Genomic DNA, 72,089 nt, shown 5'->3' with positions numbered 1-72,089 from the left:
TAACATTCACTTCCAAATAGATATGGAGGGGAATATATGGTGTGGGAGGTGTGTTGGTTGTTCCTGGACTCTTGCGTTCCCCTCCTCCATCATGTCCACATTGACCCTGACCACTGTGACTTAGCCTTGCTAAATAAAGTAGGGACATGGGGACAGGACTGAATAATTATACCTGGCCGGGGGGGGGGGGGGGGTTGGTATTTTGCCCTCTGATTTTGTGGTTGTTTGCCCTGTGTCTGAGAATGTTTTGTCCAGAGAATCAAAAGCTAATTGAGCTGATTAAATGTGTTTCCCTCAATAATGGAATATCAGTGATCTCTTGTGGAATGTCCTCATCATATTCAGTGTAATCTTTCATTTCAATAAATGATACAACAGTGTATGATTGTGTGAGAGGGCACCAATGCCCCTGAGAGAAATGATAAATCATTGGATTTCGTCCAGGGGACAATGGAACCAACCTACACTCACTCACGGCCCACATTTCCATTTTCTGCTCAGCAGACTTGATGTATGTGGCGAGTCGCATCGCAGGCCTGCTCTCTCCTCTGCTTCCCAGCTCCACCCCTCTTTCTGTTATTCATTAGTTAGGATTCCCAGCGACCTTGTGTGTGTGTGTGTGTGTGTGTGTGTGTGTGTGTGTGTGTGTGTGTGTGTGTGTGTGTGTGTGTGTGTGTGTGTGTGTGTGTGTGTGTGTGTGTGGAGGTTGTGTGTGAGTTTGGGTGAGTTTTTCACATTTTTTCTTCTTATCAGAAATGATTGCTTATGGGTACCTTCATGTCTGTGTAAAATATTACTGTTCTCAGATTTTTTATTAATCGATTTTAGATGTGTATGAAAATGTTTTATTTTTTTCAAAATGCTATATATCCATTGTTTAGCTGGAATGAAATGTTTGTATCCTGTATCTTTGACTATGACATGTGGTTGTCTCACCTAGACTCTTATAAAATGAGGTGGTATCTAGAACCTAAAAGGGTTCTTTGGCCGTCCCCATATGAAAACCCTTTCAGGTTCCAGGTAGAACCCTATTGGGTCCCATGTAGAACCCTTTCCCCAGAGGGTTCTACATGGAACCCTAACGAGTTCTACCTGGAACTAAAAAGGGTTCTACCTGGAACCAAAAAGGGTTTTCCTATGGGGATAGCCAAATAACTGTTTTGTAACTCTTTTTTGTGAGAGTGTAGACAGATGAACACACTTATTGTAAGTCACTCTGGATAAGAGCATCTGCTAAATGGCAAAAATGTATATAATTTACACACAGATCTTATATTACTGTATTTATTTAAAATATATATTTATGTATATACAGCTGAAGTCGGAAGTTTACATACCCCTTAGCCAAATACATTCCTGACATTTAATCCTAGTAAAAATTCCCTGTTTTAGGTCAGTTAGGATCACCATTTTAATTTATAATTTATTTCAGCAATTATTTCTTTCATCACATTCCCATTGGGTCAGAAGTTAACATACACTCAATTAGTATTTGGTAGCATTGCCTTTAAATTCTTAACTTGGGTCAAACGTTTTGGGTAGCCTTCCACAAGCTTCCCACAACAGGTTCGGTGAATTTGGCCCATTCCTCCTGACAGAGCTGGTGTAACTGAGTCAGGTTTGTAGGCATCCTTGCTCGCACACACTTTTTCAGTTCTGCCCACAAATGTTCTATAGGATTGAGGTCAGGGCTTTGTGGTGGCCACTCCAATACTTTGACTTTGTGGTCCTTTAGCCATTTTGCCACAACTTTGGAAGTATGCTTGGGGTCATTGTCTATTTGGAAGACCCATTTGCAACCAAGCTTTAACTTCCTGACTGTCTTGAGATGTTGCTTCAATATATCCAGATACTTTGCTTCCTCATGATGCCATATATTTTGTGAAGTGCACCAGTCCCTCCTGCAGCAAAGCACCCTCACAACATGATGTTGCCACCCACGTGCTTCACGGTTTGGATGGTGTTCTTCGGCTTGCAAGCATCCCCCTTTTTCCTCCAAACATAACGATGGTCATTATGGCCAAACAGTTATATTTTTGTTTCATCAGACCAGAGGACATTCCTCCAAAAAGTACGATCTTTGTCCCCATGTGCAGTTGCAAACCGTAGTCTGGATTTTTATGGCGGTTTTGGAGCCATGGCTTCTTCCTTGCTGAGCGGCCTTTCAGGTTATGTCAATATAGGACTCGTTTTACTGTGGATATAGATACTTTTGTCCCCTTTTCCTCCAGCATCTTCACAAGGTCCTTTGCTGTTGTTCTGGGATTGATTAGCTCTTTTTGCACCAAAGTATGTTCATCTCTAGGAGACAGAACGTGTCTCCTTCCTGAGCGGTATGACAGCTGCGTGGTCCCATGGTGTTTATACTTGTGTACTATTGTTTGTACAGATGAACGTGGTACCTTCAGGCATTTGGAAATTGCTCCCAAGGATGAACCAGACTTGTGGATGTTTACAAAAAAAATGTCTGATGTCTTGGCTGATTTCTGTTGATTTTCCCATGATGTCAAGCGAAGAGGCACTGAGTTTGAAGGTAGGCCTTGAAATACATCCATAGGTACACCTCCAATTGATTCAAATGATGTCAATTAGCCTATCAGAAGCTTCTAAAGCCATGACATCATTTTCTGAAATTTCCCAAGCTGTTTAAAGGCACAGTCAACTTAGTGTATGTAAACTTCTGACCCACTGGAATTGTGATACTGTGAATTATAAGTGAAATAATCTCTCTGTAAACAATTGTTGGAAAAATTACTTGCACCAAGTAGATGTCCTAACCGACTTGCCAAAACTATAGTTTGTTAAAAAGAAATGTGTGGACTGGTTGAAAAACAAGTTTTAATGACTCCAACCAAGTGTATGTAAACTTCCGACTTCAACTGTATACAGATGTCACAAACGCATAATTTGTAGAGTTCTTTATTCAAAATGTAGTTATTATTTAATTTAACTGTGTAAAACACTACTACTTATTTCTCTGAGCGTGAGGAGGATATATCGCATTTTGCAAAAAAACATTATTTGTCTCTGAAATGAATCCATCAAGTGATAGATTCGAAATAAATACGTCTATCATTGAACAACCCCATGCCACGATTCGATAGTGAAAAAACACAACAATCTCTTTCATAAATTCTTTAAACAATAAATGCTAATTACCACCATTTCTGAAAATGGATATGAAGCATTTTGGAATTAAACTCTTCATATTGACTTGGAGGGAATGGAAAGTGGCAGAAAGGTAGAGAATTGGAGAAAGATGGAGAGAGTATGGAGAGTCATCTGAAGAAATAACCCTGATATCGTTTATCTGAGAGCTCAGGCTCAGCACAGCTCAGACCTGAAGAGGATTCTTTGATCCTGACACAATAATTAAAAACGTCAACCCTGTCTTTTCTATCCGTGAGGAGGGTGGGGTGAGGGGAAGGGGGATGGAGGGAGAGGCTCCAAAGAGCTGATATTTGCATTTTGACCTTCTTGATTCGGGAGAAAGGCTGTCTCTTTATTCCTCGCGGCCACTCCGAGACATCAAGCTGGCACAGGTGTGTGTGTGTGTGTGTGTGTGTGTGTGTGTGTGTGTGTGTGTGTGTGTGTGTGTGTGTGTGTGTGTGTGTGTGTGTGTGTGTGTGTGTGTGTGTGTGTGTGTGTGTGTGTGTGTGTGTGTGTGTGTGTGGCGTGTGTGCGTGTGTGTGTGCGTGCGTGTGTGTGTGCGTGCATAATGGGTGTGTGTGTGAGCGTGTGTGTGTGAGCGTGCGTGCGTAATGGGGATGTGTGCGTGTGTCTGTGTGTGTGAGCGTGTGTGCATAATGGGGGTGTGTGTGTTTGTGTGCATGTGGGTGTATATGTGTCTATGAAAAAAGATTAATGGTATATTACCAGTGAATCTCTATTTGAAAAGCTAAATTGTCCGAGTGATGCGGAAACCAGGGATAATGGTCCTGTGTCCTTGTCGCTGATGGCCCACTGTCAAAGTCAAACTGAAGATCTGAGGCACTATCAGCTTTTGTGGGGGCAAGACACAGCTCAGCAAGTTCAACAAAGAGGAGGTCATTATTTTGTAATTGTGGTAAAAATGAGCCAAATTATGTGGTCGGAGATTGATAGAGATTTGCCAATTTCCTGTCTTTATATTGTGAATGTGCTGTGTGTTGGTATCGTGATGTAAAGGAATTGCTTGTTTGAGGTTTATGCTCTGTTCATTGGACCTTCTAGTATTATGCATGGTTATTGACTAAGAACTAAGCGCAGGCGGGGTAGGCAACCCTGTTCCTACAGTATAGTGCTGCAGTGTGTGAAGCCTTTTATTCCAGGCCAGCACGAACACACCTGCTTTTAATTAACAATCAACTAGTCTTGGTCTTCAATTGAAAAGGTCTCTGGACACTGGACAGGAGTTGCCCATCCCTGCCTGCAACCCGGAGCTAATCGGATGTGGTCACCCTCTCCTGTGGATCACCTGGTACATGTCCTCACCTCCATAGCTGCGGGAAGTAGTGCTCACCTCACTGTCTCTCTCCTTTTTTGACATCATCTCTGACATTTTGTGATTAACAGCCAGCACTTTACATAAAGTCACTCTCGTGAGACAATATAACTTTCCAACTCTCCGCTGTTCCCTCACCCTCCTAAATTGTCCTTCAAAGTGGTTGCCTCTGCAAAAAAGAGATTTGTTAAGACAAAATATTGCCTTGAGGAGTTGAATGGTGTGTTCTGCCCTCACATATGAGACATTGCCGCATCTCACCACAAAACCTTCCTGAGTCATTTTGTGCTTTAGACCCAAGGCTAAATTGAAATATTGAAATGCCACAAAGAATTTCAAATAGATAGTAGGGACATCCGGCATTGAGTAGGTAAAGAAACAACCTGGCCTTCAAGATGCAAGAGAGAAGTATTGTCCAGTATTATTTTAAAATGAAAGTCATGTAGGGAGTATGTATGCTCCCGAGTGGCGCAGCGGTCTAAGGCACTGCATCTCAGTGCTAGAAGTGTCACTACAAACCCTGGTTTGATTCCAGGCTGTATCACAACTGGCTGTGATTGGGAGTCCCATAGGTCAGCACACAATTGGCCCAGCATCGTTAGGGTTAGGCTGTCATCGTAAATAAGAATTTGTTCTTAACTGATTTGCCCAGTTAAATAAATAAAAATGTTTCTCATAGGATCATCCAAAGGGATGCAAAGAGATACGGGTACAACAGGATGCTAGGCAGTGCTTGACTTGGGCCGAAGCTGAGTACCGGCACCTTAAATGTTCTACTGCTTGAGCTCCTTTTCCTTTTATAGAATATTAGCTCAAAATAATTGTGGAGCTCCTGCACCTAAATTTAAACAGTATCGGCACCCAAATTGAGTACCGGCTCTTATTTCAGTCCAATTCAAGCACTGATGCCAGGTAGTAAGTCTATCTGGATCTCAGGAATATAAGACATTTTGAGGAAAACCGATCTGCTAGTTGCACCAGAGATTGAACCTTTAAAACTGCTAAGATAAAAACTAGGTTATATAAAAACTCTTGAGAACAACACTAGACACATCGAGTGCGGCTCTGCCCACCTAAAAGGAGAGAACAAAGAGAAAGAAAGAGAGAAAAAGAAGGGAACGCAAAGGACTTAGAAGCAAAGATAGATGGAGACTGAATAATTCAATCAGTGTGTCACGTCCTGACCATAGTAAGTGGTTATTTTCTATGGTAGAGTAGGTCAGGGTGTGACAGGGGGGTGTTTGTCTATGTTTTGTATTTCTATGTTGGTTTTGTTTGGTATGATCTCCAATTAGAGGCAGCTGGTCGTCGTTGTCTCTAATTGGAGGTCATATTTAAGTTGATGTTTGTCCCACCTGTTTTTGGTGGGTGATTATCTTTTGAGTAGTGTTTGTTTCTCTCTGCGTCACGGTTTGTTGTTTTGTAAATTCAGCTATTTTGTGTATTGCAAAAGTTTCACGGATGAAATAAATACTGTGGAACTACAAACACGCTGCACCTTGGTCCTCTCCTTTTGACAGCTGTGACACAGTGTCATTGATCAGGTCATTGATCATGTGAAGATGGTACATTTTGGAAAAACATCCCCCACAATATGAAATCCCATTCAAGGGAGCCATTTTCCCTCAGCAAAAATGTAATTTCCTCTCCACGGCTAAATGAAACACCAAATAAATGTGATCTGGAAGGCACATTTCCTCAGTAAAAGATTAATTTGCGCACATTTGAACACATTTTTATGAACACATGTTGATGATAATGTTCCCTCTAACAATTGAACAACCACAAATCATGATGGCTACCTTTAGTGGCTTTCTACATTACGTGGTTATGTCAATCAAATATAGCTCAATCAATCAATCAATCAACATCCGTATTTATAAAGCCCTTTTTACATCAGCAGATGTCACAAAGTGCTTATACAGAAACCCAGCCTAAAATCCAAAACAGCAAGCAATGCAGATGCAGAAGCACGGTGGCTAAGAAAAACTCCCTTGAAAGGCAGGAACCTAGGAAGAAATCTAGAGAGGAACCAGGCTCCGAGGAGAGGCCAGTCCTCTTCTGGCTGTGCCGGGTGGAGATTATAAGAGTACATGGTCATTAAGGCAAGATTGCTCTTCAAGATGGCTCATTTACTTGCAGTTATATTTGTAGATTTGTATATTCGAATTTTTGTGGCAACGCTGAGTCTTATATGTTAAAATGATCTGTACTGTGTTGTAAGGTACCGTGGTTAGGTAGAAGTATAAAGAATTTCCCCAAAATGCAGAAGAGATAGTGCTTGGCATCAAAGGCACAAGGATAGAGAAGTGTAAATTTGAAGGTTTTCTAAGTCTTTAATGGTTTCCAAAAGTAAGATCAGTGGTGGAAAAATTATTGAGTCAAAGTAAAGTGAGTCACCCAGCAAAATACTACTTGAGTAAAAGTCTAAGTATTTGGTTTTAAAATGGCTAAAATATACTTATGTATCATAAGTGAAAATGTCAAATTCCTTAGATTTAGCAAACCAGACAGCACCATTTTTTTTTCTCGGATATCTAGGGGCACACTCCAACACTCAGACATAATTTATAAATGAAGCATGTGTGTTTAGTGACTCTGCCAGATCAAAGGCAGTAGGGATGACCAGGGATCAGTAGGGATTGCCAGGGATCAGTAGGGATGTCCAGGGATGTTCTCTTGATAAGTGTGTGAATTTGGGTTTTCCTCTCCTGCAAAGCATAAAAGTATAACAAGTACTTTTGGGTGTCAGGGAAAAAGTAAAAAGTACAGTATTCTCTTTAGGAATGTGGTGACAAGTACAATTTGTTAAAAATATAAATAGTAAAGTACAGTACAGATACACCAAAAAAACGACTTAAGTAGTACTTTAAAGTAGTTTTACTTAAGTACTTTACACCACTGAGTAAGATACTATTTAAATGGGAAAAGAAGACTTTCAAAGTGCATCAGTATTCAATATGATATGTCTTTCAAATAATCACCATATGTATCGATATGAATACACATGTAATTCATCGATAATAGTGAAGGATGTAGCAGTGGAGAGTACTGTATCACTTGAGAGCGTCTTTATTGTGTCATATATTGCCATCTAGTGGATGAAACAGACCATTACATCTGAATAAGTTTTGAATGACATGAATCATTCTAACCCACTAAACATAAGCGTTATAGATTGAAATGTAGCCACTACATTTTTTGGGAGAATCACTGATGTTACAGTGGTCAAAACACTTTGGACAGGTATATTCCTAGACTTACAATGTATTTTAAATCAATTGGTACAAAAAATATAATCCTTAGATACAAATGTGATTCTTATAATAGGGATGCACTGCAATTTTCTTCATGTTGATTATAGTGATTAACCCGACGCATACGGCACATAGCTGACACAAAGGTCCTGAGTACATCTTCTCACACTCGCACCGGTTGCACAGGCAGTTTCCACGGTTACAGGTCCTCTAACACACGGGTTGCAGTCACTTCGCCTGTGACCTGGCAACCAAACACAAACAAAATAGATATTGCAGTTACGTATGTACTGTAGTTATATTACACACTCAAAGTCTGCATTAAGAAAATGCTTTTGCGTCTAGAACGATCAACATTGATGGTTTCAAGGATCAGGAGTCAAAAGGGACTTACACCCCCCCACAAAGCAACCCGTTAAAACGGTCACAGTTGAAGTTGTCCCACTTGCAGAACTGGCCAGTGATCCTCTCTCCAGTGTAGGGTCGGCGATCACATTCACACTTCCTGCGCACACACATTCCTTTCTTGAACAGATCAGCCTTCCTCTGCACGACCAAAGGGGGCGTCAATGTCCTGTGCGGAGGCGCAACTGTGCCCAAAAGTACCCAGGCTCACAGCGAGGAAGATAATATGATTTCGCTGTCTGTGTGTTTTACTTGCACAAGCCGCAGGCTACGTTGGTAGCGCCAGTGTTCGATGTCGGGCGGGTCGCTGCACAGACAGACGCTCACTAGAGGCCCGAAATGGCAATTCGAAGATCATTGGCTTCACACAGGCCTCGGAGGACAATTTAGTTTACCTTTATTTAACTAGGCTAGTCAGTTAGCAAATTCTTATTTACAATGACGGCCTAGGAACAACTGCCTTGTTCAGTGGCAGAACGACAGATTTTTACCTTGTCAGCTCGGGAATTCGATTTAGAAACCTTTCGGTTACTGGCCCAACGCTCTAACCTCTAGGCTACCTGCCGCTCCAAGGTCCCTTTGAAGGTGACCTGGGGTACAGGATGCGGTCCAGCAACATATGGGACATATTGAGCCAATTGTATTCTTCAAAACTGCTATATTACGCTTATAGGCTGCTGTATTACCCTTAAAAGGGGGGTTAAAATCTGACCTTTAGAACACCCAGCTCGAAGGACTTTCCAGGAGGGAGTGCTATAGGGCTGATTTGAGCTAGCCTTATTTATATTACAAATGTACCATCACTCACGTTTAACTGTCAGTTTGTTTACTGTGAATGCGTTTGATTTGACACATCATGGTTTGACCGAACACTTGGTGCGCCCCAACTCATGACCATGTTCTGGGAGCTAACATGAATCTCAGGTCTCAAGCAGATAGCTCGTCATGCAAGCGTAGCTCATTGGCGTGTATTAGTAGTGTGTCCACTTGTAGTTGTTACTGGAATCTAGTGTTACTGTACCCTTTTGACTACCCCTGACGTCACTGCAGGCCACCGCTACAAGCAGACACGTATGATACATTGACCCCGACACACGTGTGTGGCTCACAGACCCTGCACCAGAACAAATCAGTTGGACGGGCCTTTGATTTCCATAGACGGGCCCGTTTTTTTTCAAAGGACCTCCTATGTGTCCCCGCGCTTGCACGCATGTTTTTAAATGGGTGGAATAGTAAAGGCCATAGGCAGCTTGTGAGTTTCATGTTTGGGGAAGCTTACAATTTATCCTACCATTTCTATCGATCTGCATGCCAGTTATAATTATTTTTATTATGCAACTTATTGTGGAACAATTTCACTTCAATAATAATGTTTTCGTTTCTCAAAATCTTTGTCACGTGGTTTATCATAAACATCTGAAGTAAAATTGGAAAAATCTAAAAGTTCAATTTAAACTATGGCGAGAGCACTAGCCTCTGCCATATAGAAATGTAAATGTAAATGTAGACACATTGATGCACTTTGACCAATTGGCCGCTAAAGAAATGAGAGCGTACAACTCAGAGACAGCATATAGGCCAATGCAGAAGTAGGCCTATATTTTCCATCATCAACTAAGTAAAATAAAACCAATAGAAAATATCCTGATGAAGATTTCGGTTCTTTCAATCACACGAATCTCTCTTCTGCGCCTGTCTGCCGCCCTTTCTGTCTGTCTTGACTTGAGCTATTGCTAGTGAAGTTCAACATTGTATAACATCATCACAGAGTCCGGCCGGGGAGTCGCTAATGAACTCGCAACGTTGTATCAGCTAGCCTATTCTGGGCCCTCAAAGATTTCTGCGCCATTGAGCTCGGGACAGAAAGCTGTCTTTTTATGACGTTTCCACTGGATATATGGGATCATCAGATCATGATATTTTGCTTTTTCACACCGAGGCGTTGTGATTATCCACATCGGGAGTGTTGGAAAGATTTTTTAAAATACTGAGGAAATATCATTCCCAATGGATGTTTAAAAAAAACAGATTTCTTTGACTTGTGTGAGGCGAAGAAAACGAGTGGGATACGTGGTGAGATAAAACAATCAGGAATTAAATATTGCCAAATGGGCACTTTCTTACATACAGTATGGATGCATTCTGGAGAGAGATGCACCACATCTTCGCCACTCACCCCTCCCGTTCATCCTGATGCAACATTTTTGGGGCGAGTAAAAGGCCACACTAAAATGTACAGTTTTGTCACACAACACAATGCCAAAGATGTCTTAAGTTTTGAGGGAGCATGCAACTGGCATGATGACTGCAGGAATGTCCACCACAGCTGTTGCCAGATATTTAATGTATGTTTCTCTAGGAGTATTTCTGAGAAGCATTTCTGTATTTCTGTCTGTAATGAAGCCCTTTTGTTGGGAAAAACTAATTCTGATTGGCTGGGTCTGGCTCCCCAGTGGATGGGCCTGGCTACTCAAGTGGGTGGGCCTATGCCTTCCCAGGCCCACCCATGGTTGCGCCCCAGTCATGTGAAATCCATAGATTAGGGCCTAATGTATTTATTTCAAGTGACTGATTTCCTCATGTGAAGTGTAACTCAGCAAAATCTTAGAAATTGTTGCATGTTGCGTTTATCTTTTTGTTCAGGATATATCACCTGAGAAAGCATCCGAGCAAGCGAAACAGCACCACTTTATATGTAACCCATGTCTCTGATGCTGTCTGGCCAGAAATAGTATGACAAGCCATACTGTTTTGGTCCAGACAGCATCAGATACAGTTGAAGTCAGAAGTTTACATACACCTTAGCCAAATACATTTAAACTCAGTTTCACAGTTCCTGACATTTAATGCTAGTAAAAGTTCCCTGTCTTAGGTCAGTTAGGATCGCCACTTTAGTTTAAGAATGTGAAATGTCAGAATAATAGTAGAGAGAAGGACTTATTTCAGCTTTCATTTATTTCATCACATTCCCAGTGGGCCAGAAGTTTACATACACTCAATTAGTATTTGGTGAGCATTGCCTTTACATTGTTTAACTTGGGTCAAACGTTTTGGGTAGCCTTCCACAAGCTTCCCACAGTAAGTTGGGGGAATTTTGGCCCATTCCTCCTAACAGAGCAGGTGTAACTGAGTCCGGTTTGTAGGCCTCCTTGCTCGCACACGCTTTTTCAGTTCTGCCCACACATTTTCTATGGGATTGTGGTCAGGGCTTGGTGATGGCCACTCCAATACCTTGACTTTGTCATCCTTAAGCCATTTTGCCAGAACTTTGGAAGCATGCTTGGGGTCAGTGCCCATTTGGAAGATCCATTTGCGACCAAGCTTTAACTTCCTGACTGATGTCTTGAGATGTTGCTTCAATATATCCACATAATTTTCCTGCCTCATGATGCCATCTATTTTGTGAAGTGCACCAGTCCCTCCTGCAGCAAAGCACCCCCACAACATGATGCTGCCACCCCCGTGCTTCACGATTGGGATGGTGTTCTTCGGCTTGCAAGCCTCCCCCTTTTTCCTCGAAACATAACGATGACCAAACAGTTCTCTTTTTGTTTCATCAGACCAGAGGACACTTCTCCAAAAAGTGCAAACCGGAGTTTGACTTTTTTATGGCGGTTTTGTAGCAGTGGCTTCTTCCTTGCTGAGCGGCCTTTCAGGTTATGTTGATATAGGACTCGTTTTACTGTGGGTATAGATACTTTTGTAACTGTTTCCTCCAGCATCTTCACAAGGTCATTTGCTGTTGTTCTGGGATTGATTTGCACTTTTCACACCAAAGTACGTTCACCTCTAGGAGACAGAACACGTCTCCTTCCTGAGCGGTATGACGGCTGCGTGGTCCCATGGTGTTTATACTTGCGTACTATTGTTTGTACAGATGAACGTGGTACATTCAGGCGTTTGGAAATTGCTGCCAAGGATGAACCAGACTTGTGGATGTCTTAAATTTATTTTCTGAGGTCTTGGCTGATTTCTTTTTATTTTCCCATGATGTCAAGCGAAGAGGCACTGAGTTTGAAGGTAGGCCTTGAAATACATCCACAGGTACACCTCCAATTGGCTCAAATGATGTCAATTGGCCTATCAGAAGCTTCTAAAGCCATGACATCATTTTCTGGAATTTTCCAAGCTGTTTAAAAGCACAGTCAAATTAGTGTATGTAAACTTCTGACCCACTGGAATTGTGATACTGTGAATTATAAGTGAAATAATCTGTCTGTAAACAATTGTTGGAAAAATTACTTGTGTTATGCACAAAGTAGATGTCCTAACCGACTTGCCAAAACTATAGTTTGTAAACAAGAAATTTGTGGAGTGATTGAAAAATGAGTTTTAATGACTCCAACATAAGTGTATGTAAACTTCAGACTTCAACTGTACGTGGTATACACATTCTGAGACAGAGAGGCGCTGTTTTGCTTGCTCGGATGCTTTAACTGAGATTGAGGTGTCTTTCTGTCGGTCAAATAAATGATAAATATTTCAACATTTTATTTGGATGGGCAAGTTTATACGTTCAGGCGGGCCAGGACCCATATGGCCTGCCCATAATGCCGGCCTTGGTGGCTCAATACAACAGTGTGAGACAGTCTCTGTAAGATGAACACACAGAGTACCAATATATATATCAATGTGCTGAAAACAAAAACAGTATGCAGAATGGGATATCAAAAGGCTTCATTCTTGTGTAGTCTTTCGACCCTATTGTCATTCTCTAGCGGTTGATGTCTTTTGTTATTATAATGTAAGGCCTACACGTCTATTAAAAGTACAGTGTAAAGATAAAGTCAAGATACTGTAACTCTTTAGATTTTTCTACCGCCTTTGAAGATTACAGCCCCACTCCTTTGCATCTGGTGTGTATGTTTGTGTGTGTTGCAGTGATTGTCCATATGCCATTCATCTTCCATAGAGTATTTCTCTGACCCTGTATGCTTCTTTGATGGCTGCAGCATTGTTCTTAGGGCCAGGGGTCAACACAGGAACAGCTAACTAAGGCAGCAGGTCACTCAGCTCCTGGGTGACCAATCAAATACAGGAGAGTCAATTAGTTATTCCCACTGGGGGCTTATTCAATTAGGTTAATTCAATTGAAACTGTATTGTTCCCGAAGGAAAATTCATGAAAAGTCCTGGCTTTAAACTGTACACCCACAACACCTCAATTACTTCAAATGTCATGAGAGAAGTACTCTAATTTTCCGCCATGTCATCTCAATAATGGCCTGCACATTGTTTTCAAGTTGCCAAGATCAGCAAATAAGGGGTAAACCAGAAGAAAACTAAAGGAAAACTAAACAGAATAACAAGGACGATTCATTCATTAATACAATAAATATCTAAAATGATTGCATACCTTGATAAAGATGAGAAAAAAAGACTATAAAATAAATAGAAATACTGAGCTACACTACATGGCCAAAAGTATATGGACATGCGGCTTTGGCTATTTCAGCCACACCTGTTGCTGACAGGTGTATACAATTGAGCACACAGACATGAAATCCCCATAGACAAACATTGGCATTAAAAGAGCCTGTATTGAAGAGCTCAGAGGCTTTCAGCGTGGCAGTGTCATAGGATGCCACCTTTCCAACAAGTCAGTTTGTCAAATTTCTGCCCTGCTAGAGCTGTCCCGGTCAACTCTGCTGTTATTTTAATGTGGAAACGTCTAGGAGCAACAACGGCTCAGCCACGAAGTGATAGACCTCAAAGCTCAGAGAACGGGACTGCCGAGTGCTGAAGCGTGTAAAAATTGTCTGTCCAAACTGCCTCTGGAAGCAACGTCAGCACAAGAACTGTTTGTCGGAAGATTCTTGAAATGGATTTCCATGGCCGAGCAGCCGCACACAAGCCTAAGATCACCATACGCAATGCCAAGCGTCGGCTAGGCCCCTTAGTTCCAGTGAAGGGAAATCTTAACACTAAAGCAGACAGTGACATACTAGACAATTCTGTAATTCCATCTTTGTGACAACAGTTTGGGGAAGGCCCTCTGCCAATGCCCCCATGCACAAAGCGAGGTCCATACAGAAATGGTTTGTCTAGATCGGTATGGAAGAACTTGACTGGCCTGCGCAGAGCCCTGACCTCAACCCCATCGAACACCTTTGGGATGAATTGGAACGCCGACTACGAGCAAGGCCAATCGCCCAAAATCAGTGCCCGACCTCACTAATGTTCTTGTGTCTGAATGGAAGCAAGTCCCCACAGCAATGTTCCAACATCTAGTGGAAAGTCTTCCCAGAAGAGTGGAGGCAGTGATGGCAGCAAAGGGAGCATCAACTCCATATTAAAGCCATGATTTTGGAATGAGATGTTAAACGAGCCGGTGTCCACATACTTTTGGTCATGTAGTGTATATTGTACGCAAAACATTTTTTTACAATGATATTATTTTATACTAATACAATTACTCAGAGGAAAGAGATTTTGTTTAACAAGTAATAAGAATATGTATATATATATATATATAAATAAATTGAGGGAAAAAAGTATTTGATCCCCTGCTGATTTTGTACGTTTGCCCACTGACAAAGAAATGATCAGTCTATAATTTTAATGGTAGGTTTATTTGAACAGTGAGAGACAGAATAACAACAAAAAAATCCAGAAAAACGCATGTCAAAAATGTTATAAAAATGATTTGCATTTTAATGAGGGAAATAAGTATTTGACCCCTCTGCAAAACATGACTTAGTACTTGGCGGCAAAACCCTTGTTGGCAATCACAGAGGTCAGACATTTCTTGTAGTTGGCCACCAGGTTTGCATACATCTCAGGAGGGATTTTGTCCCACTCCTCTTTGCAGATCTTCTCCAAGTCATTAAGGTTTCGAGGCTGACGTTTGCTCCCTCCACAGCTCCCTCCACAGATTTTCTATGGGATTAAGGTCTGGAGACTGGCTAGGCCACTCCAGGACCTTAATGTGCTTCTTCTTGAGCCACTCCTTTGTTGCCTTGGCCGTGTGTTTTGTGTCATTGTCATGCTGGAATACCCATCCACGACCCATTTTCAATGCCCTGGCTGAGAGAAGGTTCTCACCCAAGATTTCACGGTCCATCGTCCCTTTGATGCGGTGAAGTTGTCCTGTCCTCTTAGCAGAAAAACACCCCCAAAGCATAATGTTTCCACCTCCATGTTTGACTGTGGGGATGGTGTTCTTGGGATCATAGGCAGCATTCCTCCTCCAAACACGGCGAGTTGAGTTGATGCCAAAGAGCTCCATTTTGGTCTCATCTGACCACAACACTTTCACCCAGTTGTCCTCTGAATCATTCAGATGTTCATTGGCAAACTTTAGACGGGCATGTATATGTCCTTTCTTGAGCAGGGGAACCTTGCGGGCGCTGCAGGATTTCAGTCCTTCACGGCGTAGTGTGTTACCAATTGTTTTCTTGGTGACTATGGTCCCAGCTGCCTTGAGATCATTGGCAAGATCCTCCTGTGTAGTTCTGGGCTGATTCCTCACCATTCTCATGATCATTGCAACTCCACGAGGTGAGATCTTGCATGGAGCCCCAGGCCACGAGAGATTGACAGTTCTTTGTGTTTCTTCCATTTGCGAATAATCGCACCAACTGTTGTCACCTTCTCACCAAGCTGCTTGGCGATGGTCTTGTAGCCCATTCCAGCCTTGTGTAGGTCTACAATCTTGTCCCTGACATCCTTGGAGAGCTCTTTGGTCTTGGCCATGGTGGAGAGTTTGGAATCTGATTGATTGATTGCTTCTGTGGACAGGTGTCTTTTATACAGGTAACAAGCTGAGATTAGGAGCACTCCCTTTAATCTCAGCTCGTTACCTGTATAAAAGACACCTGGGAGCCAGAAATCTTTCTGATCGAGAGGGGTAAAATACTTATTTGCCTCATTAAAAATCATTTTTTTATAACATTTTTGACGTGCGTTTTTCTGGATTTTTTTGTTGTTATTCTGTCTCTCACTGTTCAAATAAACCTACCATTAAAATTATAGACTGATCATTTCTTTGTCAGTGGGCAAACGTACAAAATCAGCAGGGGATCAAATACTTTTTTCCCTCACTGTATATATATATATATATATATATTTATATACACTGCTCAAAAAAATAAAGGGAACACTTAAACAACACAATGTAACTCCAAGTCAATCACACTTCTGTGATATCAAAGTGTCCACTTAGGAAGCAACACTGATTGACAATAGCTTTCACATGCTGTTGTGCAAATGGAATAGACAACAGGTGGAAATTATAGGCAATTAGCAAGACACCCCCAATAAAGGAGTGGTTCTGCAGGTGGTGACCACAGACCACTTCTCAGTTCCTATGCTTCCTGGCTGATGTTTTGGTCACATTTGCATGCTGGTGGTGCTTTCACTCTAGTGGTAGCATGAGACGGAGTCTACAACCCACACAAGTGGCTCAGGTAGTGCAGCTCATCCAGGATGGCACATCAATGCGAGCTGTGGCAAGAAGGTTTGCTGTGTCTGTCAGCGTAGTGTCCAGAGCATGGAGGCGCTACCAGGAGACAGGCCAGTACATCAGGAGACGTGGAGGAGGCCGTAGGAGGGCAACAACCCAGCAGCAGGGCCGCTACCTCCGCCTTTGTGCAAGGAGGAGCAGGAGAAGCACTGCCAGAGCCCTGCAAAATGACCTCCAGCAGGCCACAAATGTGCATGTGTCTGCTCAAACGGTCATAAACAGACTCCATGAGGGTGGTATGAGGGCCCGAAGTCCACAGGTGGGGGTTGTGCTTACAGCCCAACACCGTGCAGGACGTTTGGCATTTGCCAGAGAACACCAAGATTGGCAAATTCGCCACTGGCGCCCTATGCTCTTCACAGATGAAAGCAGGTTCACACTGAGCACGTGACAGACGTGACAGTCTGGAGACGCCGTGGAGAACGTTCTGCTGCCTGCAACATCCTCCAGCATGACCGGTTTGGTGGTGGGTCAGTCATGGTGTGGGGTGGCATTTCTTTGGGGGGCCGCACAGCCCTCCATGTGCTCGCCAGAGGTAGCCTGACTGCCATTAGGTACCGAGATGAGACCCTCAGACCCCTTGTGAGACCATATGCTGGTGCGGTTGGCCCTGGGTTCCTCCTAATGCAAGACAATGCTAGACCTCATGTGGCTGGAGTGTGTCAGCAGTTCCTGCAAGAGGAAGACATTGATGCTATGGACTGGCCCGCCCGTTCCCCAGACCTGAATCCAATTGAGCACATCTGGGACATCATGTCTCGCTCCATCCACCAACGCCACGTTGCACCACAGACTGTCCAGGAGTTGGCGGATGCTTTAGTCCAGGTCTGGGAGGAGATCCCTCAGGAGACCATCCGCCACCTCATCAGGAGCATGCCCAGGCGTTGTAGGGAGGTCATACAGGCACGTGGAGGCCACACACACTACTGAGCCTCATTTTGACTTGTTTTAAGGACATTACATCAAAGTTGGATCAGCCTGTAGTGTGGTTTTCCACTTTAATTTTGAGTGTAACTCCAAATCCAGACCTCCATGGGTTGATCAACTGGATTTCCATTGATTATTTTTGTGTGATTTTTGTTGTCAGCACATTCAACTATGTAAATAAAAAAGTATTTAATAACATTATTTCTTTCATTCAGATCTAGGATGTGTTGTTTAAGTGTTCCCTTTATTTTTTTGAGCAGTATATATACACAGTACCAGTCAAATGTTTTGACACACCTATTCATTCAAGGGTATTTCTTTATTATTATAATTTTTTTCTACATTGTAGAATAATAGTAAAGACACCAGAACTTTGAAGTGTGCAAAGGTTGCTACTTTGAATAATCTCAAACAGAAAATATATTTGGATTTGTTTAACACTTTTCTGGTTACTACATGATGCCATTTGTGTTATTTCATAATTTTTTATATCTTCTCTATTATTCTACAATGTAGAAAATAGTAAAAAATAAAGTAAAATTGGGGAATGAGTAGGTGTGTCCAAACTTTGGACTGGTACTGTATACACTACCATTCAAAAGTTTGGGGTCACTTACAAATGTCCTTGTTTTTGATAGAACAGCAAATTTTTTGTCCATTAAAATAACATCAAATTCATCTGAAATCCTCAAGTCTTCAACTGGCAGCTTCATTAAATAGTACCCGCAAAACACCAGTCTCAATGTCAACAGTGAAGAGGCGACTCCGGGATGCTGGCCTTGTATGCAGAGTTCCTCTGTCCAGTGTCTGTATTATTTTGCCCATCTTAATCTTTTCTTTTTATTGGCCAGTCTGAGATATGGCTTTTCCTTTGCAACTCTTCCTAGAAGGCCAGCATCCCGGAGTCGCCTCTTCACTGTTGATGTTGAGTCTGGCGTTTTGCGGGTACTATTTAATGAAGCTGCCAGTTGAGGACTTGTGAGGCATCTGTTTCTCAAACTAGACACTCTAATGTACTTGTCCTCTTGCTCAGTTGTGCACCGGAGCCTCCCACTCCTCTTTCTATTCTGGTTAGAGCCAGTTTGCGCTGTTCTGTGAAGGGAGTAGTATACAGCGTTGTATGAGATCTTCAGCTTCTTGGCAATTTCTTGCATGGAATAGCCTTCATTTCTCAGAACAAGTATTGACTGTCGAGTTTCAGAAGAGTTTGTTTCAGACCCCTTGACTTTTTTCACATTTTGTTACGTTACAGCTTTATTCTAAAATTGATTAAATAAAACATTTTCATCATCAATCCACACCCAACATACCCCATAATGACAAAGCAAAAACAAGTTTTTAGAAATGTTTGCAAATTTATATTAAAAAAAACAACTGAAATAGTAAATTTACATAGGTATTCAGACCCTTTGGCAGTGATTACAGCCTCTAGTCTTTTGTGGTATTACGCTACAAGCTTGGCACACCTATATTTGGGGAGTTTCTCCCATATATATTTTAAGATCTAGCCGCAGATGGACCCCACTTTGAGAAACCCTGACTTAGAGTTTCTTTGGTGTTACCTAACAAACTCCATGTTTGCAGGGCTATGTGCAGGGGTTCTTAGATACTAAGAATAGGGTGTACAGTGTTTTTTTGTATACATGCCTTCATTATAAATGTATTAAGCACTGAGCAGATATGATATTCTGATATTTAAAACAAATATTTTTGTATCCTCTTACAGTCTGCAAAAATGTATAGTAAAGTCATGTCAACAGCCCTCACAGAGAATGTCCATATAACTTAGTTAAATACTTTTTTTTTTCTTGTTTTAGCATTTGAAGTCAATGAAGATCAATACAATTCGGTACACACTGTCATTCATCTTTATTGCTTTATCTATTGTATTCTGTGTAAACATAAGAATGTCCAAGACTCAGTGAACCCCTCTGGAACAGCGAGGAGCCCAGTAGATTATGGGTACATTGTTGAAAAGGCTGTGAGGTTACAGCTCAGTGTGCAGTAGACGCTTGGCTTTCTTCATGTTCTTGGCCACTGTGGAGAAAGGGGCACAATAGACAAGAAGATTGAGCAAAAATCTATTCACCAGGGAAGGGGTCAATTCCATTTCAAGTCATGAAGAGAATGGGAATGCAATTCAAGAATTGACTGAATTGAAATGGCCCCGACCCCAACCTTGCTTTACAAATTCTGTTAGTAGTCTAGATAGACCAAACAATTCATTATTTTAAACTTCCAGCAATTACAGTAATAATTTTCTTAATTTCTTGACTAATAATAATCATGATTTCAAATTCCAGATTTTAATTTGAGCAACTGACGCCTGGATTTGCCCTTATCACACTCTTTCCTACTTCTTCAGCAATTTTGTCAGAAAACTTCGACACACTCTTCCAGTAAAACATTCATAAAGTATTCACCCACCCCCTCACCCGCCCACCTTTTCTCCAGCTAAGAACTATCCTTGAAGCATTCTCATTATTTTGTGGTTGCAAGACTAGAACCTAATTAATAAGTAAGTTCAGTTTGTGTTAATGGAAAAAAAGTTGGGGGATGTGGGTGTGTGTGTTAAGCACGTAACAGGAGGATAACTGAATCTCATAGGACCTCATTAGGGATGAACAGAAGAAGAGGTACACTCACAGTGCGGGATGTCGCTCGGCTTGTAGGTGAACATGTGGTTACTGTACTTCCCAACAAGCTCAGCACGCACAGTCATGGATGGATCTGTAGAAAAAAAGGTGTGTGAGTGTGTGTGTGAGAGAGAGAGAGAGAGAGAGAGAGAGAGAGAGAGAGAGAGGGGGGGGGGGGGGGTAAGGGGATGGGGGTTGCAGAGACAGTTATCAAATTTGGAGGAGCACTATGCCAAAGCTTCAAAGCAGAACTTATACATTCCAGACAGGGTTGGGTGTTAGAGAATGTCTGCAGCCACATTTTCCTTTCAACCAGAACACATCATTATGGGTGCATGAATAACTAGATTGTAATGCTTTATTCATACTATTCAATTTCTAACACTATGGCGACTCATACATTAGATTGATCCCTTAATCAAAAATGTATGTTGTCGGATTGTTATTAGGTTAATGGCTACTAATTAAAAGTAAAGTTATATGAGGCACAGAATGCAGTTACATCAAGTATCTCACGGCAAGCATCAGACAGAGGGATGTACTGGGGATTTAGAATGAATGGGGATTTATTTCCTAATTGAGAGATGTCCTCAGATGACATGGTAGAAGAAGAGAGACCCACCAACAAAGAGAATTCTCGGAACGTAGTGGCCATCTGGTGCCAGATTGGGGTCTGAAGTCTCATGCTGAAAAATATATCAAAATTACATAGAAATATACATTTATAATAATCAACATCTATCATCTCACCGTAACATTTAATATCTAACATGTATCTACAGGTAAGGAAATAATGAAATGCATGATTCAATGTTTTATCTGTGATTGGAACATGGTTATAACCATATAATTGCATTGCTTCCAATGAGTACATGTTGAAAAAGCGTTAAAAAGATAATTACTATCAAATTGAGCATGACAAAATCCTCTTGGGCAAGTTCCTGTACGGCTTTATCAGCAGCAAATGCCTTCTTTAGAGCTGTCAAAGAACCGTGACAGAATGACAGTTAGTGAGAACCCCACCTTCAATTTCGACACTTTATCCTCATAAAGGGGAATTTGTATATATATTGCAATTCCTTTGTCATTCAAGCCCTTACAAATGATCATGTCTAGAATATAATTAAATGTTGATACAAAGAGACCAGAATGACTTGAATTGTAAGGCAACAAAGACCTTGGTTGGGGGCACTGTGGTTAGATGAAGAATGTGTGAGTATAAAAGTACAGCAGTATCACCTTGACTATGAGGACAATCCTCCATGTGATGAATGACCATCAGAGGCTTCTTACTGTTGGAACACGAGGACACAGTCAAAAGATGAACATATTCCACTGCAGAATAGGTAGTGGGTGGATGTGCTTACAGAGAAGCAAAGAATGTCTCTGGGAATATACCAAACCCAAGGCCTGAGTGTCATTAAGGATATATGAGAGCACATAGGTTGTGCCAGTACCAAATGGCATTCTAGTCCCTATTCAGTGTACTACATTTGATAGGACTCTGGTCAAAAGTAGTGCACTATGTAGGGAACAGGGTGCCAAATATGTGGATTTTAGTTTCAATTTGATTAGTTTCTTTGGGGACATTGAATTAATGGGGCATAGTGACATAATCATTGTGAGGATAGGACTATGACATAAGCAGATACACTATATGACCAAAAGTATGTGGACACCTGCTTGTCGAACATCTTATTCCAAAATATGAAGTTTGCTGCTATAACAGCCCTTTGCTGCTATAACAGCCTCCACTCTTCTAGGAAGGCTTTCCACTAGATGATGGAACTTTGCTGTGGGGACTTGCTTCCATTCAGCCACAAGAGCATTTGTGAGGTCAGGCACTGCTGCTTTCGACTCTCTCTCTCCTGATTAGGCCTTGCTTGCAGTCGAGGTTCCAATTTATCGCAAAGGTGTTCGATGGGGTTGAGGTCAGGGCTCTGTGCAGGCCAGTCAAGTTCTTCCACACAGATCTCAACAAACCATTTCTGTATGGACCTCACTTTGTGCACCGGGTCATTGTCATGTTGAAACAGGAAAGGGCCTTCCCCATGGCTATTTTCTGGACATTCTTCCCGTAAAGCCAAGCAGAGTATACAGCTTAAAGTTGTCCTATGGACAGATACTCCAATCTCTGCTGTGGAGCTTTTCAGCTCCTTCAGGGTTATCTTGGTCTCTTTGTTGCTTCTCTGATTAATGCCCTCCTTGCCTGTGAGTTTTGGTGGGTGGTCCTCTCTTGGCAGGTTTGTTGTGGTGCCATATTCTTTCAATAATGTATTTAATGGGGCTCCGTGGGATGTTCAAAGTCTCTGATATTTTTTTGTAACCCAACCCTGATCTGTACTTCTCCACAGCTTTGTCCCTGACCTGTTTGGAGAGCTCCTTGGTGCTACTTACATTTTACATTTCAGTCATTTAGCAGACACTCTTATCCAGAGTGACTTACAGTAGTGAATGCATACATTTCATTTCATACATTTTTTTTTTCTCCCTGGACTGGCCCCCCGTGGGAATCGAACCCACAACCCTGGCGTTGCAAACACCATGCGTTGCAAACACCATGCTCTACCAACTGAGCTACAGGGAAGGCTTAGGGATTGCTTGCTTGATGATGTTTCAGAACAGGTGTATATATACTGAGATCATGTGACAGATCATGTGACAAAGATTGCACATAGGTGGACTTTATTTAACTAATTATGTGACTTCTGAAGGTAATTGGTTGCACCAGATCTTATTTAGGGGCTTCATTGTAAAAAGGGTGAATATATATAAACGCACCACTTTTCCTTTTAAATTTTTGTATTATTTTTTGAAACTTTCATTTCACTTCACCAATTTAGACTATTGTGTGTATGTCCATTACATGAAATACAAATAAAAATCTATTTAAATTACAGGTTGTAATGCAACAAAATTGGAAAAACTCCAAGGGGGATGAATACTTTTGCAAGGCACTGTAGGTCCTATGGTTGAGTGTAGTCTGGCCCAGGAGTGTGAAGGTGAACGGAAAGGCACTGGAGCAACAAACCACCCTTGCTGTCGCTGCCTGGCCGGTTCCCCTCTCTCCACTGGGGTTCTCTGCCTCTAACCCTATTACGGGGGCTGAGTCACTGGCTTACTGGTGCTCTTCCATGCCGTCCCTAAGAGGGGTGCATCACTTAAGTGGGTTGAGTCACTGACGTGATCTTCCTGTCCGGGTTGGCGCCCCCCTCGGGTTTGTGCTGTGGGGAGATCTTCGTGGGCTATACTCAGCCTTGTCTCAGGATATTAAGTTGGTGGTTGAAAATATCCTTCTAGTGGTGTGGGGGCTGTGCGTTGGCAAAGTGGGTGGGGTTATATCCTGCTTGGTTCTCAGGGTCAGGGTCTCCCAACCCCTCCTGTCTCCGCCGCCAGTAATTATGCTGCAATAGTTTATGTGTCTGGGGGCTAGGGTCAGTCTGTTATATCTGGAGTATTTATCCTATCTTATCCTATGTCCTGTTTGAATTTAAGTATGCTCCCTCTAATTCTCTCTCTTTCTCTCTCTCTTTCTCTTCTCTCGGAGGACCTGAGCCATAGGCTAATGCCTCAGGACTACCTGGCCTGATGACACCTTGCTGTCCCCAGTCCACCTGGTATTGCTGCTGCTCCAGTTTCAATTGTTCTGCCTGCGGCTATGGAACCCTGACCTGTTCACCGGACGTGCTACCTGTCCCGGACCTGCTGCTTTCGACTCTCTCTCTCCTGCTGTCTCTAACTCTGAATGATCGGCTATGAAAAGCCAACTGACATTTACTCCTGAGGTGCTGACCTCTACAACCACTGTGATTATTATTATTTGACCTTGCTGGTCATCTATGAACGTTTGAACATCTTGGCCATGTACTGTTATAATCTCCACCCGGCACAGCCAGTAGAGGACCGGCAACCCCTCAGAGCGTGGTTCCTCTCTAGGTTTCTTCCTAGGTTCCTGCCTTTCTAGGGAGTTTTTCCTAGCCACCGTGCTTCTAAATCTGCATTGCTTGCTGTTTGGGGTTTTAGGCTGGGTTTCTGTTTAGCCTTTTCTGACATTGGCTGATGAAAAAAGGGCTTTATAAATACATTTGATTGATTAATTGTTTACACCTGTCAGCAACGGGTGTGGCTGAAATAGCTGAATCCACTAATTTGAAGGGTTGTCCACATACTTTTGTATATATAGTGTAGCTATAATAAAATGTTTCACTCAGACATTTGAAAGATTCTAATTTTCAAATGTACGCCACTAACCAAAACATTTATTGTGTATTTTGTCTAATATCTTGTCTTGTTTTACCTTTCTGTCATTGTCATCAGGGCTTCGTCATAGGTCTGGACCCAAGTAATGTCATCGCCCCATCCTGAGGCAAAAGAAAAAATATATATAATATAATATATAAGCCATTTAGCAGATGCTTTTATCTAAACGCGACTTACTGTCATGCGTGCATACATTTTACGTATGGTTGGTAACGGGAATGGAACCCAACTGAGCTACAAATGACCAGATTGAATTCATGAAATGGGGATGAGGAACTGTTTTTAGTAATAAAGTCCAATGGAGATTAGATATGTTAAGTCTTACCTCTTGAGAGAGTTTGAGGGCCTTGCTTTGTTTTCTTCTGTATGGACACTTCCATGCAGGTGACAAAGAGCAAGGCAAAGAGAGACCACCGATACATGGCGTTCACCAGTTCTGAGAGAGAGAGAGAGTGGGGAGAGAGAGGGAGGAGGAGGCAGTCAAGTCTAACTGTTAAACATTTTTTTTACATGGGACCCTATGCAAAAGAAAATCTCATCAAAATCCTGACCAAAAGTGGTTGGTCAGATTCTCAACCACAATGCCCTATGCAAAAGCCAACTTCTCAATAATCTCAGAACCTCGCACCAAATCTCAGGTGCACTGGCCAGTTTACATTTATTTTACCAATCAGTCACAATGAGAGTAAACCTTCCTTATGATAGGGTGGTGAAGATCATACTCAACTATGTTAGACTATCTGTCTCGGAATTCGCTCACACACCTTGATGCTTAGACTTCAAAATAATTTCTGCATGCCAAGGATCCTGATTTTGGATCTGACAATGGAGCAATGAATGAAGACATTGCAGGTCTGAACAGGATTGACCGGTATATCAATGATCTTTGTGCTAGAATACTTAAAGCCTAAATGGCACAGTGAATGGGCACATAACAATCTAATACCTGTGCATATTGTCTATCACTCTTGACCATATAAACGTGAAGTGTCATTAAAAAGGGACCCTGTCAAAAAAACTTGGCCTTTTTTTGCTATTTCTACTCAATTGCCTAATGAATAGTACTACTGTATATGCCTACTGAAACAGGCCAAACTTGTTTAAATGTCCCATTTCCTTAAAGTATTCCTTTTCCTGATAATGACACGGGTATATTAGACTAGAGTGTTTTTAAATGCTAAAACAAAATCCTGTACTGGTATACTGTATTTTAGAGTTAGCGTAGATAATGTTAATTTATTCACAACTTCAAACCATTTATTTGGTTGTCAATCTGCTTCTTCTTTGGCCAAATAGCCAGGGGAAAATATGAAGGTTTTAACATTACTGGCTGTTGACACCGATAGGCGTATACGCTACCCAGATTATTCAAATGCTGCATCAAGTGAACATAATAATAGTACAGGTTTCAACTGAGAAATGTTTTTCAATAATATAAATATCTTACCTATTGCACAGGCGTATGAGGAGTGTCTGGAGCCTTCGTCCAAGCTGACAGTAACTTGGTTTTGATTTTCAGGTCTTTTTATAGACAACAGAACTTACCAAACAGGTATGGGATTGGCATTACACAAAACAAAGCAAATGAAATGTACCACACAAATACACTGTAATAGGAAATTCACAAAAGGAGATAAGTTGTTGCTAAAGTCAATCAAAAATCTATCCAATTTATTACAATTTGCAACAGGGATACACAACCCAGCACAGAAGAAGATAAAATGTCTAACTGGCTTCTTGGAGACAGGCCCCTTTATTCGAATCAGACGGCACCAAAAGTTCTGTAAACACCAGACCAAGAGGCTCGTAGGACGTCAAAACAAAAGTCAGTGACTTTGTCAGCTGCTACAGAATCACACGTGTCCACAGAATGTCATCACTAAAATACAACAGTGAATAATCAGTGTGTCCTCGGTCCTTGAACCTTCTGTCTGGCGTCAATTACTATCCACAGATATGAGAATAATCCATAACATTCAGCTTCAAGTCTAGTGACCATCAACCCACACCTTGAGTGTCTCAAACAGAATCCTGAAAATGTGTCTTACAGAAACTCGTATGTGGTACATTTTCACAACTCTTAGTGGAAAACTCCAAACTGGTCACATTTGTAATGCAGCCAGTCTTCAAAACCTGTCATTGTGCACTCATTTGGATTGTTAACATCTCTCACCACACAACCATTGATTCAAATATATATGTTTCTTGTGAAATGTAATGAGAACATTGGTTTAATCACCAAAACACAACATAATGGGATCGTTTCAATTTAGTCGTTTTAACTACCAATTAATCCAAGAGCAAACAATGCAAGATACGTGTTTCAAATTGCCCTTAAAAGTGCTGAAAGTAAAATGCTACAGTACTGTAAATTACAGTAGATTACACAGTTTTCACATTAGACAATAGACTTACGTAACCCAACAAAATTTACAGAAAATCTCTAAATTCCATAATATCTACCCAATGTGTAATCAAAGATGTGATCAGTGAAGACATCCTCTACAATCATTCATGCAACAATAAAAACATAGGTGTACTGTTTGTAATCAAATGTCAGAAATTAAATGAAACAAATGAAATTAATGAAAATAAAACATAACGTTTAACACGCATTCATTTGCATCAAGCATGTTTTGATCATTTGGAGAAAAAAAATCGGGAAAAAGCTTTTGGCATGGCGAATCAAAGCTTGACATTGGTCTGCATTGATGTTGTCACGGGCCTCATCCATGGCCCGAAGGAGGGTGGCACGCTCATGGGGATGGCTATCATACCCCTTCCACCGCCATGTTGTAAAAAATTCCTCAATATGGTTGAGGAAAGGAGAGTATGGTGTCTGGTATAGGGTCACGAATCGGGGATGGGCTCAAAACCATGCCTGAACCACCTCTGCATGGTGGAACCTGACATTGTCCCACACAATGACATAGGGAACCCTTCACCTTGACAGGCCTGCTCAATTTCATTGAGAAACACAATGAGGTGTACAGCGCTGTAGGATCCAAGTAATGGCCTCTGTCCTACCACACCATCTTCAGAGATAGCTAAGCACATGGAGATGTTTCCCCCACATTGTCCAGGCACTTGGACAGTCGCCGTTGGAAAATGAGGTTCCGCCCGCAGTTGCAGAGTTTTGGCCAGGTTGAAGCCCGCTTCATCAACAAAGATATATTTGTGATGGTTCACAGCACCATCAAGCACTGTCACCCTCTAAAAATATATTTGGGTTAGTTATTTTTGCAGTATAGTTCCAATATGATATTGTGAAGTAGCATGTGCATCAAATAGTAACAGAAATACAGTATATAGTGCTGTACCTGAACATACTCAGCCCGCAGTTGTTTCATCCGGTCGTTATTTCTCTCAAAAGGCACCAGGTAAATGTGTTTCATAGATACCTGGTGCCTATTCAAAAAGCGGGCAATCGTTGTTAAGCTGATTGGCGAGGTGTCATCGTTCTCCTCAATGGCCTGCTTTATTTCGGACAGCCGTATGTCATTCCTGGCCCTCACCATTTCCACCACTTTGCACTCCTGCTGGTTGGTCAGCACATGGCCAAGGTCACCACCATGGGGTCTTCAGTCAATTCTGAGGGTAGAACAGAGTATACTGTCAATAGATCATACTGTAAGAATACTGTAAAAATTGTAAAAAGAATTTACATGCACTACAAAATGTAATTTACTGTAAATGTAATGGTAAAGCATAGTGCATATCCTGCAGACTTACTGGTTTTCTTGCAGAAATGTTGTCATGATTTTCAGATTGGGGTGAACTAATCTGGCAGCCTCTGCCATGCTAAGGTCTCTGCTTACCACATGGTCAACGACGATGGCCCAGACTTCATTAGACACAACAGTTCCCTGCCGTCTGCCTCCCTCTCTCTGATGTCCACCTCTTTGATGGTGCCCATGCCCACCTCTTTGAACTCTTTGACGGGGCCCATGCCCACCTCTCCGACGGGCCCCTTGTCCACGAGCTCTTGGATTTCTTCCTCTCCCTTGCTGTCTATCCTGCTCCATGTTGAAATTGCAAGTGTTCACACACCACTTTGAGTAGCCATTATGTATGTATCATACAAGTGATATAGATGTTTATAATTTACAAACACACAAAATCCATAGTAGACAAGCCAGTTTAAAATCTATAGGTTTACCAAATGGTTAAGTGATTAACCATTAAGCACAGTTGGATTAAGTGATGGTCAAACAGCCAGCAGCATACCACCCTGCATCCTGCTGCTGGCTTGCTTCTGAAGCTAAGCAGGGTTGGTCCTGGTCAGTCCCTGGATGGGAGACCAGATGCTGCTGGAAGTGGTGTTGGAAGGCCAGTAGGAGGCACTCTTTCCTCTGGTCTGAAAAAGATCCCAATTCCCCAGGGCAATGATTGGGGACACTTCACTGTGTAGGGTGCTGTTTTTCAGATGGGGTGTTCAATGGGTGTCCTGACTCTCTGAGGTCTTTAAAGATCCCATTGCACTTATTGTAAGAGTAGAGGTGTTTACCCTGGTGTCCTGGCTAAATTCCCAAGCTGGCCATCTAATCATCCCTATCTTATAATTGGCTCATCCATCCTCTCCCCTGAAACTATTCCCCAGGTTGTTGCTGTAAATGAGAATGTGTTCTCAGTCAGCTTACCTGGTAAAAAAAGTGTATTTAAACAAATAAGAGAATCATATGAAAAGTATTGTGAGCATTGCATTTTGAAAGGCAATTACTTTATATGAAAGGTATTTCTAGATGAAACACTGATTAGGTTTAGTGAAAAAGTTACTGTGTGATTGTGTGTGCTGTACTTAGTCAATTGAAGTCGTTTTTAACTGTAATGCAGTTGATGGGTGAAGATTACAGGAACATACAGGTTATTGGGGTTGACATCCATAAAAGCATTATACTCCAATTTGTACCTCAACATTGTGAAATACACATATACAAATAGCCTAAATGTAGTCCAATTTTGCTCTGGGGCAATGAGGAGATTCAGGATCTTTCGCCCACAGCATATTTCCCCACGCGTTTCCATGACATTTGCATTGTTTTGGTCAAGTTATTTTACTGCATTGTTAGTTGTTGCTATACTCAGCCAACGGTGCTTGACAACCGTGAACATTTGGCGCAGGCGCATTTCAGATGAATAATGCATTGTGGGATTGGACGCTATTGACATAGCGACAGGAGAGCTGGTAGAAAAACAGTCTTTTTTCCTATTTTTATCAATAGCTTTGGGGAAATTATCATTCCAACAGCTGCTATGAACGCGTCAGTGGCCAAAAAGACCCAAGACACTTTGGGGAAAGTGATAAAGAAACCGCCGCTTACTGAAAAACTGCTCACCAAACCGCCGTTTCGATACCTGCACGACATATTCAGTGAGGTGAGCGATTATTTTACTGGCTAACGTTAGCTAGTTACGTTACCAGTTACAGAGGTAGCAACCTACATAACTTATATTGGTTTTGTGGGATTTTTATATCTAGCTAACATTAACCCCTGTAAAAACTAGCTAGCGAGTTAGCTAATGTTAGCTGGCTATTTACTCATGAAGCAGTTGAAAATATTTCCTTCATTAAACAAATTAAATATATGCCACTGCACTTGCTCACTTTAGCCATCTAACTGCTATGTCGTTTTGTCACAGGACAAGTGTTGTGAGGGTGTTATGAAATGAGGCCTAAACTTCTATTCTTGGTGACAGTCAATGAGTTCCTCTAAATGCACCAGGATTGCTTGTTTGGAATAGAACTTCCTTTCCTTAAGGTATGGTGTTAGGGGGGTCAAATAAACAACTTTTAGAGCTGAACATACCAAATGATACAACGTACTGTAAGAAGCATAATGCACTTTGCTTCATGTCAGTAGGCCTTACCATTGATGAGATATTACAATTTGTGTGTTCTTATTCTGGGTCAAAAGGTCACAGGAGATAAGTCAATGGCAAAGCCTTTTTCCAAAAATGGCACCAAAATCACACAGTTGGACTCAGATTAACAAACAAACTCATATCGCAAGATTTAGGAATGACAACATGACATTTTCAGGGGTTATACAATAATATGAGCATGTTAAAATGAAATGCGCTATATATACAAAAGTATGTGGATACCCCTTCAAATGAGTGGATTCTGCTATTTCAGCCACACCCATGGCAGACAGATGTATAAAATCGAGCACACAGCCATGCAATCTCCATAGACATTGGCAGTAGAAGGGCCTTACCGATGAGCTCAGTGACTTTCAACGTACACTGTCATAGGATGCCACCTTAACAAGTCAGTTTGTCAAATGTCAGCCCTACTAGAGCTGCCCAGTCAACTGTAAGTGCTGTTACTGTGTGGAAACGTCTAGGAGCAACAACGGCTCAGCCGTGAAGTGGTAGGCCACACAAGCTCACAGAACAGGGCTGCCAAGTACTGAAGCGCGTAGCACGTAAAAATCTGTCCTCAGTTGCAACACTCACTACCGAGTTCCAAACTGTCCATGGAAGCAACGTCAGCACAATAACTCTTCGTCGGGAGCTTCATGAAATATGTTTCCATGGCCGCACACAAGTCTAAGATCACCATGCGCAATTCCTAGTGTCCACTGGAGTGGTGTAAAGCAAGCCGACATTGGGCTCTGGAGCAGTGGAAACCCGTTCTCTGGAGTGATGAGTCACACTTCACCATCTGGCAGTCCGACAGACATATCTGAGTTTGGCGGCTGCCAGGAGAATGCAATCTGCCCAATGCATAGTGCCAACTGTAAAGTTTGGTGGAGGAATAATGGTCTGGGGCAGTTTTTCATGGTTCATACTCGGCCCCTTAGTTCCAGTGAAGCGAAATCTAATGCTACAGCATACAACAATATTCTAGACGATTATGTGCTTCCAACTTTGTGGCAACAGTTTGGGGCATTTTCTTGTTTCAGCATGACAATGCCCCTGTGCACAAAGCCAGGTCTATACAGAAATGGTTTGTTGAGATTGGTGTGGAAGAACTTGACTGGCCTGCACAGAGCCCTGACCTCAACCCCATCGAACACCTTTGGGTAGCTTCAGACTAGATTACCTGAGAATCTATTTGACACCATTTTAACTTTTTTAAACCATAGCAATATATGCATGAAATTCAATGCATTTCAATGGCCATTCGCAACTCCTCCCAGACCTTATATGCTAGACTCACCAAACCTTTACCCCTGCCTTGGACTGCACAATGTGTGTGTGTGTGTGTGTTTATATGGTGGCGGCTGCTAACCTTCCTGATAGCTACTCTAGCAAAGGTGAGATTGCCAGTGTTCATAAATGTGTGCACAACAAACCTCTTTCCAAACAGATTCTTGGCTGGGTCTTTCTCCTATTTATTAGCATCACAGATAAAATGTTCCATACAGGCAGATGTCATTACAGTAGGTGCATCTTAAGTGCCATAGTTCGTAGTGAACATGTAAAGAATACAGGCCTATTAAAGGTAGACTCGGCGAAGGATGTTGCCTCGAGCAGCATCGCAGATTTGGAGATGAGCGAGATGCAAGACTTCGCTCTCACACAGTATTTCCACATGTGCAAGGTGTCAATCACATCACGCTGTTAGAGCGTGGTAGCCAGGACACCAAAACAGTGGTTAAATTGAGCCTCGTATTTCAAGGCTCTTAGTTGTTGCGGAAATTGACCCACTATGCTGTTTACTTTCTGCATCTACGTCATATCGCTGAGTGTGCCTTTTAATATCAAACAAAAACAGAATGAGCATCTGTACGTTTCACACAACCACCCTAGACTGCTGTGTGTGTGTGTGTGTGTGTGTGTGTGTGTGTGTGTGTGTGTGTGTGTGTGTGTGTGTGTGTGTGTGTGTGTGTGTGTGTGTGTGTGTGTGTGTGTGTGTGTGTGTGTGTGTGTGTGTGTGTGTGTGTGTGTGTGTGTGTGTGTGTGTGTGTGTACTTCCATTATACAGACTAATTGGTCAGAAGAGAGCTAGAAGAGTACATCCAGACGAGCAAGATATCTGTTAAAGGTGAAAAATACAGGCCTATTAATATCAAACAAACAGAAACAGAATGAGCATCTGTAATTTCACAAGTGTGTGCAGACTGGCAATGCTTGCTGAGGTATTTGTTAGGGCTGTATGCAAATTGGAGTGGGTCTGGGATGATGGAGTTGATGTGTGTCATGAACAGCCTTTCAAAGAACTTCATGATTGGAGATTGCAGTAGTCATTATGGCAGGTAGCCTTAGAGTTCTTGGGAACAGGAATGATGGTGGTCAGCTTGAGATTTGGGGATTACCATGAATATGCCTGCCAGCTGTTCTTCGCATGCTCTGAGAACGCACACTGGAATACCGACTGGTACCGCGGCCTTGCGAGTGTTGACCTGATTTAAAAACCTTACTCACGTCGGCCTCAGAGAGCGAGATCACGGTGGGGGCCCTCTTGCATGGCTCAGTGTTGTTTTTGTCCAAGCGTGCATGAAATGCATTGAGTTCGTCTGGTAGAGAGGCATCACAGCTGGGTCGTCCTTTGTAATCCGTAATGGACTGGAGCCTGTGTACCTTGTTCCTATGTGTGAACTGTTTTCAGGAAGCAAGGCATATGTCGCACATCACAGGAGAGCCATCTTAACTTTTTTGGGGGGCAGAAATGCCTTCTGGAAGATATTCATTTTCATGTGCCTTAATAACAAACATGTATGCCATCTGTAAATACGAATACAATTGTTTAATTATGAGCCTAGTTGCTTTAGCCACGGAAAAAGTCAGGAACCTTCCAGCTAGCCATGATTGGCTGAGATAATTGATGGGCTGGACATGCTGAGAGAAGTTCGGATTGGCCATGTAGCACTTTTGTCTATAACATGGGCTGCTCGGTAGTGTAGATAATCCTTGCTACTGCGGCTTTTTTGAAAGATATAACGTTAGCCATAGAGAACTGCAAAAGTTTTGCTGCTCCTCTCAACAACATTGCTGCCCTGAATTTAGCAGGTGCTGTTGACAAAGATCAGTGCAAAAAAGTTGTGATGGACTACTTTCTGCACACTGTCAGTGTGATCCGGAGTGACTTGACACAATGCAGACCAAACAAGCTGTACAAACAAAATGGAGTTAAAGGGGTTCTAGTCTGCTGTTGCGCGTTCATCCATGTATACGGGTAAGAGTCTAGCTACATTTTCAGATATTATACGGTTCTAATTTTGTCAGTCGTTTTCATTACAAGTTAAAGCATACCGTTAGCTAGCAAGTGAACATTAGCTTGCTGGCTCGCTAACGTTACGTGTATGACCTGTGTAGTAATCTCAGAAATCCATTTGCATTGCTAGTTATAGGGTAATGTTAGCTAGCTAGCTAACACTGAACAAAGTTATTACAGCATTTCATGCATGGTGGCTAGCTATGACAATCAGTTTGTATTGCTAGTAGTATGGGTTGGGATTATCGTTCATTGTTTAGCTAGCTACATGTCTAAACAAAAGACTCTACTTCGCCAGATGATTACATGACCCATCAAGTTAGCCAGGTGTGTCTGGGAGTGATTATGGCCATCCATTGTATTTCAGGAACATGTGTACATGTCTGGACAATAGTGACTCATCCACTTAGCTAGAGGGCTGAGGGGTGGTTATAGCATTTCTTTCACATGACCCATCAAGTGTATCTGGTAGGGGTGTGCCGACATGGCTATACTCATAGTCGTAATCGTATCGTCGGATCGGATGATACTCGTGATCAGAAAAAACAGAAGTGTTTTAATATGCCTAAATAGATGTTGTCAAAATACCTCCCTGCACGTTCTCACTGCAAAAATACTGCAGATTAGAAGCAGCACACGGAGGGGTGTGTGTGTGTGTCCTCAGTTTGCAGGGGGCAGCTAAGTTTGCTATCACTCAGTCAGAATGGGCATTAGCATTTCATATTTTTTTTCCCTACCCGTTTCCACATTTTAATAGCAAATGTCCTCGCCATGTGATTGCTCCTACCTGCTACTATGATAAATCTGAATGATCAGACAGAAAACATGCAAGGAAAAGTGATCGGGTGAAATTATGTAGCGAGTGGACAGAGATACAGCTTCACTGTATCCAGTCGGAGCAGCCGGATCAACATAAAGCCCGCCCTTCTCTTTACAGACAGGCAAACTAGCCAGTTTTAGTTATTTAGACTACGCACGACTGACTCAAAGACAGTACAGTATGGCTTAGAAACTCTGTGACTGACACATGAGAAACATGCTTGCTGGCACCCAAAAAAAGTTTTTCTGATCACAGATAATTACAAAAATACTCTGATCATAATCACATCCTAAAAATTGCCCATATCCGTTACGATACTCATTTTCTCCAATTAATGAGCACACCACTAGTGTCTGGGTAAGCATCATCTAATAATTATAAAATATTTGTATCTAGACATTTTCTATTTTTGATATTGCAACTATCCAAATACGCAAGTAACCATTTGACTGTATCGTTTACACCTTCTATATCTTGTGCATGTGACAAATAAACTTTGAATTTATTTGATATAGTGTGTGTTTACCAGAGACGCTAATGTGAAGAACAACATTACCTGCACCAAAGTCAGATTAGGATATAGGCCTAGATAAAGTGTATTTTTACCTGGAGTTTTTCCTTATTGTATCCTTATTCCTCTTAAGTCTTTGTTTTATTACTACACTACCTTACTCACACTCTGTTTAGCACATGACCTCACATGTGAATCCTTAAAGAGATGGGTGGGGTTAAGGCTTAAGCGTGAAGGTTAAGGGTGTGAAGGTTGCTGAATAGGTGAAGACAAAGAGGAGCTCACCAGTAGGTGTACCAAAATATTCACTGGCCGTTTTCTCAAAAGTGGGGTTACAACTTTCAGAATTACTTTCCCATTGTTCCTTAACTGCAGTGTATGATAGATACAGTTGAAGTCTGACGTTTACATACACTTAGGTTGGAGTCATCAACTCGTTTTTCAACCACTCCAAAAATGTGTTAACAAACTATAGTTTTGGCAAGTCGGTTAGGACATCTACTTTGTGCATGACACAAGTACTTTTTTCCAGCAATTGTTTACAGATTATTTCACTTATAATTCACTGTATCACAATTCCAATGGGTCAGACATTTACATACACTAAGTTGACTGTGCCTTTAAACAGCTTGGAAAATTCCAGAAAATGTCATGGCCTTAGAAGCTTCTGATAGGCTAATTGACATCATTTGAGTCAATTGGAGGTGTACCTGTAGATGTATTTCAAGGCCTACCTTTAAACTCAGTGCCTCTTTGCTTGACACGATGGGAAAATCAAAAGAAATCATCCAGGACCTCAAACAAAATTGTAGACCTCCACAAGTCTGCTTCATCCTTGGGAGCAATTTCCAAATGCCTGAAGCTACCAAGTTCATCTGTACAAACAATAGTACGCAAGTATAAACACCATGGGACCCCGCAGCCGTCATACCGCTCAAGAAGGAGAGGCGCTTTCTGTCTCCTAGAGATTAACGTACTTTGGTTTGAAATGTGCAAATGAATCCCAGAACGACAGCAAAGGACCTTGTGAAGATGCTGGAGGAAACAGGTACAAAAGTATCTATATCCACAGTAAAACGAGTCCTACATCGACATAACCTGAAAGGCTGCTCAGCAAGGAAGAGCCACTGCTCCAAAACTGCCATAAAAAAGCCAGACTACAGTTTGCAACTGCACATGAGGACAAAGATTGTGCTTTTTGGAGAAATGTCCTCTGGTCTGATGAAACAAAAATATAACTGTTTGGCCATAATGACCATCGTTATGTTTGGAGGAGAAAGGGGGAGGCTTGCAAGCCGAAGAACACCATCCCAACCGTGAAGCATGTGGGTGGCAGCATCATGTTGTGTGGGTGCTTTGCTGCAGGAGGGACTGGTGCACTTCACAAAATAGATGGCATCATGAGGCAGGAAAGGTATGTGGATGTATTGAAGCAACATCTCAAGACATCAGTCAGGAAGTTAAAGCTTGGTCACAAATGGGTCTTCCAAATGGACAATGACCCCAAGCATACTTCCAAAGTTGTGGCAAAATGGCTTAAGGGCAACAAAGTCAAGGTATTGGATTGGCCATCACCAAGCCCTGACCTCAATCCTATAGGAAATGTGTGGGCAGAACTGAAAAAGTGTGTGCGAGCAAGGAGGCCTACAAACCTGACTCAGTTACACCAGCTCTGTCAGGAGGAATGGGCCAAAATGTACTCAACTTATTGTGGGAAGCTTGTGGAAGGCTACCCAAAACATTTGACCCAAGTTAAACAAAGTAAAGGCAATGCTACCAAATACTAATTGAGTATATGTAAACTTCTCACCCACTGGGAATGTGATGAAAGAAATAAAAGCTGAAATAAATCATTCTCTCTCCTATTATTCTGACATTTCACATTCTTAAACTAAAGTGGTGATCCTAACTGACCTAAGACAGGGAATTTTTACTAGGATTAAATGTCAGGAATTGTGAAACTGAGTTTTTAAATGCATTTTGCTAAGGTGTATCTAAACTTCCGACTTCAACTGTGTGTGTGTGTGTGTGGTGTATATATACATATACTTTTTTTTTTTTTTTCTAGCTCTGAGTCTGTCACACATTGTCCTTCTGCTTGTTTGATGGCTCTGCAGAAGTTGTAGCAGGACTTGTACTTATTCGTGTCCTAAGCCGTAGCCTCGGAGTTGAGGGCCAGGCAAGAGTAATTCAGTGTTTGTAAATAAAGAAAGAAATTCAATATATATTTGTTTTACATTCTTTGGGGAGAACCCTGGAATGACCCAAAAGGCTTCCCCTGGTAGAGGGTTTGCTAGTGGCTGGGTCTGTGCCACAGGCTATACCAAAGAAAGAATATCCAGGCAAAGAATATCCAGGCAGAGCAGCCTTTACAAAACTACATCACCTGGACACAACACACTTTCTCAAGAGTGTGAGGTCTTAGGTAATTCAGGGTTAGTTGCTTTTGACCACGTGCTGTTCCCACAAGCAGCAGAGTTGAGTACACTCTTTAACCCCATTCAATAGGTAGTCTGTTGTCTCTTTCTAACTCCTTCAGTTCAGTTTGTTTCACCTTTCAGTATATGCTCATACATATTTGATTAAGTGTGTTAGCAAGCGTGACTCCATTGTACTGATTATCCAAGTGTTTTCCCCCACTGAATCTAATTGTAATAAAGTTAAACTAGGACATAGGCCTAGTGGCTAGCGCTCTGCTGTGTTGACCAAAACTTCCACTTCCATACTGTAGCAGTAAAAAAAAATAGCCCCTGTGTTAGGCTACTGGAATTGTCTTTAAAATCATAATGGGGTAACCACTGAGCAGGCTCAACTTGCCCGGCTGCCATAAATTGGCCATCTTTCACTTAAACAATGGGGATGAACCAACCAGAAAGAGGGTTTCTGGATATGAGTTTTAAAAAAATAGCCTGGGGCAACTTGAGAGCAGGCACAACTTGCCTGACTGCTCAGTTCACTTGCCCCTGACAATAGACCAACCTTTAACGTCAATCCCTGCAATGCATTCTATCCTCTCTCCTACAGGTGATCCGGACCACTGGCTTCATGAAGGGACTCTATCTAGAGACAGAGATGAAGTCAGACAATGTGAAGGTAAGACATTTCCTCCATTTGATTACTTGATGGAGGTCATTTGTGAAACTCAAGAACAGATTGTTGCAATAGGCCCCCTGCCTATGAATATGTTGCTTTGGCCTAATTGTTATACTCCAGTGTGACAGATCTAGTGAGTTATTGTCTATTGAGCAGTTATTATGAAATAAATGATACATAGCCTAGCGCTTAGGCCTATCCCATACAGGTATTGCTCTGTGAGCTGGTAATGAATCAGCTGGGGGCTTTTTAACACTGAGTGAATAGATATCATCTCACTGAGTTTGTGTGCTTCTGCCCACACTTTGTGTGTGTGTCACTTCCAGCAACCAGCCTGGGTGTGAAAAACATCCAGCCATGACACGACATGATGACATGAGCGTAACCCATGACAGCCCCGTGTAGCTATATAACCTAGAGTGGCCAGTGGGCTGTGACTCGGGCCTTATCAGAGAGGTGGCGTAACACCGTACTGTTGTGTGTTATCAGACCACTGGCTGACCTCGGATAAGTATCGGGGTGAGTGTTTGCGTGACAACCCATTTTCTCACACAAGAGAGCAGGAGACTGTAAACAAATAGGGTGGCCTTGTCCTCCAAACTCACCTGAGATCAGTTTCAGAGAGACCACCTGTAATTGGTTGAGCTTGCACAGACAATTAAAACCCTTTAATGCGTACGATCACATTTGTGTGGTTGAGTGGTCCTGCAGCATACCAAATACGTGATTGGAACAGTAGCAACAGAACGTATGATGCAACAAATGTGTCTAAACAGCATTGTTGTCTGAAAATCATCTAAACAATGTTTTGTACTGATGGGAAATAAAGGTCTTCACAAATTTATTCCTCAATTTCACCTTTTTATTGTAAAAGGTAAATTCAAAATTCATCATCCAAGCCTCACATGAAACAGATCCACAGCCAAACTCATTCCATAAACCAGTCTAAAAACAAAACAGTTTGCGCTGACAAAAAAACTAAACACAAGTTAGCGACCTAACAACTAGACTTGTTTACAATGTACCATATCTCTGGTGAGCACAATGGAGAATTGTAATATTGTTGTAATACGTGTCAGCTAAGCTAACAGCAGCTAAATTATTTTGGAGAGCTGTGAGTGCTATCATATAAAAAATATTGTTGCATTTACAACTTGTCTAAGTCCTATCGTCAACTGATTTCAGCCAGTGTATGGCTGTGGATTGACTGCATTGTTTTGAATGAAGTGTTGGCGTATTGGCAGTTATTTAGAAACATTTATGGAAATAAAACTTTCTGGCTAGCTAACAAACAAACGTACAGGGCAGATAAATTCTTCAAATTCATAATTTTACACTCTCTTATCACAGCACTGGCAAACCATGGTTGACCAACTCCCTGACCAAAATGGCTGACCTTTATTCCATCTTAAGAATGTTCATGTCCGTTCTAGTATTCTTATTCCTAATTCTATGAAAGAGACACTCTTGTCTCTGGCTCGTCCACTGCTCTTTCTCTCAGGCCTTTAAATGTCAGCTGTGTTGTGAAATCCAGGTTCTGGAGAACTTGGGGGCTGAACGGTGATAACAGAGCACCCTGCTTGATATCAGTTATCACTAAGCCCAGGTTACTTTAGTGGCCAGCATAATGTTACACTGTTGGCATGGAGCTTAGGTTGTAGTCTCAACTGTGCCTTTCTGGGAACAGATCACAGATGAGGACACCGTTTTGGAATGGGCTGTCTGTACAGTGTAACACCCTTAGTTCCATTATGCGTCGGTGTGTAACTAGAAAAGGTTGGGATTTCCCTCAAGTGCACATGGTGGAAAGGGGTACTTCATATTGTTCGGTTTCTCACACACACACACACACAGTCTGCATGAACTCTCCAGTAGTCATGTGTACTATGATATCAATGGAGGGCGCACATGAGAAAAAGTATGTAAAGAACCAAGACTCAGCAGTAAGGGCTGTTGCGGTCATGGAATTTCTATTCACGGTAATTGGCCAGGACCGTGAGGCTCGTAATCTAACGCCTGCCTCAGATTACCTGTAGAACACCAAAGTGTGTCGTTAGAAGCACTTTATACACACAAGATCTCCGCTAAACAAAGAAACACACGGTTTATCCATCTCTCTCTGACCGCTGATAACTTCAGCACAAAGTTGCCTAGAAATACAAGGTTGCCAATGACTTTGCAGTTGATGCAAACAAGCGACATATAAAAAAAAAACCTAAAATATGCTTCAAATGAAAACCAGGATGGCTACGTTTAAAATATAAACAGTATTGAAATACATTTCATGTTCAATCAATTGAGTTCTATTTGCTAATTTATAGGCTACTGTCTGGAATTTGTCTCAATATATTTCATGATGTGTAGCCTGACGTGCGCAATGATGTGCCAAATCTGTGATTTTATTGCATTTTTATTGGGTAAGCATTAGAATGATTTCTCTCTAGGAGCTGATCCGTCATCAGTGTTATGAAATAATTCTAATGTTAAGGAAAGATTTGAATTGTGAAAGCCGATCCGAGAGCAGCGCCCACATTTTTTTCCTAACTATAATCGTAATAACAATTTGAATGGCAAAAACTTTGCTGCCATAGGAATACAAGGCATAGAACGGGGTTCCCTATATTCAAGTCAAGGATGGCATAATGGGAGGACTGGCGAGTGTACCCAAAGCAGGAAGCATACCCATGTTCTGTGATTTTTTATTTTTCAACTAAACTGACATTACAAAAAATACATTCCATTGCATGAGCCACATCAGTTAACCCCTTACACTCGTGTGAATTGCCCTACATGGATAGGGCTAAAATGAAATCTTTCTTACAGAAGAAATATGGAACGCATATGCTTAACCATGGTAGCAATTAAAAGGGAGCATTTTGGAGATTATGGGGAAATTATTACACTAAAGCTGAGGACAGTTCACAAGACTAAATCCAAACATTACTCTGTTGATTTTATGTGCAATTTACATTTAGTACTTTTTGCCGCATTTGTTGATAACGAAATCTGGATTTCAGTAACATAATACGAATGTTCTTGGAAAATGTGGGGTAGGTGCAACATAAGACAAAAGGTTGACACGGGTTTGAGTGATAGGTGTAAGTGGTGTTTCCAAGTTGCCACATTCCTCTCCAAAGTGTGCACAGTTCCTAAGTCATTTCAATGCACTTATGACTCAATGTTTTGAGTCTTCAACTATAAGGTGATTATTAAAAAAAAATCTAATATGTCATCTATTTTTTTTTTTTTTTTGCTCTCCTACCTATACCTTTTTGAGGAACTAGATCAAGCGCACTTGTCGTTTTTTTTATGTTGTTGTTTGGAACACAGCCCTGAACACAGACCGTTACACAATTACTCTTGTTGTTGATGCAATCCTAAGAAACGGGCATAATTTGAAAGCTTGTTCTATTGCCAACATAACTAGCTAAATGATAAAGTATGATCTTAGTGCTAGGCTTTCACAACGCAATTCAGAGAAGCCGATTGTAGTTTTGGTTTGTGTATAGAATGGATTCACGAGTGCATTTAGATGTGTGGTCCTCTGCAAATTTCCTACACAGTACAACAAACGGGCTCATTCTGTTCAGGACAACCCCAGGGTGTGACGCCAGGTTATCTTGTAACTAACTACATCAAGCGTAGTGATCATAAACTTTGACACTGTATAAAGTATTACATCAGTTTTATGATATGGAGCTGTGAAGTGCCCGTTTGGCTTGCTTGTATGACATCAAAGTGGTATGTATTATAACCCTCAACGTCTCATCGTTCAAAATATGTTGAGTCCTCGTAATTTGCAGCTTTTCCCCTCACTCAGAAAACAAAAAATGTGCTAAAGTTGCCCAGGTAGCGGGAGGGATTCGGGAAGCTTCTTGTCGCAAGTGGTGCTCAAATTCAGAACGTCTGTCAGTCAAAACCCATACAGAGCTGTGAAGCGGAGACCCTGAGCTCTGACGTCCTGTATAGCATGTAACTGTACAGCCACTGCATTTTCAACCCGTATACGGTTAGGAGTGTAAAGGGCTACCATCATTTGATTGAACATTCTACATTACCATGGAAATTATTGCGTCACAATACCAGGCAGCCAGTGCACGTGTGTACCCATTAGTTTAATAGTCAAATTGCTAGGGTTAGCGGTTCCAAGCCCGTTCTATTAAAGTTTTCTTAAATGGTTCTGACGTTTTATTTTAATTTCATGACTGTCTTCATCCATAACAGTCGTTTATACGATAATTGAGCCAGACCTACTCAGCGGTTTTGTTATGCTAACCTCAGAGGAGAGAAAAAAAACATTCTCATTGGATGATGGTCTTAAAGTAGTTGTTCTCAGTCTCTCTCTCTCTCTCTCTCTCTCTCTCCCCCCCCCCCCCCCCTCCCTGCAGGATAAGGATGCTAAGATGGTGTTCCTGCAGAAGGCCATGGACGTGGTAATGCTGGTGAGCGGCGAACCCCTGTCGGCCAAGCCGGCACGCATCGTAGCCGGCCACGAGCCTGAGAAGACCAATGAGCTGCTGCAGGCTATAGCCAAGTGCTGCCTCAACAAGGTCGGTCTGCTTGGAATGATCCACGTTCATGTACACAAACACACAAACACACACACGGTCCGCAAAACGGCCAAAGCAACATACTGTAACATTGCCCCAAATACATTTTACATAGACAGGAGAGGGCACTTCTCCCAGACATTGTAAAGAACACAAGATGGGCTAATTCTTGCTGCAAGTACTTTGAATGGTCGTTTCTGGCGTACATGCACACTGGTGGAAAAAAAATGTCACATCAACATTAAAACAGAGTAATCCAGATAAAGGTCATGCATGTTTACGCACACTACTGGAGCTCCTGGGTCTGAAGAGGATCAGTCTAGTACATTTTAATTGGACCCTGGAGACAGCCAGTGTAAATAAAGGGCTTCGAGCTCAGGGGAGCTCTGCCATGCCTCCCTGAGGTTTCATTGTAGCAGACTGTTCATACACATGTAGATTAATCGAGTAGCTAGCATACACAGCATTGATTGTAACAAGGACCACAATGGAAATAAGTCTGTAGACTTTGTGTTTTTAATCCTCAATAATGTATGTATTGTTGTACTCGAATGGCTGAGGCAACTAGATATGTATGCTACATATGTCTTTAAAAAATGTATTCAATTCATTATTGACAGACAGGTGTGCAGGTTATTCTGGACAAAGATTGATGTGTGCTAGTAATCTGCACTCCCCTTACAATACATCACCTAGAAAGAAAATGAAAATCCCAATAAACAGACTTCATGAAAATGTACACAGTATGGTAGAATGTGAGTTAACGATCATAACTGTCCCCTGTGTCATGTCGTCCCCAGCTGTCCAGTGAGGAAGCAGTGAAGCGGGTGCTGGCAGGGGACAAGCTGGACCCCAAAGGGAAGGCCAGCACCTCCCGTTCCCAGGACAAGGAGAACCGGGAGGGACGAGAGCGCCACAGAGACCGAGAGGTGAGACCAGACACCTAGAACTCATCGAGTGGACAAGACTTATCCCCTCAGACCATTCTAATTCTATGGATGAGAATGCCAGACACGGATATCTGTCACCACTAGTTTTTGTCATTCAAAAACCGGTTTTTCTTTTCAACTTTAACCTCTAACTGCCTCTAGACTAGTCATACAGGGGCCGTACTGCTGTGACTGTTTATTTTACCACAATGTGTTGAGGCTGGCGGGGATGGTGACATAATGCAAATGTGTGTGTGTGTCTCCCCAGGAGAGGAAGGAGATACGAGAGCACAGCGTCGGTGGAGGCCTGGAGCCGAAGGACCTGGACCAGCCCAAAGAGCAGGAGGACAGGCGGGGCAACAAGGAGAAGGAGCCCCACCGTGAGGGAGAGAGGTCGGAGAAGGCCCGTGAACGAGACCGGACCAAAGACCGTGACAAGGACAAGAGCCGGGACCGAGAGAGGGACAAAGACAAGAGAAGAGAGAAAGACAGGGAACGAGACAAGGAGAGGGAGAAGGACGGAGAGAAGAGCAAAGACAAGGAGACACACAGAGCGAGAGACCGATATAGGGATAGGGAGGAAGATGGAGACAGGGATAAACGGCGAGACAAGGGAGAAAGGGAGAAGGCGAGAGAGACCAGACACAAACAGGGGGAGGAGAAGACCAAGGTGCCAGAGAAAAGCGACAAAAAGGTAGAGCATGTCAGTCATTCCATGGCTTTGTCCCATTTAAATCCTTAATGTAACAGTAGTAATTGAATGTTAGTTAATATGAACACGTGTTTCTATGAGATCTGTGTGTGTGTGTTTTTAGGCCAGAGCGTCAGAGGAGTCAAAACACCGACCACATCCAGAGGAGCCCAGTAAAACGACCAAACTTGAACCAGTGGTAAGCTCTCCCCTCTCTCCTATGAGCAGTATCTACTATTGTCAGTCATAATTTTGGTGCGCGTAGAAAGGAGTCATGAGTAGGGTTCTGGCGTTCATTACATTTTGTCAGCCGGTTATTGTCATGCAAAAGGCTGCCGGTCTCATGGTAATTGAATGTTAGTTAATATGAATATGGTTAGCACCACTCATACAAGCTGCATACAAGCCTCTGATCAGCACATTTTGGTACATTTACAAATTCTATTAAATCAATGGAATATACACCAAGTATGGGAAACCAAGTGAAATCTGTTCGGGAACAACGATCATAACATGTATTCACAACTAAACATATTTCATTAAGCTCCCGAGTGGCGCAGCGGTCTAAGGCACTCCATCTCAGTGCTAGAGGCGTCAATACAGACCCTGGTTCGATTCCAGGCTGTATCACAACTGGACGTGATTTGGAGTCCCATAGGGTGGCGCACAGTTGGCCCAGCGTCATCCGGGTTAGGGTTTGGCCGCAGTAGACCGTCATTGTAAATAAGAATTTGTTCTTAACTGACTTGCCTAGTTTTAAATGTAAAAAAAGAAAAGCTGTTGACAGCCCCTCTCTCTGTGTGCCGAAGAAAGGAGAGAGTAGAGGAGATGTGGTGAGATATTCTGTAGTTAAAGGTAATGTGCCAGTTGTAATTGTGAAGAGAAAAAAAAGTCCTATTACTAGGCTATTCAAAATCTAAAACAAATTCACTATAATTGTTGGATAAATCTGAATGAGTTTAATGTAGGCTAGACCAACTATGTACCAAAGATATCTTAAATCAGTATTTTTTTAAATGTTTTTCTGCCATGTGTAATATACGGTTGGCTATGTATTGTATAACGACACAATCATTATTTTAATTCTGGATTTTTTTCGGGCTCATATATATATTTATATATAGGCCTATGGTTATGCATAATCTCTAATATGCATATGGGTGTTTTTGAATTATCACCTTAGAACGAAATGGACAGATCTTTCTGTTAGGCTTTGAAACAACATCCACGAGGACCATGTTTTAAACTCAGTTTCAACCTATTGTTGAACTTCTTTCTTTAAATTGATCAATCACAGTGAGTTTTAAAAGCACATACTGTTTTGATAATGAGTGTTTGATGTGATTTTCGAATGCGTTTGCATTGATGTCAGAGTGGATAGAGGGACAATAGAGCCCTGAGTACCAGGCCATTAGTGACCTGATGATCGTTAGCGAGTTGGCTACTACAAACACATTTTTTACTGCAGTTATGACTCATGACTGCCAGTGTGGCGGTAATGGGGTCAACAGCCCTAGTCATGAGTGCATTCAAGTGTGTGTGTGTGTGTGTGTGTGTGCCACTGAAAATTTGCTTTAACAATAGACAAACGTAGGCTCTTTCTGTTCAGAACAACCCGGGGTACGACGCCATGTCATCTTGTAACTGTACATCAAACATCGTGTTCACAAACGCTGACACTGTATATCAGCGGTCCCCAACCCCCGGGTCGCAGACCGGTACCAGTCCGTGGGTCATTTGGTACTGGGCCGCAGAGAAAGAATAAATAGCTTACATTTATTTCCGTTTTATTTATTATCTGAGTCTGAACGATGTTTATTTTGAAAAATGACCGGATTCCCTCTGTTACATCCGTTACTCTTGACGCTTGTCTCGGTCACGTGATACGTTGCCGCTAAAATTAAACCCACAAGCTAGCAAAATGAGTAAAAAAACAAACGTCTTTGGAAAGTTTCTTTGCGAAGTGGAAAAGGCCCAGTGAGGAGACAGAAGAAGATCCTACGACTTCCAAGAAAAAGAAAGCTGCATTTAACAGACAATACCAGGAGTCTTACTTAAAATATGGATTTATCGCGACAGGTGATTCCCGCGCACCAAGCCCGCTCTGCATAATATGCGGCGACCGGCTCTCTGAGGCAATGAAGCCTTCAAAACTGCTTCGCCACTTGGAGACCAAGCACCCTGCATTAAAAGACAAGCCTTCGGAGTATTTTGAAAGAAAAAAGCATGAACAAGTAGGACAGAAGCAATTACTGAGGGCCACCACAACAAATGCGAGTGCACTGAGAGCCTCATACTTGGTGGCTAATCGTATTGCTAAGGCTAAGAAGCCATTCACCATTGATGAAGAATTGATCCTGCCCGCCACTAAAGACATTTGCCGTGAACTTCTAGGAGAGGCTGCGGTTAAAAAGATAGCACAGGTGCCTCTTTCGGCTACCACCGTCACTCGGCGCATTGAGGAAATAGCAGAGGATATTGAGACACAATTGTTGGAGAGGATTAATACATCACCGTGGTACGCACTCCAGGTTGACGAGTCTACAGATATTGACATCAAGGCAATATCTTTATCAGGAGGATGTGCATGAGGATATGTTATGTGCACTATCGTTGCCGACCAAAACCACAGCCGCAGAACTATTCAAGTCGCTGGATGATTATAAATCAGGAAAACTGAAATGGTCCTTTTTGTGTCGGCATATGCACAGATGGAGCTGCTGCCGTGACCGGCCGGCTGTCTGGTTTAACTACTCGGATTAAGGAGGTTGCACCTGAATGTGAGTCTACGCATTGTGTCATTCACAGGGAAATGCTGGCTAGCCGAAAAATACCACCAGAACTTAACAGCGTATTGAATGATGTCGTTAAAGTTATTAACCACATCAAAGCACATGCCCTTAACTCACTCTTGTTCGAGCAGCTTTGTGAGGAGATGAACGCGGAGCACAGACACCTTCTCTTATACACAGAAATAAGACGGTTATCCAGAGGTAGATCGCTGTCCAGAGTGTTTGAATTACGAGAGCTGCTGCAAAGATTTCTCTCAGGAAAAAAAAGTCACCGCTGGCAGCACATTTCAGTGACGAGGAATGGGTCGCAAAACTCGCTTACTTGTGCGACATATTCAACCTGCTCAATGAACTCAATCGGTCACTTCCCGGGAAAATGACATCTGTCTTCAAGTTGGCAGATAAAGTAGCTGCATTTAAAGCCAAACTGGATTTGTGGGGACGGCATGTGAAGAGGTATATTTGACATGTTTCAAACATTCGCAGGGATTTTGGAAGAGACTAAGCCCGAGCCTTCGTTGTCCCAGCTGGTGCATGATTACCTGTCTTTGCTTTTAAAAGAGTTTGAGCGCTACTTCCTAACCACAAAAGACCCACGAACTGCCAAGGAATGGATCCGCGACCCATTTGTCAACAAACCAGGTGAATCCAGCATGTCTATGCAAGAAGAAGATCAACTGCTGGAGATCTCAAATGACGGCGGCCTTAAAAGTATGTTCGAGACAACAACTCTGCCGGTGTTCTGGATTAAAGTCACGGCAGAATACCCTGAGATCGCCACAACGGCACTGAAAACCCTGTTGCCATTTCCGACATCCTATTTGTGTGAAGCGGGATTTTCTGCAGTGACAGCAACCAAAACTAAATTACGGAGTAGACTGGACATAAGCAACACACTTCGGGTGTCATTGTCTCCCATTACCCCTAGATGGGACCGTCTCGTTGCAGAGAAACAAGCTCAGGGCTCCCACTGATTTTAGCGTTATGGTGAGTTGTATTTTTCATGCACTTTATATTTGTTTTTGTGTTGTATCTTATTTTGAAGGCATGTTTAAACGTTACCATAGCGACCAGAGAGTGTTAGGGGGCAGAGAGGATGTTACTCATGTTATGTTGTTGGTGCGATGTTACGAGGACGCTGCTAATAAAGTTGCATACGAGTACACAGTGGATTCACGTTTATTATTATATTTAAAAAATACCACCGTTTTTATGCCGGTCGTATCATTTTATTTTGTGTATTTATCCGCCACACCTTAAAGGCCGGTCCGTGAAAATATCGTCTGACATTAAACCGGTCCGTGGCCCAAAAAAGGTTGGGGACTGCTGATCTACAGCACTCTTCATTCAGTAAAAGAGGTCAAACCACCAGAGATGGAAAAAGAAGTCTCCACATTTTCTCAGACGGCTATAGACTATCACTACATTCATGGACTGATGTTGAATGTGCTTTAGTTGTGTGACAGATTTGACTTAGCTACCATAGACCACTCGTCCTAGTACCGCATGGCCATAGACCAGGATGAAATTGCCATCCATTTGGCCTTTTACATATTAGAGAATATTATATTATACTCATGTAGGCTATTTCTATGGTGCTATCAGTGTGATAATGGTTGATTTCTGTGCTCCTTGCCACTGGAAGCTTCCACTGGAGCCTATTGATACAGCTGAAGAGGTATCTCTTCCATGACCGTCTAGCCTAATGCTCCCTAGTCTAGCTCGCTAGAGCTATAAAGCATAGACCTGGGAAGGGTAAACTGGGTAGTATGGTATGAGTGTTTTCCGTGGGAGTTTACTACGATTGCCTAGCGTAGCTGGTCATGCCATGCTTTGGAAATAGTGCTATGCCATTTACCATAGGAGGTTGGTTTCCTACCGCTTTACTTCCATTGTAGCGCCGTTTGGTGGAAGTTTCGGACACGCCTGGATTAAATTGCTAATCTATTGTTTACCCTATGTTTTCTTTCTTTTTTTATAGGCCGCAGAAGTCACAGACAAACAGGTAACCTCTTATTTTCAAAACGGGGCTGCCTATGTCCTTCTTTTTCTAAGAATGACCCTGCATGTTTATAAGTGTGTGTGCACTTATAAACATGAATGGGACACACTTATTCAGTCATCCTCTCTTCTACTCTCCTCCTCCATCTCTCTTCCCTTCTCTCCTCCTCCCTTCCTCTCCTCAGTCTGACAATCCAGCCAGAATACCCCGGCCTTCATCTGCTAAGGGGCAGAGGCGCATGCCCAAAGCAGGAGTCCAAGGTAAAAACCCCTCTCTCCAGCCCCTCTGCTCCTCTCAAATATCCCAGCCTTCTAGCCTTTCACTAAAGTCATACTTCTGTTTACACGATAATATGAGTAGAGAAATAAAAAAAATCCAATACTTTTTTTGTCGCCTATTTTCCAGAAGAGTCTGACGGTGAAGGAGGTGAGTATTTCTCTCACTGCACATATACCTTCTCTCAGTAGATGGCGCTGGTGTGTCTTTTTCATTTAGTGATCCAGGGTGGACATTTTTATGCGTCTCTGTTCTATAAGCCCTAGCCATCAGCATTTCTTGCTATCAAGTCCATCGATTGTAAGTTCCAATGAAAGATGTGAGAAGGTGTGTTCTCATGTCAGCATCATGTTGTGTTGTTGTAGATGGAGACACTCCGTTGGCAGAGAGGCCAGTCCCCCTGGAGAACGGCGATGCCACAGACGCAGTGCCAGCCCACATGGCCCACAGGTCTGTGTGGTGTTTGACAGTTGATTTAAGCAAATTAGCAGGGTTTGAGGGCCATGGGCTAACATTTTTATTTTTGGTCAACCAGCCACTGTTTCAGGTCGATTTAAAAAAATAAAAAAATAAAAATCTACTAGCCACTCAGATTTCTTTTACCAGCAAAAATATTTTTGGGTCCATAATTACATTAAAAAAAACTGATGACCAACCATGCTTTGTAATGTTTCTAAAACAAGAAATGTTTTAGTAAGAAAGTAATTTCATTTTAACCAAAATATCAGATGAGACAAAATGTTCAGCTGCTCCTTTAAGGGCGGTAGGTTACCGTGGTAAGGGGGGCCACTCAAGTTGTCTGTGTGTGTGAGATTTTGGAACTGACTAGTAGTAGATGCGTCTCTTTATCAGTTGAAGCAGCAGACTCAAACGAACATGGAAAAACAACCAAGCTTATGAACAAAACATTTTAAATAGTCAAGAAATATGAGGACAGTCTTACTTTTGTAGACTTTCGAGGAAATTAGACCAACTGTTAAGCCTGTGTGCAGCGCCTCCAAAAATAAATCTACCTGCACTTAACTCACTGCGCACAGCTCCCCAGCCATGCGGTGTTGCAGTTATGAAACAAAACTTCAGAAATACTTTGAAAACAGCTACTGCAGCATTTCTCTGCTATAAATCACAACTTGCACATGTGCCCTTACTTGGCTTTTGACATGTAATACTCGCAATGTAGAGCCCTGCAAATTGACCACCCACCTAAGTGGCTTGTGAAATAGACATTCGTACCCGCCAATACCTAAAATCTACCCACATTTGTCAAGTGTTAATTGTATGCCCTGTTGAGGGCACCGCTCAATTTGCACAGTCAGCAACAATTGAAATGGTCTCTCCCATAACCTCACTGCTTAAAACTGAAGTTTTGGCCAATTTCTTCTCGGTGGGATAGAAAGAGTTTCGAAACATGCTACAAAAACAGAACTCCATTCACTGATGCGAACCCTCCACTTTCTCCTTTTTGATCAACCGCTGCACTCAATGGGTGCACTTAACACTGTCTGTGTTCCAAATGGCACCCTATTCTCTATAGAGTGCCCAGGTCAAAAGTAGTGCACTAAATCTAGTGAATAGGGTGTCATTTGGGACGCCACCCCTGTGTATTCTCAACCCCCTCATTACATTTGATTAGCCACTTTCTCTCTCTTTTACACCACAACAAATTGCTCTGCTAGTCCCCACTCTCAATTATATTCTTCTCAGCGTAACATCAAACACATGCTATCCCATGGTAGAGTGAGTGACTGACTGAATGGTTAGTGTTGCAATTGAGGTCCCAATAGAGTAGGGTTTCTCAACTCTCGTTCTGGGGACCACTCTATTTTCATGTTCTCACTACAACCAGCTACTCCAATTAGACTGAATGAACTGGCTAGTATGTGAATAATTGTTCTAACTAAGTGCAGTAACTTTTCACACTCTCCCGATCCTGTCTATCTGTCTTTGAATATCTGTGATTCTTTGAAGATATGTGATTCCCAGAGTCTCTTGGTTAAATGGTTCTCCTGAACCAACCAATCTGATGGCTAATTCCTGGTGTTGAATTGATGCTCAATTAGAGTACAGTACAGCATACACAGTGTGTCCCAATGATCAGCTTTGAGAAACCCTGCTATATATAATAGAGGATATTGGTGAGAGAGAGTTGGGTTTACTGACTATTAAATGACTTTCCAGGTGAACAAAAAAGAGAGCAGTCGAGGATAGCCTAGTGGTTAGAACATTGGACAAGTAACTGAAAGGTTGCGAGTTCAAATCCCCGAGCTGACAAGGTACAAATCTGTCGTTCTGCCCCTGAACAGGCAGTTAACCCACTGTTCCTAGGCCGTCATTGAAAATAAGAATTTGTTCTTAACTGACTTGCCTAGTTAAATAAAGGTAACATAAAAAATAAATAAATATATAGTCTATCATAAATCAAGTTGGTTTAATACAAGTTGCAACATGAAAAACAGCCTCCAGCATAGAACATGTCTAACAGGCCCTCTAATCACATAGTACCAAATGTTCTGTAAATACCACCCAGAGAGGCTTGTACAAAGTCACAACAAAAGACTGTGACTTTGCCAGCTGCTACAGAATCACACAATGTTCATAAGGTCATCAATATAATATCAGTGTGCCGTCTGTTAAGTGTACCTTCAGTCTGACGTCAATCACTATCGACAGAATGAGTTTAATAAATAACAGTCTAGAGGCAAGTGACCATCAACCTGTGACACAAATTTGTGTCACAAATAGAACACTTGAAATGTGTGTCACAGAAAGGGAAAACATATAAATATGCTAAGCATTGTGTTATTTACTCTTGAGTAAATATTCACTTTATTCATCTTAAATATTCCCCATTACTCTGACTGTGGCTGATCATTCATTAGTGTGGCTTGACTTCTCATCTTCCCAACCAGCAACCGAAGGATACCTCGGCCCAACAGCGCACGGCCTGCCCCTCCTCGGTTCAAGAGGCAGGAGAGCTATGCTGACGTGACCCCAGCCGAAAGGTGACCTCCCCTCATACTTTTTACTTCCTTTGTCACTATGAATGATACAATTGTCAGCATAGCAGCACTGCATTCAGGTCACAACATTTTGGAACTTTTCGAAATGTATGATTTAGCGAAAACGTGTAGATTTAGGTGTCACATCAGCTCTATTCCATGACATTTCTATCTGCAAAGTTTCACAATGTTTAGCGACTGAACCCGGGCCCGAGAAAATGATATGTGCTTTGCTCCATTGCCTCCTCTAAGCCCTGTGTGTGTGTTGCAGGCTGACCAGTGCCAAGCTCCCGGCGGCTGTCATCATGGAGGGGAAGAAGCTCTCTGAGGATGAGGAGGAGGATGAAGATGAGCAGTTTGTGGTGGAGGAGGCTGCCCCTCCTCCCCCCGACATGCCCGACATGGAGATGGTGAGGGAGCACATACAGTTGAAGTCGGAAGTTTACATACACCGTAGCCAAATACATTTAAACTCAGTTTTTCACAATTCCTGACATTTAATCCTAGTAAAAATTCCCTGTCTTAGGTCAGTTAGGATCACCACTTTATTTAAAAAATGTGAAATGTCAGAATAACAGGAGAGAATGATTTATTTCAGCTTTTATTTCTTTTTTCACATTCCCAGTCGGTCAGAAGTTTACATACACTCAATTAGTATTTGGTAACATTGCCTTTAAATTGCTTAACTTGGGTCAAACTTTTCGGCCATTTGGAAGACCCATTTGCGACCAAGCTTTAACTTCCTGACTGATGTCTTGAGATGTTGCTTCAATATATCCACATAATTGTCCCTCCTCATGATGCTGTCTATCGTGTGAAGTGCACCAGTCCCTCCTGCAGCAAAGCACTCCCACAACATGATGCTGCCACCCCCGTACTTCACGGTTGGGATGGTGTTCTTTGGCTTGCAAGCTTCCCCATTTTTCCTCCAAACATTACGATGGTCATTATGGCCAAACAGTTATATTTTTGTTTCATCAGACCAGAGGACATTGCTCCAAAATGTACGATCTTTGTCCCCATGTGCAGTTGCAAACTGTAGTCTGGCTTTTTTATGGCGGTTTTGGAGCAGTGGCTTTTTCCTTGCTGAGCGGCCTGTCAGGTTATGTCGATTATAGGACTCGTTTTAATGTGGCTATAGATACTTTTGTACCTGTGATTTGCACTTTTCGCACCAAAGTACTTTCATCTCTAGGAGACAGAACGCGTCTCCTTCCTGAGTGGTATGAAGGCTGCGTGGCCCCATGGTGTTTATACTTGAAGGTACCAGATGAACGTGGTACCTTCAGGTGTTTGGAAATTGCTCCCAAGGATGAACCAGACTCGTGGAGGTCTACATTTTTTTTTCTGAGGTCTTGGCTGATTTATTTTGATATTCCCATGATATTCCCATGATGTCAAGTGAAGAGGCACTGAGTTTGGAGGTAGGCCTTGAAATACATCCACAGGTACACCTCCAATTGACTAAAGTTATGTCAATTAGCCTATCAGAAGCTTCTAAAGCCATGATATTTTCTGGAATTTTCCAAGCTGTTTAAAAGCACAGTCAACTTAGTGTATGTAAACTTCTGACCCACTGGAATTGACAGTGAAATAATGTTTATAAATAATGAAATAATTATTTCACTGTTTACAGACAGTGAAATAATCTGTCTGTAAACAATTGTTGGAAAAATTACTTGTGTCATGCACAAAGTAGATGTCCTAACCAACTTGCTAAAACTATAGTTTGTTAACGAGAAATTTGTGTAGTGGTTGAAAAATGAGTTTTAATGACTCCAACCTAAGTGTATGTGAACTTCTGTATTCAACTGTGCATATCTCTCTTGTTTTACGTTATGAAAAATAGATCTGAGAATGCCGTACCTCTATTACTTTTTGCACATCCAGGCTCAAGCTCTCATGGTTCAATGTTGGAAGTGAAACATTTAGAAACATATTTCAGGCCCTAAAATGGATAACTATTATAAGTTGTATCCAAGAGAAGAGGGCATCAGCATTGTTCATTCTAAATATTTTTAATTGTTACGCCACTATTTTGTTCTTCCACAGGACCCTTCAGTGGGACTTCAAGGCGATGAGAAGCATGGTAAGCAATCTTACAAGCCAAACAATCACTTAATTTGGCCTTGTAGGTGCTAAGAATTCTAGTACGTACTTCTACAACTTGGTTTATATCAATGGGACTGTAAATTACCAACACTTTTAAAACTCCTGCACCTTGTTTATCCACAGGTGGGCTGGTGAAAAAAATCCTTGAAACCAAGAAAGACTTTGAAACATCACCATCATCTCCAAAGTCCAAAGACCAGGTAAGATGTCAAGGGTGTCCTACAGATGTAGTGATCTTGATCTCCACTAGAGGGCAATGCAATGACGCCATAACGACTGACAACTCTCATTCCTCTCCTGTGACTCAGTTCTAGATGTTTCCGTATCTCTCAATCAAACTGTTATTTCTGGAAATTCAGTACCTTAGGGATGTGGGGTTGCAAAACCGAAAGCATACAGTCTATTAGCTAAAGAAAGCATATCGCAAATGGAGTGAAGTGTAATTGCAAAAACCTATTGAAAATCTTGATCACTTCAGTGGAGCTAGAGAAACAACAACATAAAGTGGGTTGATTGCATCAGCGAGATGTCTCAACCCTTTGTATACTAATTTAATGCGCTCGTTTCACATTTTGTGTTTTGTAAGTGTTATTGGCTGAGAAAGTGGTTTTGTAAGTGTTATTGGCTGAGAAAGTGTTGTGAAAAGCTATCTAAATTAGGCTTATCGAGTGCCAAGTCACAACAACCAGTTTGAGAGAAAGTATATAGATATATTTCTTGTTCCCATACTGACCGACTTGTATAATTTATAATGGAAAATGGATTTGAATGAACTGCATAAATTTAAAGGCCCAGTGCAGTAAAAATGTTTACTTGAAGTGAGTACAGGCTTAACTGAATGAACAACAGACAAAAATGCAAATTTGAAAGTTTAGTCAATAGTTTGAGAGATGGCCTTGTCTCCAATAGACGGCCCCCATAGCCAGATGCCGGGATGGCAGGTAGCCCTATGCTGGGCAGCTGGCATCGAAACTCACCAGCTGGGAAAAAGAGGTTCTGATGACAGCCTTCAGTTGGGGGAGGTGGCGGGTCGGCGATGATACTTTGCTGTAAGACGCAAGTGAGAGAAACAAGGGGTAAGCCGTCATTTAAATACATCACAAGATGTATGCCCATTAGTGAAAGGAGAGCAAGGTCATTGTGCCCATAGCAGTGGCGGTCGGTGCCGTTTAAGGTGAGGGCGGATTACTCTTTTTTTTATTTTTTTTTATTGATTTAATTGATTTATTTTTCTATTATGAGCGTGGCCTTATTTCTATTACAGCATATTGGATCACTGTCATTCATATTCCATTCACCCAGCTCAATTTAGCATCGATAGGTTTAGGCTACTACATGATACTCAAATTTTCCCTATACCCATCATAAGGTTGCTACAACCTAGCCTATGAATGAAAGTTTACAACATAGGTGCACAGGTCGCAAGAAAAATTTGAATAGTCAAGGATGACCGTGCCATTCAATACCACCTTGCACACTCTTGCCTGCATCTAGCTGATCTAGGGTGTAATCATTAGTCCAACAGTTGCAAATGAGAGTTTCTATTGGACAAATTCAGATATGTTTATCCCTTTTTGGTTCTGTTTGCTTCCGTTTTTAAGAAACATTTTTCAACAGAATCGGCTCAGAATGTATACACCCCTGATCACACGCAAACACAGCTCACTTTCATAGCAGCCACATATAAACAGCATGATCACATAATTCCTTCTCGCATCTACGCGCTTTCCTCCTCTCACCTTTTCACTTCGCTTGTGGACTTCAGTGTACAACAAATCAGCTGTCTGTGACCAGACAAAAAAACCTTTCCTAGCCAAACCTTCATATCATAACCGTTTTCTGCTACAAACAGCCTGCATCGTTGTCACCATATTAGCTAACGTCATAGTCAACATGGCTACTAGAATCCTTTTGGTAATAGATTCATTCTCTGATCATTTGATTGGGTGGACAACATGTCAGTTCATGCTGCACGAGCTCTGATAGGTTGGAGGACGTCCTCCGAAAGTTATAATTGCTGAATTTCTATGGAAGGGGGTGAGAACCAGGAGCCTCCTAGGTTTTGTATTGAAGTCAATGTAAGCATTTTACTGTAAGGTCTACACCTGTTGTATTCGGCGCATGTGACAAATAACATTTGATTTTACAGAGTGCTGGTGAGGCTACTGTAGACCTTCATTGCAAAACAATGCGTTATTTGGTGAAGTAAATATATTTTGTATAGTTTTATCTAAAAAGCATAACTTTTCTAGTGTTTCACTTTTTTTTAATGAAATTCACTGATGGTCTTCCCCTTCCTCCTCTGAGGAGCCTCCACTGGCCCATAGGGTTTTTAGCAAGCGTTGTGAAGTTGCATTATTCAACTGTGCTCATTGGCTATAGGGTAATAGGTGACTGACATTCTGCACGTGGCTAATTGACAGTAAAGGAGGAGGCGTGACATGACGCTGTGCTGTTGATGAGAAGATTTGTACACATCACAGACAAATTCCAGCTGTGCCCATGATAAAGGATGCAATGTGAATTATTTTGTAGGCCGAGGATAAGCATTCAGACCAGCCTTACTGATTTGAACTTATGTTAAAGGAGTGGTTTCCTATTTCTGAAGTCAATCTCTATTTTTTTTATGTAAAAGGCATGTTATAGAATGGTGCAGATACTACCTTTGTTTTTGAGAAACTTACCCCAGCTGCGATAGGCTTCGTCATTGCTCGTTGTGCACTGTGGAGGCAACTATAAGACATTAACAAAAGTTCCAAAAACACCCAAATAAAGTGTGGTCTGAAATTGACATTGAACAAAAAGTATTTACAAAATACTGAACTATATTGAATGCTAAATTTATCTTAGAAATGTTTATTTTATACTAATACAATTGCTCAGAGAAAATCGAGGTCTTTGGTCACGCACACCTATGGTAGGTTTGGTGTTGAAATGAGAATGCATGAGCAGAAAAGAACCTCATACCTACTGTAAAATATGGTGGTGGATCTTTATGTTATGGAGCTATTTTGCTTCCACTGGTCCTTGGGCCCTTGTTAAGGTCAACGGCATCATGAACTTTACCCAGTACCAGGATATTTTAGACAAAAACCTTGTTGCATCTGCCAGGAGGCTGAAACTTGGCTGCTAGTGGATCTTCCAGCAAGACAACCCCAAGCACACCTAAAAATTCACAAAGAAATGCTTAATTGGCCACAAAATCAACATTCTGCAATGCCCATCTGTCTCCGGACCTGAAAACCATTGAAATCCTGTGGTTTGAATTGACGAGGGCAGTCCATGAGGGCAGATGAAGGATTTCAAGTATCTGGAAGGATTCTGAAAGGCGGATTGGTCTAAGATCCTTCCCAATGTGTTCTCCAATGCCATAAAACATTTTAGAAAAAGTCTGTGTCGTTATACTCGGAAGGTGAAAGGCATTGTAAACAAGGGTGTCCAATAATTTGAGAAATACATATTTTACTTGTTAAATATTGTTCTCTGAGCAATTGTATTAGTATTAAATATATATTTTTTTAAATGTAGTATACAATATACATTGAGTGTACTAAACATTAGGCACACCTTCCTAATATTGAGTTGCGCACACGTTTGCCCTCACAACAACCTCAATTCGTCGTGGGCATAGACTACAATCTGTCGAAAGCATTCCAGGGATGTTCACTTCAATGTTTCCCACAGTTTTGTCAATTTGGCTGGATGTCCTTTGGGTGGTGAACCATTCTTAATACACACGGGAAACTGTTGAGCGTGAAAAACCTAGCAGCGTTACATTTCTTGACACACTCAAACCACTGCGCCTGGCACCTACTACCAAACCCGGTTAAAAGGCACTTACATATTTTGTCTTGCCCATTCACCATCTGAATGGTACACATACACAATCCATGTCTCAATTGTCTTAAGGCTTAAAAATCCATCTTTAACCTGTCTCCTTCCCTTCATCTACACCAGTGTTCACCAACTGGACAGTGTTCCCATTTTTAAACCATTCATGAGTCTGAAGGTAGAACTCTGCCTACCCGGCAGGCCTGGAGAGCAAATCAAGTGCACCTATTGGCCTAGCGCTAGCCAATCAGATAGCTCAGATCAGTGTCTGCACAGTTTCCTCGAGCCATAGACTGTAAAAAAAAAAAAAAGAGCCTTGAACGCACAGCAAAGTTGATACTGTGAGATTTCAAAACTTTTAAAACCATGACTAGAGAGAGACTCAACATTTACAGCAAAGAGCTTCTGTTTTTATGAGTAAGTTCATGTTTACGTTGTTATTCAGCACTGTCAACACTTTTATAAGCCATAGAATGCGCGTTCTCCTTACTTCCACTCAAGCTACAACCAGCACTGCAGCTGCAATAAATGACTATAGCAAAGTGTTCCGATAAGCTTACCCTGTTATTATTAGGGACTTGGGTCTTTTTTAATATCAAGGAATATTTCACTTTCTCTGGTCATAGGAGTAACAGCATGAATTGATGCATGAGGCAGAAATGATGCAGTGCAAGTTTCGCCATCAGCTGGAAGACTGTGTCCTCTCGGAGGGAGAGCGGCGGGACGGTGAGTCGGGTGAGAGGCAGCCTCGCCACCGCTCCTTCCCTCCCCTCAGACTGACCATCAGATGCAGACCATCAGTCCAGTTAAAAATGTAAAAAGCTAAATATGCTAACTCAACTGTGCCTTACAAGTAATCAACAAATGATCTATTACCAGTGTGATCAAATACAGTAACACATTTAAAAATATATATATATATTTCAAAATGATCTGAGAACAACATTGGCAGGGAATAGCCAGTCATAATGTACATTACATTTACATTACATTTAAGTCATTTAGCAGATAATGTATTGGGCCTATAGTCTACTGCACATACCTCATTGCTACAGAACTGGTTTTAATTGGTTAATGTGGCATAGGCTTAAGTTTTTTTTAAGTAATGTTAAAAAAAAATATCTGAGCGGTAGGTCTCGACTTGCAATTTGACCCAGAAAATGATCTTGAGTCAGAAAAGGTTGGTGACCACTTATTTTGAAGTCGATGTAACCAGTGACATAAATAAGGGATCATAGCTTTCACATGTATTCACCTGGTCAGTGTATGTCATGGAAAGAGCAGGTGTTCCTATTGTTTTGTACATTCAGTGTAGCTCAGTATTTGAATGATTTTAAAACAGTAATTTTAGCTTTTTCAAGCGTGTTAATCATTTCTGATCCCACCATATGCCCTTTTAGAAACAGACACCCTCTTGATGTAGGTCTTTTAGATGTTGTACACATGAAATTGTCTCATTCCAAACTTTATCTGCAACGTTATGTTCCATTTTTGTGCGACTCTAGAGGTTTCTTCTACCAGCTGTGCTGCACAGCCTACACAGCGAAGCAGCACAGCTGTTAGAGGGGAAAGTTGCTCGAGTTGCATAAAATTGAATATCCCTTTGCGGATAAAGTTCGGAATGACACAATTTCATGTGTACAACATCTAAAGACCTACATCGCTATACTGAGAGGGTGTCTGTTTCTAAACGGACATATTTGGGTGTTTTTGGAGCTTTTGTTCATGTCTTTTGGTCTCCCCCACAGTGCACAGTGAGGAAGTCTTTTGCGGCTGGGGTAAGTTTCTCAAAAACAAGTGAAATCACAAAGTGTCTGCACCCTTCTATAACATGCCATTTACATCATTTTTAGATTTCCTTCAGAAATAGTAAACCACTCCTTTAACTACATTGCATGCCCATTGTGGGGTAATTTAAGAGTCTTCCTTAGAAAGAAATCCTCCTTTTGGGGGCACGCTGCATCCCACTACCTTCGCCTCCTGCCCTACCTCTCCCTGGGCTTCAACCATAAACTATTGTCTCCACATTTCATAATTGATAGGCTTTTCATTACTTCGAACATGACTTCCAGTCTGACGTAACGCCCTTATTGCTGCACCTCATCTGTTCCCCCGAGCGTGTTTATTGGCCAAAGGGAGCTCTCACAGTCAATATTTGGATAGTGAATCGGTGTGAAGGCCTCTTGTCCATGCTCCAGCGACGTGGGTTGTACGACTCGGCCTGTTTTGGGTGGTCCTTTCTGCCCAAGCGAGCTGCTTCCTCCGCTCTCTGCCCAGCTGACCACCCGACTCTGATGGATGCTGTATTTTCGCCCGTCACTCATGCAGAAAGGCCCTGTCTACCCCCCTTTTCCCAACCCCAGCCCTCATCCATCCCTCTTCTCCAGCGAGGTCGCCTGTCCCAGGCCAGCTGCTGATGAGCGGGAAACGGCAAGAACGAGCGCTCTCATCTCCATAGCGTGCGCCAGGCTCTGTCCTGCGTTCCGGCTCCGTCACGGGTTTAGCTCGTAGAGACTCAACAGCAGATGGAGCCCCCCATTCCCAGCTGGTCTTCGGATGGACAGCTCCCCCAACCTACACCCACCCCGATACTTCAGATTGCACTGCGGCCCCCTTGTAGTTTTTATTTCAAAATAATCAGACAGAATTTCCCTTATTCGAGGTGGGGGGGTTAGGTAGCGCATAGCGTGGCTCGTACGAGTAGACATGCATTCTATTCGGACTGCAGTGCGCCCCAGCAACCTGAGCACAGCCCACAGGGTTATCCTAATTGCAGCCGCCTCGCTTTTTGGGAATCCAGGTCCCTTGTTATAAGGCATCTAATGGGGGCTGTGTGTTGCTGGGGCACACTGCAGTCCGAATGAAAGGTATGTCTACTCGTACGGGCCAAACTTTGTGCTACCTACCCCCCCCATCGACATTGCTGGCCTTGCCTTGTCAGCTGTATAAAGGACTATAATGTTTTCCTTCCCGACGTGATAGGGTTGAGGGTCAGTGTAATAGAGACGTTGCTCTCTTGTAATCACGGCAGAACATGGAGGGTTAAAAAATGTAAATATTGAGCTTCTCCCGTCCCCCGGTGTGACAGGTCTGAAATTACAGTGGGCTGTGATTCATTCTTAAACGCTGACGTTTATCAAACACCCTGATCAGGTATGACGTTATCACTCTTTGATTTAGGATTACACCTAACATTTAGGGAAATAGGAACTTAATAACTTCTCTGTTTTTTTTCCTTCTTCGTGAATCAGTGCAATCACCAATGCTTTTTCAGAACATGGCTGAAATGCTGTAAATTTAAAGTGCTTTTGGAGCAGTTAAGGCGCTTGTGTTTTGCCATATCCCGCCACACAAAGTGCACCATAGAAGAATTTGCTGTATATTTATGGGGACGACCTTCCCCATGACCTTGTAGAACACTTGTATATTATTGTAGGATACTTCTCGGAGGCCGTCTTTTTATTTAGACAGACTCGGGCCCTCGTAGCAGCTGCGTTTTCATAAGATTGTTTTTGTACCCTCTCCCTTTTCTTACCCCATCAAATTAGCCTTGATGAAGGTTTGCAATGTATAAATAAACGTGGCACACAAATGGATGGCTGTTGAGTGAGAGTCACGGAGGAGAAATGCCAGAATACTCTACAGAATCGTCAGGAAAATAAATAGTCCTCTCCCCACCAGGCCTGTGTCTTCGTAAACATTCACCTTTTTTTTGTGGAAATGTAAGGAAACGACCCGGCTGAATTCCATTAGCCATATTGCCCTTGTAAGTGCAGCATTTTCAGATTCCTGTGGAATGGGAAAAGGTTTCTGAGAAATACCTTTCTGAGCCTCGGAGATTGCACTCCAATGCAGACCATGTCGTTGCAGGTGTTATTTTTCTCAAGTCGCTTCGATCACGTCAAACGATTCCAACCACATAAGTTAATGTTATCATCTTCAACCTTTGTGACGTAGCCTCCATAATTTAATCAAGCCTTTTTCTCTGTCCGCAGTCTTTTCTAGGGGGAGGTGAGGTTCCCCTTTGTACTCCTGGGTCCAGGGCAGGGAGCTCAGTTGTGGCCCCTTAGGGGGCTACACACTGACCCTAGCATCCTGTAACCCCCCTTGCCCTTAACCTCACTCATCACCTCACTGACTCCTAGCTATTTTTATGATCTTGCTGGACATTTGGACGATGTCTTTTTTACCCGAAAAAGAGGAAACCCCTGAACAACACTGGACTTATCGTCATGGTATAATACCTAGCTTTTTGGCCCACCGCTGACACCCTCTCTGGGGACACATTTCAGGACCCTTGGAGGTGGTTGGGTCTCAAACATTGGTGCTGTGCTTTTTTTAGGTACCTGAGCGCAATTTTCTCAAGGAAAGTTGGTACCGACATGTAGCCTATTGTATAATATCATTTTTTTAATATACAGTACCAGTCAAAAGTTTGGACACACCTTCTCATTCAAGGGTTTTCCTTTATTTTTACAATTTTCTACATTGTAGTGAAAACATCAAAACTATGAAATAACATATATGGAATCATATAGTAACCCATTTTTTTATTTTTTAATAAATCTAAATATATTTGAGATTCTTCAAAGTAGCCACCCTTTGCCTTGATGACAGCTTTGCACACTCTTGGCATTCTCTCAACCAGATTCACCTGGAATGCTTTTTCAACATCTTGAAGGAGTTCCCAACTCATCCCAAACCATCTCAATTGAGTTGAGGTCGGGTGATTGTTCAGGCAAGGTCATCTGATGCAGCACTCCATCACTCTCCTTCTTGGTCAAATAGCCCTTACACAGCCTGGAGATGTGTTTGGGTCATTGTCCTGTTGAAAAACAAATGATAGTCCCACTAAGCGCAAACCAGATGAGATGGCGTATTGCTGCAGAATGCTGTTGGCCTTGAATTCTAAATGAATTGCAGACAGTGTCACCAGCAAAGCACCATCACACCACATCCGCCATGCTTCACAGTGGGAACTACACATGTGGAGATCATCCGTTCACCTACACTGCGTCTCACAAAGACACAGTGGGTGGAACCAAAAATCTCAAATTTGGACTCGTCAGACCAAGGATAGGTTTCCACCGGTTTAATGTCCATTGCTCGTGTTTCTTGGCCAAAGCAAGTCTCTTCTTCTTATTGGTGTCCTTTTTGTAGTGGTTTCTTTGCAGCAATTTGACCATGAGGGCCTGATTCATGCAGTCTTCTCTGAACCGTTGATGTTGAGATGTGTCTGGTACTTGAACTCTGAAGCATTTATTTGGGCTGTAATTTCTGAGGCTGGTAACTCTAATGAACTTATCCTCTGCAGCAATGGTAACTCTGGGTCTTCCTTTTCTGTGGTGGTCCTCATGAGAGCCAGTTTCATCATAGCGCTTGATGGTTTTGTGACTGCACTTGAAGAAACTTTTAAAGATCTTGAAACTTTCCAGATTGACTGACCTTCATATCTTAAAGTAAATAATGGACTGTTTCTCTTTGCTTATTTGAGCTGTTCTTGCCATAATATGGACTTGTTATTTTACCAAATAGGGTTATTTTACCAAATAGGGCTATCTTCTGTATATTCTACCCCTACCTTCTCTCAACACAACTGATTGTCTCAAGGGTTTAAATCCACATCAAGGAAAGAAATTCCACAAAGTAACTTTTAAACAAGGCACACCTGTTAATGGAAATGCATTCCAGGTGACTACCTCATAAAGATGGTTGAGAGAATGCCGAAAGTGTGCAAAGCTTGTCATCAAGGCAAAGGGTGGCTACTTTGAAGAATCTCAAATATAAAATAGATTTTGATTTGCTTAACACTTTTTTTGGTTACTACATGATTCCATGTGTTATATCATAGTTCTGATGTATTCACTATTATTCTACAATGTAGAAAATAGTAAAAATAAAGAAAAACCCTGGAATGACTAGGTGTGTCAAATTTTGACTGTTCTTTTTTTTATATATAAAAGTGGGGCTGAAGGAAATAAGACAAGACAAGGAAATCCTGTTGAGACTACTGAGACCGTGGTAGAAATCTGAGGAAACATGCGTTTACCTGACCACTGTCACTGGAAATGTTAATTTGTCATATACCCTAAGTATGTCATGCCACTCGTTGTTACACCGTTGTTGTGTGCGGTTTATACATTTGTTGCCTGATAATTGAGGTTGATGAAGTGGCTTATTACATCATTATGAAAGCTGATACGCCGCCCTGAAACGGTCCAGCAGTGGCTAAATTAATGTTTCTTTAATTAATGACGCCCAAGAGGTTGGTAGGTCTCTAACAGGTTTCACGCATGCAACCCATTCTTCTTGTCAAAAGCCTTACTTTGAAGACTGTTATTCTCCCACCCCCTCTCACCAACTCCTTATTACCACTTCATAAATCATGTGCTTTGCATGCATTTTCTCATTAAGCAAATTAGGCATGAGAGGGTTCGGATGAATTCCACATTGTAGCTTAGCAGCCTGCACTGCAGCCAGGCCAGCAGGCCTGTGAGAAGTTTTGATCTAAAGCCCCGGCATGAGACTAGAGGCCCATCAAACCCAGTTTCCACAAGACGTAACAGTAAAACATTGTGGCACTTGCAAAGTTTCAGGTTTGGATTGATATACTCAGCAACACATTGTTTACACCATGAAACCAGAGGGGACTTAGTTACTTTTCCTTACACTTTCTTGTGCAAGGAAAAGCAAGATTGCAATGCATGACATATCCCTGACAACCCCTTACCTGTATGGATTGACTAGGGGCTCCTAGGAAAAAAACAATAGAAAGGGAATTGATGCGCAGCGCTCCAAGGTCTCTGCTGGGAGCCACCTGTTCCCAGGAAGGATTGCCGGCTCGGATCTCCACGGCCAACAGGGCTGGATGAGCTAATGGGAAAACCTGCCCCCCCCAAATAAATATTGTTCTTGGGTCGGGGTGAAAAATAGAAAAAGGAGCGCGCTGAGCCCAACTAGAGGCCCCTATAAAGGGCTGATTTATGCTCGCCTGGACAGAGTGCACCACGCAGACCAGGGACTAGTTTTCTTTTTGTTCTGTTTTCCTGAATTTCCGAGGGGGTCAGGCTGTGCAAGAGGACAGTAAACAGAGCGTAGCCCGGCTGGGCTTCCGCGGTGCTCCACCACAGCCGGCGGGCCGAATGAGCCATGGCGTGTTTGTGTAGCCGCCGTGTTCACGGGGCCGAGGGGAAAGCCACCCACATTGCGGACGACCATTAGACATTTCAATCCTTGCACACTTTGCAAACCACAGAGGGAGGGGGAGACTAGGCAGCCTGTCAGACATTTTTGCTGGTTTCCTAGAGCAAAGGCAGCAGAGTTGAAGTTTGAAGTGTTTTTTTTGTATAGTTAAGTTCTATATAGTTTTGTGTGTTTTTAACCTGTAATTATTGAGTTAGCGCATAATAGCGCTCAACATGAAGTTTTGCTAACCTACCAGGCCTCACACCCAGTCTACATGACAGTTGATCTGTTTTGAAGGGGAAGTTGTTGGGGAGTTTACACTGTCATGTAGCGGGAGTAGGATTTCTACGGCCCCGTAAAAGCAGGTGTTTCCATCTGGAGGCAAGAATGACACAAATTGGCCCAAGAGTTAAACTTGAAAGGGCGATAAGTGCAGTAGTTGTTACTGAATACTGTAGTAAAATAACTTTACTGCCACAGCCTGTTACTAAAATAAACAAGGGTTTAAGTCCACAGGAGTGCGGGTTGGTGCCGTCTAGTGTGTGTGCGCGTCTGCAGTCCCACATACACACACCGACCTGCAGACCCAGCTGAGTAAACATCCTTGGCCTTCACTGTGCCAAGGGGAGCCCCTACACTCTCCTCCCCTCCCAACTTGAAGCTGAGGGCTGTGAGGTGGCTGGGGCATAGCAGAGCAGGACCCCCCAACCACATACTATACAGAGGAGGCCTTCAGCTAGTCCCCCCACATTAGCCAGCACAATTCAGCCACGCGTTTGATCCTTATATACACAGCCTTGGTTTGTATAATTCCTGCCTTGCATTTTTTTGCCTTGAAATCCTAAACCACTAAATGCAGCCCTGCGTCTGGCTCCGTGCATTTTGATACTTTTTGCTGGCCAGTGTAGAATACCTTAAGGTTTATGTGATTCAGTTGAAGTAGCCTCTCTGGTATAGAGGAGTGTGTGTGTGTGTGTGTGTGTGTGTGTGTGTGTGTGTGTGTGTGTGTGTGTGTGTGCACATTTGCAGGTGTGCGGCAGTGGCAAAGAGATAAAGAATTCATTATGGACATCCAAAACGAAGAGTTGCTTCGCAGCCCATAATGTTATCACTATGAATTGCCCTTCCTGGGACAATAAAGGCTTGCTTAACTTGGCCTCAGAAACACTGGGAAACATCAAGCAGTAGCAGGGTTTTCTCCCATTCCACGGCCACCCTACGTACTTCAAAGTCCAAGATCATCATCAATCTTTGGTTCTCTCCATCCCTCTCTCACGGATGTGAATTTTCCAGAATTATTCAAGAATTCCTGCTTATCGGAGACTACTCCATTCACATATAATTGAAACTGACCTATCCCTAGCCAAAATCCAGATTATCCCAATTTTCTATGACTACAGGAATAATTTCATATTAAACTGATTTGTGGTAGTAAGCAGATTTATGCAATTGTCATGGAAACACCTTACTCTGCTTATCTTAATTCGCGTAAGGTCAAATTAAAACACCTGGTTTTCTGAGCAATCTTTCACATTTTTAGGAAATGTAAACACCTTAATCGGCGTTCCAGCAGTGTATTTGATCTGCGCATGTGCCAGCACCGGAAGTGCAAGCCTCTCTCTTTAGCGTGAGTGAAGTGAGTTCGTAACAACTGAATGATTGCGTCTTAGAAATCTACTGAACATAAATATAAATGCAACATGCAACAATTTCAAAGATTTGACTGAGTTACAGTTCATCTGAGGAAATCAGTCAATTGAAATATACTGCTCAAAAAAATAAAGGGAACACTTAAACAACACAATGTAACTCCAACTCCATCACACTTCTGTGAAATCAAACTGTCCACTTAGAAAGCAACACTGATTGACAATAAATGTCACATGCTGTTGTGCAAATGAAATAGACAACAGGTGGAAATTATAGGCAATTAGCAAGACGCCCCCAATAAAAGAGTGGTTCTGCAGGTGGTGACCACAGACCACTTCTCAGTTCCTATGCTTCCTGGCTGATGTTTTGGTCACTTTTGAATGCTGGCGGTGCTTTCACTCTAGTGGTAGCATGAGACGGAGTCTACAACCCACACAAGTGGCTCAAGTAGTGCAGCTCATCCAGGATGGCACATCAATGCGAGCTGTGGCAAGAAGGTTTGCTGTGTCTGTCAGCGTAGTGTCCAGAGCATGGAGGCGCTACCAGGAGACAGGCCAGTACATCAGGAGACGTGGAGGAGGCCGTAGGAGGGCAACAACCCAGCAGCAGGACCGCTACCTCCGCCTTTGTGCAAGGAGGAGCAGGAGGAGCACTGCCAGAGCCCTGCAAAATGACCTCCAGCAGGCCACAAATGTGCATGTGTCTGCTCAAACGGTCAGAAACAGACTCCATGAGGGTGGTATGAGGGCCCGGCGTCCACAGGTGGGGGTTGTGCTTACAGCCCAACACCGTGCAGGACGTTTGGCATTTGCCAGAGAACACCAAGATTGGCAAATTCGCCACTGGCGCCCTGTGCTCTTCACAGATGAAAGCAGGTTCACACTGAGCACATGTGACAGACATGACAGAGTCTGGAGACGCCGTGGAGAACGTTCTGCTGCCTGCAACATCCTCCAGCATGACCGGTTTGGCGGTGGGTCAGTCATGGTGTGGGGTGGCATTTCTTTGGGGGGCCGCACAGCCCTCCATGTGCTCGCCAGAGGTAGCCTGACTGCCATTAGGTACCGAGATGAGATCCTCAGACCCCTTGTGAGACCATATGCTGGTGCTGTTGGCCCTGGGTTCCTCCTAATGCAAGACAATGCTGGACCTCATGTGGCTGGAGTGTGTCAGCAGTTCCTGCAAGAGGAAGGCATTGATGCTATGGACTGGCCCGCCCGTTCCCCAGACCTGAATCCAATTGAGCACATCTGGGACATCATGTCTCGCTCGATCCACCAACGCCACGTTGCACCACAGCCTGTCCAGGAGTTGGCGGATGCTTTAGTCCAGGTCTGGGAGGAGATCCCTCAGGAGACCATCCGCCACCTCATCAGGAGCATGCCCAGGCGTTGTAGGGAGGTCACACAGGCACGTGGAGGCCACACACACTACTGAGCCTCATTTTGACTTGTTTTAAGGACATTACATCAAAGTTGGATCAGCCTGTAGTGTGGTTTTCCACCTTAATTTTGAGTATGACTCCAAATCCAGACCTCCATGGGTTGATAAATTGGATTTCCATTGATTATTTTTGTGTGATTTTGTTGTCAGCACATTTAACTATGTAAAGAAAAAAGTATTTAATAAGATTATTTCATTCATTCAGATCTAGGATGTGTTATTTTAGTGTTCTCTTTATTTTTTTGAGCAGTGTACATTCATTAGGACCTAATCTATGGATTTCACATGACTGGGTGTACAGATATGCATTCATTGTTCACATCAGTAAACCACTCGTCCACGCCGACGCCATACACATGGTCTGCGGTTGCAAAGCCGGTTGGATGTACTGCCAAATTCTCTAAAACGAGAGAAATTAACATTACATTCTCTGGCAACAGCGCTGGTGAACATTCCTGCAGTCAGCGTGCCAATTGCACGCTCCCTTAAAACTTGAGACATCTGTGGCATTGTATTGTGTGACACAACTGCACATTTTTAGAGTGGCCTTTTAATGTCCCCAGCACAAGGTGCACCTGAGTAATGATCAAGCTGTTTAATCAGCTTCTTGACGTGCCACACCTGTCAGGTGGATTGATTATCTTGGTAAAGGAGAAATGCTCACTAACAGGGATGTAAACAAATGTGATATTTTATTTCAGTTTATGAAACATGCATTTATCAGAGTGCCATGCGGTAGCCTTATTTCAGATGTGTCCATGTAAACCGGATTATTGGGGAAATCGTTATTTTTGCAAAGCATGTAAACTTCTGAATCAAACTATTATATTAAATTATCCACAATAATCACATTATTGTGTGCATGTAACCATACTCTATGTTGTAGTAAAAATCTCTTGGCTTCTCTCCTCTATCACTCAATCCATCCCTCCTTCTCTCATCCATCTCTCCTATCTATCCATCCATCCATCCTTCCCTTCATCCCTCTCTCCAGACGCAAAGCCTGGTGTCGGAGGCGGCCAGGAAGAAGGAGAGGGAGCTGGTGTCCAGGGAGATCGAACGGCTGCGCTCGTCCATCCAGACGGTGTGCCGCAGCGCCCTGCCCCTGGGCAAGATCATGGACTACATCCAGGAGGACATGGACGCCATGCAGAACGAGCTGCACACCTGGAGGAGGGAGAACAAGGAGCATGCGCAGGCCCTGCTGCAGGAACAGAGGTTAGAGGGCAACGCACACACATTTACACACTAAAGCCTGGAGGGAGAAGAAGGAGAACACATAGGCCCTGCTGCAGCAACAGATGTCGAAAACCCACAACCCATTCGCACACACACAGGACTGACATTATATTTTGTGGTGTGTGTCATTTCCAGAGTGACGGACAACGCCGTGGAGCCTCTGAAGGCCGAGCTAGCCGAGCTGGAGCAGCTTATCAAGGAGCAGCAGGACAAGGTCTGCGCTGTCAAGTCCAACGTCCTGAAGAACGAGGATAAGGTCCAGAAGATGGTGACCAGCATTAACTTCTCCTCGCGAACATGAGGGGGAGCCAAGGTCCAAATAAAGGGGTTCGCTCCCTTAAAAAAATAAGCGTTTGGGTGAGCCTGGGTTCTTACTTAGTCTGGTAACATCCGAAATGATAGAGGAGGCCTCAACTGCACTTTCATTACTTGTCATCAATGTTCCCTCTAAACTGCGCGTGTGCGTGGGCGCGCACTTCCTCCAGGACTGCAGTGCAGAAGAAATGCCATGCTGCACAGAGACGCAAGAGATTGAACTTCACTGAGTTCACCCCATTAGTTTGCACTATATAGATCAATGTTTTTTCTGTGATCGAATCAACATTATATCAGCCCCTTTTCAATGCAACAAACCAAAACTAATCTAACTTTGCAAGATTGAGTCTGTGATTTTGCTGTAGGCAGACAACGGAGTAGAGTTCTATTGGCAGGGGTTGCCCACTAGCGGTCTTTCAATCACCCATGAGTCAATGCGCTATTCAGATCAGTTCAGATCAGAGCGTGTGCACATTTCTTGATATTCTTTGCTAGTAATCAAGTTATTAGCCCAGTTATAGATAAGTATAGGTCAGCCATGGGTTGTTACTGCTTCCTACAAGAGCACAAAACATGTAGGATACATTTCAAGCTGTCTTTGAAAAGCCAGTCAGGTAAAAGTAACTATACCCGATCCTGTAGGTTCATGCTCTACAACATTCGCAGAGTACGACCCTGCCTCACACAGGAAGCGGCGCAGGTCCTAATCCGGGCACTTGTCATCTCCCGTCTGGATTACTGCAACTCGCTGTTGGCTGGGCTCCCTGCCTGTGCCATTAAACCCCTACAACTCATCCAGAACGCCGCAGCCCGTCTGGTGTTCAACCTTCCCAAGTTCTCTCACGTCACCCCGCTGCTCCGCTCTCTCCACTGGCTTCCAGTTGAAGCTCGCATCCGCTACAAGACCATGGTGATTGCCTACGGAGCTGTGAAGGGAATGGCACCTCCATACCTTCAGGCTCTGATCAGGCCCTACACCCAAACAAGGGCACTGCGTTCATCCACCACTGGCCTGCTGGCCCCCCTACCTCTGAGGAAGCACAGTTCCCGCTCAGCCCAGTCAAAACTGTTCGCTGCTCTGGCACCCCAATGGTGGAACAAGCTCCCTCACGACGCCAGGACAGGGGAGTCAATCACCACCTTCCGGAGACACCTGAAACCCCACCTTTTTAAGGAATACCTAGGATAGGATAAAGTAATCCTTCTAACCCCCCCTTAAAAGATTTAGATGCACTATTGTAAAGTGGTTGTTCCACTGGATATCATAAGGTGAATGCACCATTTTGTAAGTCGCTCTGGATAAGAGCGTCTGCTAAATGACTTAAATGTAATGTAATGTAAAAAGCTTACGTCTTAATTAAAGGGGCGGTATTGTATTTTGAGACGGGCTTGAATATGCAAATAAGCCAATATGCAGAGCGGTAGCCTATATTGTCTAATTCACTGTGTGGTAATTATAATTAGTTGTATTTTATAAAGTGTTTCTTGCATCATACAACATAATGCAATTTACAATCACCTATTTGGCCCATGGTGTTACAGACCAAGTAAAAAAATTATAAATTAATATCAAGCCCTTTAATGTTTTTTTTTTATATTTTTTTTTAAGTCTCATGCAATTTAGGCGTGCATTGAACACCACATATAGACTACTGTAGGCTATATCATTGAAATCAAAAGCTATTTCCATGTGAAAATGTTATGGGATTTGCTCCATTGGTTTTGCTGGTAGGTCTACATTATTTTCAAATTGCACAATAGCCATTGCCTACTGTCTAAAACTGTAAGGGTACAGCCTCAGAGTTCACTGTAAACGTGCGCCGGAAGTTGCACAAAATTCTCACAATGTTCAAGTTTCCTCTCACAAAAGCAAAAATGTGCTCAGTGCCCCCCACAAATGAAGGGAACATTGGTTGTCATGATGAGAAAAAATGTCCCGCTTTTATCACCCCCTCTCTTTTCATGGTGCCTTTGTGGAACGTACACACACACACACACACACTAACTGACTGGTTATGGAGAGGGTTTGTATTCAACCCCCAAGGGAGAGAGAGAGA

General features: G+C 42.5%; 2 protein-coding genes across 3 annotated transcripts; one reads left to right on the top strand and one right to left on the bottom strand.

Annotated features, from left to right (window-relative positions):
• Window positions 1-19,385: 19,385 nt before the first annotated feature.
• LOC106581734 (anterior gradient protein 3) lies at window positions 19,386-25,999 on the bottom strand. The gene is made up of 8 exons (XM_014163978.3): window positions 25,879-25,999; window positions 24,757-24,867; window positions 24,469-24,532; window positions 21,411-21,463; window positions 21,074-21,150; window positions 20,794-20,857; window positions 20,182-20,265; window positions 19,386-19,572 (listed from the first exon to the last, which is right to left on the bottom strand). Exons 2-8 carry the CDS (start codon window positions 24,851-24,853, stop codon window positions 19,523-19,525), a joined length of 489 nt encoding a protein of 162 aa, XP_014019453.1. The 5' UTR covers window positions 24,854-24,867; window positions 25,879-25,999; the 3' UTR covers window positions 19,386-19,522.
• A 3,550-nt stretch (window positions 26,000-29,549) lies between these two features.
• Window positions 29,550-70,066, top strand: LOC106581863 (TNF receptor-associated factor 3 interacting protein 1). Of its 2 annotated transcripts, none has more exons than XM_014164289.3 (16): window positions 29,550-29,807; window positions 37,950-38,018; window positions 42,407-42,568; window positions 43,369-43,497; window positions 43,766-44,191; window positions 44,313-44,387; window positions 48,962-48,985; window positions 49,167-49,242; window positions 49,391-49,408; window positions 49,624-49,708; window positions 52,168-52,260; window positions 52,529-52,667; window positions 54,310-54,346; window positions 54,493-54,569; window positions 69,473-69,696; window positions 69,853-70,066. In XM_014164289.3, exons 1-16 carry the CDS (start codon window positions 29,685-29,687, stop codon window positions 70,016-70,018), a joined length of 1,923 nt encoding a protein of 640 aa, XP_014019764.1. In that variant the 5' UTR covers window positions 29,550-29,684; the 3' UTR covers window positions 70,019-70,066. The 2 variants fall into 2 exon arrangements, with proteins under 2 accessions (XP_014019764.1, XP_014019763.1); XM_014164288.3 differs by having other exon boundaries at window positions 29,551-29,807; window positions 49,388-49,408.
• Window positions 70,067-72,089: the final 2,023 nt, after the last annotated feature.

The sequence above is a fragment of the Salmo salar genome, chromosome 21 (genome assembly GCF_965601325.2).
Source record: "Salmo salar chromosome 21, fSalSal1, whole genome shotgun sequence".
NCBI lineage: Eukaryota > Metazoa > Chordata > Actinopteri > Salmoniformes > Salmonidae > Salmo > Salmo salar.
The sequence above is the reverse complement of the archived record's forward strand: the minus strand, read 5'-3'. Positions and strand labels throughout refer to the sequence as shown.

What these genes read in the sequence shown, in the direction of transcription:
- LOC106581734 (XM_014163978.3), bottom strand. Translation starts at nt 24,853, where the DNA reads ATGTATCGGTGGTCTCTCTTTGCCTTGCTCTTTGTCACCTGCATGGAA. An exon ending in CTGATGACAATGACAGAAAG is followed by an intron (nt 21,464 to 24,468) that starts GTAAAACAAGAC and finishes GTGTTCCAACAG; the next exon opens with TAAGAAGCCTCTGATGGTCA. An exon ending in GGATTGTCCTCATAGTCAAG is followed by an intron (nt 21,151 to 21,410) that starts GTGATACTGCTG and finishes GTTCTTTGACAG; the next exon opens with CTCTAAAGAAGGCATTTGCT.
- LOC106581863 (XM_014164288.3), top strand. Translation starts at nt 29,685, where the DNA reads ATGAACGCGTCAGTGGCCAAAAAGACCCAAGACACTTTGGGGAAAGTG. An exon ending in GACGTGACCCCAGCCGAAAG is followed by an intron (nt 52,261 to 52,528) that starts GTGACCTCCCCT and finishes TGTGTGTTGCAG; the next exon opens with GCTGACCAGTGCCAAGCTCC. An exon ending in GCCCTGCTGCAGGAACAGAG is followed by an intron (nt 69,697 to 69,852) that starts GTTAGAGGGCAA and finishes TGTCATTTCCAG; the next exon opens with AGTGACGGACAACGCCGTGG.